This window comes from Physcomitrium patens, chromosome 11 (genome assembly GCF_059467195.1).
Source record: "Physcomitrium patens ecotype Gransden chromosome 11, ASM5946719v1, whole genome shotgun sequence".
Taxonomy (NCBI): Eukaryota; Viridiplantae; Streptophyta; class Bryopsida; order Funariales; family Funariaceae; genus Physcomitrium; species Physcomitrium patens.
Genome location: NC_143420.1, coordinates 9883280 through 9955368, shown reverse-complemented (window position 1 = coordinate 9955368; position 72089 = coordinate 9883280). Strand labels below are relative to the sequence as shown.

The 72089-nt window shown below is 35.1% G+C and overlaps 5 protein-coding genes and 1 long non-coding RNA gene across 9 annotated transcripts; 3 read left to right on the top strand and 3 right to left on the bottom strand.

Annotated features, from left to right (window-relative positions):
• Window positions 1-17817: 17817 nt before the first annotated feature.
• On the top strand, window positions 17818-21565 carry LOC112288796 (flavin-containing monooxygenase FMO GS-OX-like 4). 2 transcript variants are annotated; one of them, XM_024533373.3, is made up of 9 exons: window positions 17818-18201; window positions 18758-19372; window positions 19518-19588; window positions 19745-19903; window positions 20095-20177; window positions 20306-20441; window positions 20547-20720; window positions 20891-21078; window positions 21372-21565. In XM_024533373.3, exons 1-9 carry the CDS (start codon window positions 17901-17903, stop codon window positions 21406-21408), a joined length of 1764 nt encoding a protein of 587 aa, XP_024389141.1. In that variant the 5' UTR covers window positions 17818-17900; the 3' UTR covers window positions 21409-21565. The 2 variants fall into 2 exon arrangements, with proteins under 2 accessions (XP_024389141.1, XP_024389140.1); XM_024533372.3 differs by having other exon boundaries at window positions 17820-18201; window positions 18755-19372.
• A 679-nt stretch (window positions 21566-22244) lies between these two features.
• LOC112288797 (uncharacterized) lies at window positions 22245-23018 on the bottom strand. The gene has a single exon (XM_024533374.3). It carries the CDS (start codon window positions 22941-22943, stop codon window positions 22512-22514), a length of 432 nt encoding a protein of 143 aa, XP_024389142.1. The 5' UTR covers window positions 22944-23018; the 3' UTR covers window positions 22245-22511.
• A 26922-nt stretch (window positions 23019-49940) lies between these two features.
• Window positions 49941-50705, top strand: LOC149988146 (uncharacterized). The gene is made up of 2 exons (XR_016505327.1): window positions 49941-50215; window positions 50515-50705. It is a non-coding gene; the product is annotated as an uncharacterized LOC149988146 (long non-coding RNA).
• Window positions 50706-50780: 75 nt separating this feature from the next.
• Window positions 50781-52145, top strand: LOC112289088 (mediator of RNA polymerase II transcription subunit 12). The gene is made up of 2 exons (XM_073537466.2): window positions 50781-51104; window positions 51301-52145. The coding sequence occupies exons 1-2, from the start codon at window positions 50781-50783 to the stop codon at window positions 51892-51894; spliced, it is 918 nt and encodes a 305-aa protein (XP_073393567.2). The 3' UTR covers window positions 51895-52145.
• A 532-nt stretch (window positions 52146-52677) lies between these two features.
• On the bottom strand, window positions 52678-56784 carry LOC112288444 (uncharacterized). 3 transcript variants are annotated; one of them, XM_024532612.3, is made up of 4 exons: window positions 55346-56784; window positions 54109-54618; window positions 53460-53970; window positions 52678-53288 (listed from the first exon to the last, which is right to left on the bottom strand). In XM_024532612.3, exons 2-4 carry the CDS (start codon window positions 54604-54606, stop codon window positions 53254-53256), a joined length of 1044 nt encoding a protein of 347 aa, XP_024388380.1. In that variant the 5' UTR covers window positions 54607-54618; window positions 55346-56784; the 3' UTR covers window positions 52678-53253. The 3 variants fall into 3 exon arrangements, with proteins under 3 accessions (XP_024388380.1, XP_024388378.1, XP_024388381.1); XM_024532610.3 differs by lacking the exon at window positions 55346-56784 and adding an exon at window positions 54916-55325; XM_024532613.3 differs by lacking the exon at window positions 55346-56784 and adding an exon at window positions 55075-55325.
• Window positions 56785-58753: 1969 nt separating this feature from the next.
• LOC112288918 (lycopene epsilon cyclase, chloroplastic) lies at window positions 58754-63462 on the bottom strand. The gene is made up of 11 exons (XM_024533664.3): window positions 62845-63462; window positions 62442-62607; window positions 61952-62087; window positions 61739-61849; window positions 61312-61414; window positions 60955-61101; window positions 60511-60618; window positions 60262-60358; window positions 59984-60103; window positions 59345-59477; window positions 58754-59188 (listed from the first exon to the last, which is right to left on the bottom strand). Exons 1-11 carry the CDS (start codon window positions 63286-63288, stop codon window positions 58984-58986), a joined length of 1770 nt encoding a protein of 589 aa, XP_024389432.1. The 5' UTR covers window positions 63289-63462; the 3' UTR covers window positions 58754-58983.
• Window positions 63463-72089: the final 8627 nt, after the last annotated feature.

The following is a 72089-nucleotide window of genomic DNA, read 5'->3' as shown; positions in this document are numbered from 1 at the left end:
TACTAACTCATTGTTCTTGTCTTGTTTTAGAAGTCAATAAATTATTCTATTTTTGATATTATATTTTGAAGTTTGCAAATTATACACCTTTGAATAAATTATTTAGTTTTTTAATAATATATATATTTTTTAAAACAAAGGATTATCCTTCTATGTGAAAATTTTCATTTGATATTAGAGGTTGCAGATTATCCTCTTTTAATTTGACTTATGGATTTTTTAAGTTATTTGAAATAAAAGAATAAATAATGGATGCTATATTGCATGAAAGTGAGAATAGATTTGTAACTATTAGAAATCTTTACAAAATTGTTAATACTCTTATCATACAAATTTCATGCATTACTAGTGCCAACTACAAAAATACTAATCCTATGGTTATAAAAGAAGTTTAGAATTTATATTGAGAAGTTGTACAATTGAAAGAAGCAAGTAAATGAACCTTACAACCAAATTTAAGAAGTTTTGCTTCTAGAAGTATGATGGAAATAAGGATTAATATGCTTGAGAAGTTTGATGGAACAAAATCAAAATTTTGAATTTTTTTATAACAAATCAAGTTCTATCTAAGGTTGCATCCTTTTCAATATCTCCGTGAATTTATTCAAGTTGGATTCATAGATATACTTCTATCTAGAAGTACTCTTTTTTGTACTTTTGATGGAAAAAGATTTAAAACTTTTTTATAATTTGAATTCATTCTTAGAAGTGTTTACAACCACATTAAGAGAAAGTGATTGAAAAAGAGTAGTAGAGACCAAGGTCTTATTTTTATAACAAGGATTATAGTCAACTACTATATATATTGCTGAATTCAAAAACCTTACTTGTAATATAGACTAAAATAACAAAGCTCTAATCAACCAATTTTGATATGGATTGAAGGATAACATCAAAGATTTATTATTGATAATATTGGAAGTAGAATCTTTAGAACAATTTATTGCTCAAGTCATTACATATAATAATTTATTATTTTAAAGACTTCAAGAATAAAGAATTAATTAGAGAAAAATAAGTCAAGTAATGATGACAACTTCTAAGTTTTTAGAAATTTATTCATTAAAATTGGAAGTAATAAAAATTAATATAGTATATTTTAAATCCTTTATAGAATAGAAAAAAAATTGATGTTACCAAAAGGATTTATGCTTATATTATGGAGAAGCTAAGCACATTGCTCAACGTTATTTTTGAAAGAAACAAAATCACAAAATATTGAGTTTAATTGCTAAAAAAGACAATGTGTTGGAAAGGAAGTTTTTTCAACTACAATAGAGATTGTGCACCTGAAGTCATGTGCAATATTTGATAAAGGTCCTATTCTCTTCTTAGATCCTTTATCTTATTTTATAACAAATGTATGTTTAGAATCTAAAAATCACAAAATCTTTGCATTATTATATTACTTACATTATTAGATAGATTATTAAAAAAATATAATCCTTAGATAGATTATATTATGATTAAAAAAATATAATCTTTAGATAGATTTACAAAAAAATATTCAACCATCATTTGGACTAATCTACAACTTATCATAAATTGAATTGACTAAACTAAAGGAGTACATTAATGAGAACTTAGCTAAAAACCTCATACGCTATTCAAAATCTCTAATAGGAGCTCTTACCTTAGTTCTAAAGAAAAAAGATGGATTTCTACAAATGTGCATAGACTATTGAAGATTTAACAAGATTACCATTAAAAATAGATATCTCTTACTTTTGATTTTAAGACTTTATGATCAATTCAATCAAACAAAAATCAATATAAAAGTAGATCTATAAAGAATATATAACTTAATCCACATTAAAGAAGGAGATGAATAGAAGACTGCTTTTTAAATTAAGTATGGATATTTTAAATATAATATCATGCCTTTTGAGCTCACAAACGTACCAGCTTTTTTTAAACATCTTATAAATGATGTTTTTTGTGAATTTCTTGATGATTTTGTTGTGTACTATTTAGATGATATTTTAATCTATTCTAAGAATATAGATGAATATGAACTTTATTCCATCGTGTATTACAAAAACTTAAAGATATATAATTATGTGCCAAGATAAAAAAGTGTATATTCTACACTACTTAAGTTGATTTTTTAAGATATATCATTCCCAAAAAAAGTCTAATGATGGATTCAAAGAAGATTTAAATTATTATAGTATAGAAGATTTCAAGAACAATAAGAGATGTGCAATTTTTTTGAGATTTTTCAATTATTATAAGTTTTTCATCAAGAAGTTTTTTTTAAATTGTAGATTTTCTTATAATTTTGATATGTAAAAATAAACTTAAATAAAGCAAAGAAATTGAAGCAAATTTTAAAGCCTTAAAGATAATATTTATTTTTACACCAATTTTATATCATATTAATTTTTTTAAGACATTTTTTATAGAAAAAAATACATAAAACTTTGCTATAGGTGCCATTTTGTCAAAAATAGAAGTAGATGATAAGTTCCACCTAATAATTTTTTATTCTAAGAAATTTTTAAAAGCTAAGATTAACTATGAAATCTATAGCAAAGATCTTCTTACAATCATGGATTGATATTAAGAACGACATCATTATCTAGAGGGTACCTTGAGTCCAATTACTATGTATATAAATCACAAGAATGTCAAGTATTTCATATTAGCAGGGTTTTAAATCATCACCAAGCTTGTTGAAGCATATCTTTATTAAGATTACTTATCGACTTGAAAAACAACAAGATTTATCAAACATCTTTTTTAGATGTTCTTATCTTATATTAGAAGAAGGAAATACAATTTTTGATCAATAAAAAATAACTTTCTTGAAGCTAGATCATTTTCATCTTTAAAAATTAAAATTAGCATTCATTATTGATTCAACCTTTATTAAGTAAATTCAATTAAGTATGTTCTCTGATCCTCTTATTTATGATATCAAGAATAATTCTTTTAAATCTTATGATACTTCCAAGTTTAAGTTCAAAAATAATCTACTCTATTTCAAGAGACAATTATATGTTCTTAAAGGTAAAATATAATTATGTATTTTTTAAGCTTATCAAAAAATTTTAATAACAAATATTTTGGATATGATAAGAATTTAGAATTAATATTGAAAGATTTTTAGTGGCCTCAAATATGAAAGCTAGTTAAAGACTTTTTACAATCATGTGATATTTTTTCAAGATCAAAAATTCTTCATCATCAATCTAATGGACTTCTTCAATAATTATCTATTCCAAAATAACCATGGTTTTTTGTTTCTATGGATTTCATCATAAATCTTATAGTTTGAGGTTTGTATGATTCTATATTTGTGATAGTACTTCATTTTATCAAGATGGCATATTTTCAATCATATAAAAAATCTATTATAGGTGAAGAAATGACTAAGCTTTTTCTTGACAATATCTATCGCTATTATGAATTATTTAAAGATATTACATCAAATAAAAAAAAATTAATTTCTATCAAGCCTTTGAAAAATATTTTTAAAAATTTAAAATGTAGATATAAAGCTCTCTTTGGCTTTTCATCTTCAAATTGATAGGCAAATAGAATGAGTGAATTAAGTTTTGGAGTAATATTTGAGGTCAATCTAGAAAGCACATTGGCTTGTAATGAAATTTCTTTAGTTATAAAATATAAAAAATTAGATGGATCCAAATATGTGGCAGAAGCTTGAAGCAGTACGTAACATCTAAAATCACTACAAAAATGCAAAAAGATCCAAGCCATTGAGGTATTAGTTTATAGATTTAGATTGATGTAGTAAGAAGCAAATTGGCATTAGAGAGTAACACCTGATCACCTTCTTGGAAGGTCTTGTACTGCTGATTGTTATCTGTAGACTACTTTTGTTGATTTTGTGAAGTAAAGAGGTGGTGTTGTGCCTCTTGTAAAGCCATTGTAAGACATTGTAAAAATTCCTCTGTTGTTCTATTATTGGTGATGATAAGATGATAAAAAATTACTGGCATAATTGGATGCTCATTAGTGTTAAGAAAAAATCATGAATGATCAATACTTACTTGAATACTATCATTATAATATACTCCAAAGGCATCAAATATTCATTCCAATCATTATGATGAACCACCACAAATACTCCCAACATATCTTCAAGGGTCCAAATTGCATGCTCTGTTTGTCTATCTATTTGGAATAGAAGGTTGTAGTTATGGTAAGTCGTATGCCTAGTAGCTTAAACAAGACTTGCCAAATTTTTTTCCTAAAGTATGGATCTTGATCTAAAATGATGACACAAGATAATCCATTGTGATGAAAGACAGTATCAAAGTAGTTTTGTATAAGTGTTGAGGCATTAATATTCAAGTATATTACAACCAAGTAAAGTTATTTCAAGAGTCCATCCACAAAGATGGCAACCATAGTATGATTATGAGGTGTCTATGGCAAACACATAATGAGATCTATAGTTACTTGCTCTTAATATGTTGAAGATAGCAAAATTGGTTGCAATAGTTTAAGAGGCATAACTTTACATGCTTTATTATATTGACATGATTTGTAAGAGCATACAAAAATTCAAACATTTTAATCCAAATCTATCCAAAATCATATCCTTGAGAGCTATTCTAAAATCTTCTCTTGTCCCAAATTTCCAAATATTAGAATGTCATGTTCCTCTTGAAGTATGTGTATTCAAAATATAACATTGTCAAGTATATAAATTTATTTCTTGAAATAGAGGAAGTGTTAGGGACATAGTCCTTAGACCTTTCTAGAGACAAGTTTCTAGAACCTTCTAGAAAGAAGTCTCTAGAAACTTCTAGAAGATTCCTTGAATATTCTCTTAGAATATTCTTCAAAGATTCCCTAAAGATTCTTTAAAGATTCCCTAAAGATTCCCTTAGAAGGCTCTAGAAGATTCTTAGAATATTCTAGTAGATTCTAGGAAGTTACTTGAGAAGCTTCTTAGCTCTTTGGTAGTTGCTCGAGAAGCTTCATAGTTCTTGAGAAGCTTCTTGATGCGCTTCCTTAGAACCATAGGCCAGTAGTATATATAGGAGTCGAGGCTGAAGAGTTCTTCAGTCTCGACAATACATCTCTTAGAGCTCTAGCTCACCTCTCTGGTGTTGTTCTTGTATTCATCTGATTAATCTAGTTCTTACTAGTTATTCTTGAACTTCTTGGTAGATATCAAGTCTGTATTCTAAATCCATGACAGTTTGTCGAGACTGCCTTTATCTTAATATCAGAGCTGAATCCTTCTTGTTTGAGAGCGGATTACCCCTCTTCTTGAAGGTATTCTAACGCTTTAGGGGTTGCGGATTACCTTCCTCTAAACTGATACTTTCTCAATCACAATATCAGAGCTTAGTTCTTTGAGGTAGAGAGTGGACTACCCCTTTCCTTGGAGATACGTGAGCATTCTAAGGGTTGCAGATTACCCTCTCTTGGACTGATATTAATTCCTTCTTTTTGTTTAGCATAGCTAGTAGAAAAGACTGTTAACATCGATTTCACAGCTTTGCCTTCTTGATAGAGTGCGGATTACCCCTCTTCTCGAAAGCATTGAGGCATTTTTAGAGGTTGCGGATTACCCTCCTCTAAAACTGAAATCGTTTAGTGTTTTTTTTTTTTTCTTTTCTCTTCTCCGAGTAGGTTTTAGTGACAAGTAGTGCTACAATTTTCTCCAAGAGACTTAGCAATTTCTTCTTCTCTCAAAATTTTAATCCATCTATTCTCTAAATATGGAAGTAGACCAGGTCATAGACAGTGCATCTCCACAAGTAGACAATAGAGTGGCAACTCTTGCAGATCTTCAAGCTCTTATGAATAGTGTACGAAAGGAGATTGCATTTTTTCGCAATCCAAGTAAAGAACCTCAAATTGATCTAGTGACCGAAGAAGCTAGACGCGAAATTCATAGCCTACAACAAGAGATTATTCGACTGAGAGAAGCAAGACATGTGTCACATACGACCCCTATAGATACTTCAAGGATTAGTACGAAAGAACCAAAAGCGAATATGCCAGACAAATTTGACGGAACAAGAGCCAACTTCCGAGGTTTTGTGCAACAAGTACGACTTTACCTACGCATATACCCTTCTCGTTATCCGAATGGATTTACCCAGGTTGCTTTCATAGGTACTCTTCTATCAGGAAATGCTCGCTCTTGGCTTGCTCCACTATTGGAGAAGGATTCTCCAATATTGTACGACCTAGAGGCTTTCATAGAGAGACTTACTGCTGCGTTTGGAGATAGCGATCGAGAAAGAGTGGCTGAAAGAAAGATACAAAATCTGCGACAAGCATCACGTTCTGTTGCAATCTATGCTGCAGAATTTCAACAACTTACATGTGATCTTGATTGGAATGATAAGGCGTTCATGACACGATTTCGATATGGACTGAGAGATGATGTCAAGAACTTATTGATCACCATGCCTAAGGCGGATACTTTAGAAGAACTTATATCTCAGGCAATTATTTGTGACAACCGCCTCTTTGAATTACGACAAGAAAGACGATCAGGCTGGAGAAATGATGGAGCATTTGCTACATTTTCAAAAGGTCCAGAGAATCACTCCACAGATCCTGAACCCATGCAAATAGATGCGGTACGTTTCAAACCCCTCACAGCTGAAGAAAGGAAGCGACGGTTTGAACAAAAATTGTGTTTATATTGTGGAGAAGTTGGCCATAAAGCTGTAGATTGTCGGAAGAAACAGAAGCCTCAAATAACAAGACTCAGGAGTATAAGCATGCAGGAAAATAAGGACACCCAGCCACAATAGGGACCGTGCGGCTGGACATCTCAACATCCAAAATTAATCAAGGTCCCTTTCTCTCAACTCAACCTTCAGATTGTTTTATGGTACCTTTACATCTGGGTATTCAAGAACTACAAGTCGATGCTTTATTAGACTCGGGTGCATCCGCTTGCTTTATAGATGAAGAGTTTGCCAAGCTTCACAATATTTCTCTTGTAAAGAAACTTAAGCCTGTCCATGTAGAAGTCATAGACGGACGACCATTGTCTTCAGGCAATGTTATCCATGAAACTAAACCATTGAAGGTACCTCTTGAAAACCATGAGAGCAATATTGTGTTTAATGTTATCTAGACCCCTTCATGTCCTATCATTTTGGGACTATCTTGGCTTGATAGATATAATCCATTGATAGATTGGAAGTTGCGGAAAGTGACATTTCCAACAAACTCCTTGAAGGTGGAATCTGCCAAGAAAATGTCTAAAAACAAATCCTTGTTTATAGGTGCAAGGGCTTTCATGAAGGAAGCGAAGCAAAATACACCTCTTGTCATCTTCGCAACTCCGACTCGAGAAGATGCAACTCCGACTTTGGTTATTCCAAAGCAGTATGAAGAATTCAAAGATGTCTTTGAAAAGAAGAATGCTGATATGCTGCCAGAGCATCGACCCTATGACTGTGCCATTGAATTGCAAGAAGGAGCACAACCACCTTTTGGACCAATCTACAATTTGTCGCAGACGGAGTTGACTGAGTTGCGGAAGTACATTGACGAGAATCTAGCCAAGAACTTCATCCGTCATTCGAAGTCGCCAACTGGGGCACCAATCTTATTTGTGAAGAAGAAGGATGGCTCACTACGGATGTGCGTGGACTATCGAGGTCTCAACAAGGTGACAAAAAAGAATCGCTACCCACTGCCTTTGATCTCTGGTCTTCTAGAACAATTTGGGCGTGCAAGGATCTTTACAAAGATTGATCTAAGGGGAGCTTACAACCTTGTGCGAATCAAGGAAGGAGATGAATGGAAGACAGCTTTCCGAACAAGGTATGGCCATTTTGAATACAATGTCATGCCATTTGGTCTTACTAATGCTCTAGCGGTCTTTCAACACATGATGAATGACATCTTTCGAGAGCATCTAGACGATTTTGTTGTCATCTATCTAGATGATATTTTGATATTTTCTAAGAACGAGGAAGAACATGAGAAGCACGTTCGTCTTGTACTCAAAAAACTACGGGAGCGAGGACTCTATGCCAAATTGGAGAAGTGCTTATTTCACCAAACTGAGATGGAGTTTTTGAGATTCATCGCGACTACGGAAGGCTTGAAGATGGATCCAAAGAAGGTAGAAGCAATCATGTCTTGGGAAGTTCCAAAGACGGTTAGGGACGTACAATGTTTTCTTGGATTTGCTAACTACTATCGGATCTTCATCAAGAATTATTCTCAAGTTGCTGCCCCCCCTCACTCGGTTAACGTGCAAGGACAAGCTCGAATGGGGACCTATCGCAGAAAAAGCATTTCAAGATTTGAAGATGGTATTTACTACAGCTCCAATCTTGGTACATCCGGACTTTACAAAGGCCTTTTATTTGGAGACAGATGCTTCGGATTTTGCTTTGGGAGCTGTACTTTCACAGATGGACGTAGATGAGAAGTTCTATCCTGTTGCGTTCTATTCTCGAAAATTCTCTGCTGCTGAGATCAACTATGAGATCCACGATAAGGAACTCCTTGCTATAGTAGATTCTTTCCAAGAGTGGCGCCACTTTCTCAAAGGAACTGCACATCCAGTGACCGTATATACAGATCACAAGAATTTGGAGTATTTTATGTCGGCTCGGGTTTTGGATTAGCGTCAAGCTCGGTGGAGTATGTCGCTATCCAAGTTCGACTTTGTTATTACTTATCGGCCTGGGAAGCAACAAGGGTTGTCCGATGCATTATCAAGGAGATCATATCTCGCGCCAAAGGCTGGAGATGCAGCATTTGATTAACAGTGCACGACATTGTTGAAGCCAGAGAAATTTCGGCTCAACGCAGCTATTGTACCAATTGATGCTGACTTCCTCGACCAGATATGGGCCGCAACCATTGAAGATTCTCTAGCCCTTGATATCAAGCAACATGCTAGTGATGATAAATTCAAGATGGAAGGAGATCTAGTATATTTCGAAGAGCGGTTGTATATCCCAAAAGGACTAGCACGACTCCGAGTTCTTCAATCTCGTCATGACTTTCCAACTGCGGGACATTTTGGATTCAATAAGACCTTGGAACTTATTTCCCGCGATTTCTGGTGGCCTCAAATGTAGAAGGATGTGAAAGATTTTGTTGTATCTTGTGACATTTGTTTAAGATCCAAAAACCCTCGACATCAGCCTTATGGACTTCTACAGCCATTGCCTATTCCGTGCCGACCATGGTCTTCGGTTTCCATGGACTTTATTACGGATCTACCACCATCAAATTCATTTGACAGTATTTTTGTTGTCATAGACCGGCTTACAAAGATGGCGCATTTTGTCCCTTGCAAGAAGACATCGTCAAGCGAAGACTTAGCAAGACTCTTTCTTGATAATGTGTATCGATATCATTGTCTACCAGATGATATCGTATCGGATCGAGGAACCCAGTTTGTGTCAAAGTTTTGGAAATCTCTTTTTGAGATATTGAAGGTGGATATCAAGCTTTCTTCGGCATTTCATCCTCAAACGGACGGCCAAACAAAACGGGTGAATCAAGTTTTAGAGTAATATTTACGTTGTACCATCAACTATCAACAAGATGATTGGGCCGCATATCTACCGCTAGCCGAGTTCGCATATAACAACACCCTTCATGCGTCAACTCAACAAATGCCATTCTTTTCCAATTATGGATACCATCCGAAGCTTGACTTATGGAGTTCGTCAACGATTAACAATCCGGCACCTGAAGGATTGGTGAAGGAGCTTTCGCAGCTTCAAATTACATTGAAGCTTCAATTGCAAACTGCCCAAGAATCTTACAAGGCGTCCGCGGACAAATTTCGGAATTAGGCACCTAAATTCACGATTGGAGACAAAGTTTGGCTGCTTCGACGAAATATTAAGACCAAGCGGCCATGTGACAAATTGGACTATCGGAGATTGGGACCATTTGTTATCCAGAAGCAGATCAATCTTGTAGCGTATCGTCTGGAGTTACCAGCTACTATGAAGGTACATCCTGTCTTTCATGTTTCTTTGTTGAAGCCTTATCGAGAATCGTCTTTTCCTGGAAGAGTACAATGTCCACCACCTAGCATAGAAATAGTGAACCATGAAGAATACGAGGTGGAAAAGGTCCTGGATTCACGGCAAAGATGGGATAAATTATAATACTTTGTGCATTGGAGCAGTTACGATATTAATGAACGAACATGGGAGCCGGCCGAAAATCTCGCGAATGCGCCGCAAAAGGTACAGGAGTTTCATCGACGATATCTTGAGAAACCCAAGCCGGTTCGACAATAACTTCTTACTGAAGCTTGCTCATCTAGAAAACAGAAAAGAGGAGAGAGCACCACCAAAATCCATAGTTGATGTAGTCATTCTCTCCAAGATAGCGTAGAACTTTGTTAGTAGTCCAAGTTTGTTCTTATTGTTTTAGCCTTTGAATATGGGTAGCCAAGATACTACACTTGTCATGTCATCTCAAGCAACTAGCTCACGAAGACGACTGCGAGATGAAGAACCGCCTGCACCACGACAACGTTGAAGGATTCCGAGCAACAGATCGCTGGTGATTGTATTTGAAGTCGAGCCTGCCTACAATGGTCAGCCAGAAGGAGTATTTGCAGGACAATTTCACAATGAAGACACTGAGGTTCATGCTTGGTCAGAAGTTGAAGGCGTGGGCCACTACCATTGGCTTCAAGGACCATTGAATCACTTGCCTCATGAACAACAATTGGAGTTCATAGCAGAGGTTATGCGACAGATCTTCATTTTCTTGCGTTGGTATTGATTGACGATAACATTGCTTCTCGGAGACCTCGAAGCTAAAAGAGGAGGTGATGTTAGGGACATAGTCCTTAGACCTTTCTAGAGACAAGTTTCTAGAACCTTCTAGAAAGAAGTCTCTAGAAACTTCTAAAAGATTCCTTGAATATTCTCTTGGAATATTCTTCAAAGATTCCCTAAAGATTCTTTGAAGATTCCCTAAAGATTTCTTTAGAAGGCTCTAAAAGATTCTTAGAATATTCTAGTAGATTCTAGGAAGTTACTTGAGAAGCTTCCTAGCTCTTTGGTAGTTGCTCGAGAAGCTTCATAGTTCTTGGGAAGCTTCTTGATGCACTTCCTTAGAACCATAGGCCAGTAGTATATATAGGAGTCGAGGCTGAAGAGTTCTTCAGTCTCGACAACACATCTCTTGGAGCTCTAGCTCACCTCTCTGGTATTGTTCTTGTATTCATCTGATTAATCTAGTTCTTACCAGTTATTCTTGAACTTCTTGGTAGATATCAAGTCTGTATTTTGTGTCCATGACAGGAAGCCATCACTAAGATTGTAATGTTAATATAATATATCACTTATCTTCAGTCAATTGCTAACCGTCTTAAAATAAGCATCTCAATGCATAGCTTCTTTCTATTTTATCTCTTTGATTAGATTTGAAATGATACTACTAATAGTAGCAACTTATGCCTTTTCTTTTAAATGGCTTTGAAGTCTGGTCTTTGCAATAAGCTATCTAATATAATATATTATCACCCTTGCTGGTACTCAAGCTACATATCAAAAAGATGCAATTGTTCTTCCTGATAATGATATTGTGATTTTGTATTTTTTAGATACAAATTGCGTAGCAAGGATCTATGGCCAGTTCAAACAATCACTAGCTTTTTCAACACATAATATTGCCACATCTTTGTAGCGTGTATAATTGCTAATTGCTTTTAATCATATGTAGAATAATTACACATTGTCCTTTTGAGCTTGCATGATTTGTATGCTATAGATTACAGGCCCCTACTAAAGTCTTGTTGAAGGACTATTCCAATAACAAAGTTAGAAGCATTAATGTCAAGCATATAAAGAAGATTGAGATCATACGATTGTAATATTGGATAAGTAATGAGAGCCTCCCTCAACCTATGAAAGGCACTTTTCTACTTCAATTTCCATTCAAATGGAACACCTTTCTCTAATAGGCTTGTTAATGAGACAACAATGTGTATAAATCATTGAACAAAATGGTGATAATATTCAATAAGGCTTAAAAATGAGTGGACTTTAGAAGTATATTTGAGGATTGGCCAAACTTCTATTGCTTTCATCTAATCTTGTTATATATGCATGCCTTTAGAAGACACCGCATGTTCCAAAAATGTGACTTTTAACTTTCAAAGTTCATGTTTTGATTGCTTGCATAGAAGTGACTATCTTGTAGTCGACACAATACTTTTTGTAGGTATTATATATGCTCTTTAAAGATTTTATTATATATGAGGATATCATCAATGAAAAAAACTACATACTTATCCAAAAGGTTCCAAAACAATCTGTTTATGTGATCTATAAAAGAATTTGGAGCATTGGTGAAACCAAAAAATAAAACCAGCCATTCAAAATGTCCATAGCATGTACAAAATGCCATTTTTTTACATCCTTTCTTGCAATAGGTATTTATTAATAGCTACTTCAAAGATCTAATTTATTAAAGATGGTTGCATCTTAAAGTGGATTAAAAAGATCATTTATGCATACAAGTAGATATGCATTCTTAATAGACTGCTTATTGAGGCCTTGATAATCGATTCAAAGGCAAAGTCCACCATCTTTCTTGGATGCAAAGAATACAAGAGCTCTTCATAGTGATGTGCTTTTTCAAATAAGGTATTTTTTTAAGAATTTGTCCAATGTCTTTTGCAGCTCCTCAAGTTCTTTTGGTAATAGGCAATAAATTGGTCAACTTTTTGGTTTGGCGCTAAATAATAGTTCTATTTGAAAAGAAGTACCTCTGTCAAGAGGTACACTATTTGATAGGTCAGTTGGAAAGACATCTAAATATTTTCATATGAATTGGTCTATATATTCTACTCCTCGACTGTCTTGTCTACCACTGATGTAAGATTTAGAACCATCGTATATACTAGTTGCTTATGCTATATTTGCTTCTTCATAAAGGTCGTCTCTACAAATAAGTCTTTGATTACAAATTATCTTTCTTCTTCACTTGATGTAGAGATGCAAAGAGTCACTTTGAATCTACCATCTTTAAAAGAGATTGTCTTTGCTACCCAATCAACTTGTTTATTTTCCATCTCTAGCCATGGCATACCAAGGATAATATTATATCTTAGCTTTGTCACTTTGAACTTCTCTCTTAAGACATATGTGTCGGTCAACCTCAAGGTTTCTTCTTCATATGTCTCACTCAATATATTTTCTCACTCATCTGCAAGCTATCTTGTAGATGTAATTTTTTGTAGAGCCATAATTTACAATCACTTAATATAGTTTTCATCTTAATAATTCAATTAGATGTACCAATCTATTATTTTTGTAGTTGTCCAAGGCTATGTCATTTGTCTCTAAGAGACAGTAGCTATTCCCAGTATTGGCCCTTGACACCTTTATTGGAAAGCCTCATTTTCTTGCTCTATCTAATTATCAACTTAGTGAGTTTTAAGACTATTTATTGACCTTGTTTTGCTGGTACTTAAATTTTGAAATTTTGAACAACCTTCAATCTAATGGCTTCACTCCTGAAAATAGAAACATAATTCTTTTTGCACCAATATTTGTTATCTTTGCAGTATCAATGATCCTTATAGGACATCAATTTCGATTGGCAATGGTTGTTGTGGCATAAGACTTAGTGCTATAGATCATACTCTACAATTTTTGAAATCTATAGCATCAACCCTCTCTGCAATCCAAATTGCCTCTTTGAATATTTGTGAATCTTTTAGTTCCACTTCTCACTAGACCACAAGCTTCAAACCTTGTAAGAATCCATCCATCATCTCTGCTTCCGCAATATTATTAATTTTAAGAGATAAGGACTTAAATTAAAAAATATAATCTTGTATTGACCTAAATTGTGTAAGATTTATCAACTAATCACGTGCTATTTTCTCCTCATTGATGGGCCAAAATTGATTCTTAAACTCAGTTTCAAACTCCTTCTAATTACAAAATCTACCTTGAGCTTCATAGTTTTGAACTCAATGTCGCTACCAAATGGTTGTCGCATCCTTTAAATAGCCGACTGCATATATAAGCCTATTAAATGTTGACTCTCTTGTCCTCAAGGCTTCTATTTTTTCCTACAAAGTAGCTATCTAGCCTAAAAAGTGATGTATTTGAGCCTCTATTTGGAATTCCTTTACCATAGCTTTCATGTTGTAATTTCTCCACTAGACTCTACTATTGTAATGCCTTCTCTTCTCCCATTTAACTTTCTAAGAGTACCTCATGATGGCCTCAATATAATATTTAATATGACCACAACAATTGACCTTAGAGTAGATGATGACTATTAACACACTACTAATAAACAATCTAGTACTTGCTTTGATATCAATGAAACAAAATCGGTCTATCTCAAGTATCCAAGAGCTTTTTAATCTACAACAATATAAAACCTCATCACAAAGTAGGACAAAGTGGACCAAAACAAAATTAAATAGAACTAAATAAAATAAAATATGAAAGATAAAATTGAACAACTATAATTAGAATAGAATATAATAGAATAAAATAAGAAGATACAAAATCCAATTATATTAAGAGAAAGGATCCAAAGCCATACTTGACTAGATCCTCCAAAAGACCCTCGCCAATCCTATTTATACTTTGTTCTACTACCTTGGACTTTCTAGTAGGTTCCATAGTAGGCTCCACCTAGATAACTGCTTTAAGGCTTTTTTAACAGGTTTTATGATAGATTCCACCTAAATAATTGCCCTAAATTCTTACTAAAATGTTCTATGGTAGATCTTACTTGATCCACTAATCTAACCTCAATTCTAAAAATTTCTATAACTTCTCAAATATGGTTCTAATTATCTATGCTTGTGTATGAATAATACAACTAACTTATTTGTACTCTATTATATAGAGAATTAACAACCAGTTGATTCAATTTAAGAGCTATCATTTATTGAATTATCACACAAGATATTACAATTGTCTCAACCTTCAAGATAATGTAATTGAAATAAAGATCTTCAAGAATAACATGTCTTTTTTTAAATTAATAGTAAAATATAACATATTTAGTATCACAACCTCGGAAGAAATTTTCAATGTTTGGTGATTTTATTAGAGGTAGAAATAACTTCTAACAGTGTTTTAAATATTTTATTTACGGAGTTATGAAGGCTTCAATTCCAATCAAATAATATGGTAGACTTCTTGTGCTGATATGGGACACTATCAATGGATGAAAGGACTTATCAACCATCTTCAAAGAGAACAAAGATCAACATATGTGACAAATACAATTCATAGTATCTTTGATTTTTTTCATGTATGATGACTGCTCTTCATGGAACTCATCTCTAGAAAAGGGAATAATATCATAGACATACATATTTATTCCAATAATTATCTATATGATTAAGTAGAAGTAAATAAAAATAGATTAATTTCATAATATCTTCTAGAAAAGCTTCTTAGAAGCTTTATAGATGTTGCTTTGATTTTACAGGTATTTCTAATTAATTGATAGGCTAAAAACTTGGTCAAAGAGTTAGCCACATGATACATATATTAGTAGCTTATAGAATAAGCTATCTATGTGGAGCACATATAAATAACTTGCCTTCCAAGTTAAGTCATGTGTCTAACAAAGTCAATATGTATTAGAGGTCCTATAGAATATCACCATGTAGCTCCTAAGTAGAGAGTATATATGGAGGTAAAAGTAAAGCCTTTTTTACTCTTGTCAATGCCTTTGTAGTCTTTAATCTTATTTCAAGATATTTTAGTCTTCTTGTCTTTAGCAATAGCAATTCTAGTTTAATATTACATCATCTTCAAATGATTTCTTAAAATTTTTGAGTGACAAAAGAGTGTAATGAGATTTTCTTTCTTTGAGATTCATATCCTTGATATCTAGTCCTATTGATTTGATGGAATTGTGGATGTTGTAAGTATTAACTGAAAAATAGATGTGAAAGACATTTCAATTTGAATGGATTATAGACATGAATGAAATTTTAATTTAGCTAGATTATACATGTTTTGGATATCAATTAAGTTGAAAATATCATAATTAAGCCATTTTGGTAATGTAATGGATATTGTTTACTGACTTCAATGATATAACATTATTCAATCTAATATAAAATTCTTAATAGAATTTTTTATTTAAATAGAAGCTAAGGCCATCATAATGTTAGATGGTACTAATAGTAGCATGAATGATTCTCTATGGATTGTTCTTGCAATGTACTTCATTATCCACCACTTATGCCAATCTAGCCAATCTTCTTTTTATTATTATATTGATGTGATTTAATGTATAAATTCATATTATACATATGATGTAATTTTTTTTAAATGATCTATTATATTAGCGATTCATAAATGAAAACTTTAACTATTCAAAATTCTTGATTAAGTGCAAATAAAATATTCACCACCAATTTTTATTTTTGCAATACTTTTGGATGCAAATTCATAATCTTGTTGTGTAGTATTATAGTCTAAAGCAAGGATAAGTAGTGATCATCATATGATTGTCAAGAACATGAATCTTGAAGAAAGGGAATCCTCAATACACTCTTCTATCACTGAAGAGAACTAGAAAGTCACCCAAAAGGTGATATAATATTAACTAGAATGGTTATTGTCAAAAACAAGAAGACTAGAAAGTCTTGAAACAAGACCAAGACTAGAAAGGCGTTGACAAGAGTAAAGAAGGCTTCACTCTTGCCTCCATATATACTATCTAATTAAGAGCCATGTAGTGATGTCCTATAGGACCTCCAACATGTGTTGACTTTGCTAGCCACATGTCTTATCTTGCAAGGCAAGTTATCTACGTATGGGCCATGTAGTTGGCTTGTTTCACAAGCTATTACACGTAGGTAACTTGTTCCATAAGCTACCAATACATGATTAGCTTTTTGGCCAGGTTTCTAACCTACAAATACATCTAAAGTCAAAACCACGTTTATAAAGCTTCTAGGAAGCTTCTCTAGAAGACTTTATGAAATTATTCTATTTTACCTACTTCTACTTAATCATATAAGTAACTATTGAGGTAAATATATATGTCCATGACAATGACCTAGTAAGATTACAAGTCAATATATTATCTATTGGTTTGTTATGTCATTCATCAATCTAAGATTCCTATTAAAAAATTACAATTCATCTACAATACACAAAATCTATAGTTTAAAAAGTCTATTTTTAATACTGCAAATTATTGCTCCTTTTGGAATTTGCATGTTTTAATGTCATAGTACGCAACCTTGGTAGTACTACTACAACTTAAAGTAAGGACTTGAATATTGGCTGTTGTACTACAAGGCATGTCTAGATTGCATTGAATCATATCAAGGGATGTTGCCATCACTAGCAATGCTATGGCAAACAGTGCAAAAAGCAAATACTAAAACATTCTTTGTAAAATATATTTATAAAATATTTTTGATAAAAAATCTTAGATAAATCAAGTACTTATGATTAATCCAATTACAAAGCCAATGATATGTTGTACAGTGCCAATGTTATTTCTAATTTAATATTACCACATGTATTATTGTACTTGTATAATGATGTATTTTCAATGAAAATTGATCATGGTAGAGTCCAAAGAATGGAATATGGAGTTGATTTAATATTTTCCTTCATTTATTCAAAACATAAATAGTTTGAGAAAAGAAAATATATTTATTAGACTAGCTCCAACCAATAAGCATAAGAAACTATCAATACACACCATTGGCTAATAAAAGAAAACACGTGAAATCAAGAAGAAAGCATGATGATCACGTGCCCGCCCGCGAGCGTTACAGGGAAGCTGGTGGAGATTGTGGCGGGGGCTCGGCCTCCACGAGGCCATCGTCATCGTCGTCCTCGTCGTTGTCGTCGTGGTGCAGATTCATGCTTCCTGGGAGCTGCTGCGTATTTCCCACCACATGAATGCGTTGAGCATGAAGACGATTTGGCAGTGCGGTGATGTGGAAGCCGAGCACGGGTGCAGCAATGCTCACTCTCTGCCCTGGCATTCTTTGCTCCCTCAACGGAATCCATGTGACTTCTTCGAGTTCGGGTCTTCGGGTGCGAGGGAGGGCCCACTGCCATGTCGCCTCGGCCTCTGTGTCTACTGAAATTGCTAAGAACTCTGCGGGGTTGAGAGGGAGGACAATTGGCTGTGTTAGGGGATGGTCGAGTGCAGGACGAAGTCAGAGTTTCTCGAGCGCAACCTGCTTTGGTGCCATGAAGTCGCGGAGTGGTTTCACCTCATCCGGAAACGGAGGTGAGCTTTCGTAACCAGGGGAATTGTCTTGAATCTCCGTAGGTCAAGCTGGTGGGGGAATTTTTAGGGATTCCTCTGTGCTGAATTGCTGCTGGTTGCTTCAGCAAAGAATCATTTCAAGGCCTAGAATCTTTGGGGACCTTGTTGCGGGAATGGATGTTTTTCTTCCTATAGATTCATTTACAGTATCGCGTGATGCTATTGAGGTCTCTCTGCTCATCTTTTTGTACGTGAAAATTTGGGTGATCAAAACGGGAAGGATTGTCGTTTACCATTGCTGGACTTGGCCGCAATCTGTAAGCTGTAGCTAGTTTGAAATTCTTTGCAGCTTGTTCGTCTGGTTTTTTTCTTCGTCCTGCTTGCGGTAAATGGTTTTGATGTACATCGCGCTCATCTTTTAGGGTCTATTTGATCCCATCCCTTTCCATGATTTTGCTGCGAGAAGATATATCACACAATTTAGTTCTACCAAGAATGTGCTAATCAAAGAACGTTGACATTTTCCCCTATGGACCCACTGTTGAAGCTTCCTTTGTTTCTTTTCTACGCACAGTAGACATCAGGTGGATCAAAACAAATGGCGACGATACATCAAACCAAACTGCAGGAGTGGTGTATCCGTCGAAGTCCTGTAAGTCGAAGTCTTGTAAGGTGGCTGTGATAGGGGCAGGTGCAGCAGGGTTAGTGACAGCACGGGAACTCCTCCGAGAAGGCCACGATGTGATAGTATTCGAGCAGACAAAGAGTGTTGGCGGGGTGTGGGTTTACGATCCGGAGATAGAAGGCGATGATTTGTTGGGGCTTAGCCAGGATCGGAAGCGTGTGCACTCGAGCATGTACGCATCTTTGCGCACCAACTTACCTCGAGAGATCATGGGGTATACTGATTTTCCTTTTCTGCCAAGAGATGGAAGAGACGGCCGCCGGTTTCCAGGCCATGCTGAAGTGGCTGCTTACTTACAAGATTTCGCAGAATTTTATCATCTTTTAGATTGTGTACAGTTCTCGACTTCGGTAGATTATGTAGGTTCATGCAAGGACCAGAATAAGATATCGTGGAAAGTGAGGACCAGGCGAAGACATCAGACGGACGATGTTAAAGAGGAGCAATTTGATGCAGTTGTGGTCTGCAATGGACACTACTCTCAGCCCAAACTTGCAGAATTCCCTGGTATTCCTTTCTTCTTGATTAATCCTCACCTCCTCGAGGTTTTATTTTGTGTTTATAATTTTCTACAAGTCATTCAATTCTGGTTCGTACCATCTTTGATGCATAGAGACATTATTGTTGCTTCGGTGTTTCTCTTCAAGTGCAGGTTCGAGCAGCTGGCCGGGTGTACAGATGCATAGCCATAATTACAGAGAGCCGAGTTCCTTCACTGATCAGGTAGCGGTCAAGTCTTAAATTTATGAATTCTCAAGTTAAAATCTCTCAAAATACTGCGATGATCAAATTCTGCAAGTCAAAATTTAGATACTTAATAAGGTATTCTATGGTCTTTACAAGAACGCGGTTTACAGTTTTTGCATTGGATCATGTCAGACTGTGGTCGTGATAGGGAATGCGGCCAGTGGGGAAGATATCTCTCGGGAGATTGCAGACGTTGCCAAAGAGGTACACATAAGTGGACGAACTTGGAGTGCATCTGTCGACTTCTCTGAGCCTATCGGTCAACATGGCAACATCTGGCGTCATTCTACGGTGATGGACCCCTTCGTCTTTCAACCACTTACCTTGACTATTGAACAGCTTATGCAAATCGAAGATGAGCAATTTGTGGCAGTGAAATTATAGTGTCATGCTCTTGCATTAATCGAAGTATGTAAATGGGATTCCTATGAAGAATTTTTTTGTTTTTTTATTAATGTGGAAATCCATGGGTCAACGTGCAGATAGAGTGCGCTTGTGAGGACGGGACTGTGCTGTTTGCAGAAGGGGGATGTGTATCAGCGGATATAATTTTGCACTGCACGGGGTAAGCAAGTGTCGCACTTTGAATTGCTCTTAGAATCATCAAAAGCATGGTCTTCAGCATCCTGCTTGTTGTGACTATAGTTTCCAACTTCGGGTTTTCTAGATATATTAATTCTCTTAGTGTTGCAGGTATTTTTACCACTATCCATTTCTGGACACTAAGGGGGAAGTGGCCGTAGATGAAAATTGTGTCGGCCCTTTATATGAGCACGTTTTCCCCCCTTCTCTTGCTCCATCTCTTTCGTTCGTAGGACTACCTTGGAAGGTGAGAAAATGCTATTTCCGGTGATATTGACCGTCAGACTTCAGCTGATTTCGAAGTTTGTAATGAGCTCCAGTATACTACTATTAACATGGCAGTATTGCACAGGTGGTACCGTTCCAATTATGTGAACTGCAATCACGGTGGATAGCCATGGCTCTTTCCAGGAAGATTGATTTACCTTCGACACAGGAAATGATGGACTCAGTAGAGAGCTTTTATGCAGAGCTTGAAGCTTCTGGAAAACCCAAGCGCTTGGCACATAATATGGCCACTACTCAGGTAAAATTGAGATTAGAAGCATGTAGATGTCGAGTTTCCTGTGCTGATATTGAATCGTGGGCGATGTGATTTCGTAGTGGTTTCTCAGTGTGTCAAGGCAGCTTCAATTTCAGACCTGATTTAAGAAGTGTTCTTCTAAATTCGAGTTATGTTTGTGCTTCTCGTTGCAGTATGACTATGACAATTGGCTTGCTGATCAAACTGGGAGCGCCCCGGTAGAGACGTGGAGAATTCAAATCTTCGAGGCTACTTCGAAGAACAAACGAGCGAATCCGGAGACTTACCGGGATGAGTGGCCAGATGAAGAGTTGCACCAAGAAGCTTTCGCACGGCTGGAGGAGTTGGATTTAAGTTGCAGGTAATTTTTAAGTTCACGCAGCAACCTAGACTCCTCTTTAGAAGTTTTATACCGGATCATTTCCATTAGAGCAACTGTTGATTAGGACGGCACTAAGTTTCCCATGGTTGCGTGTATTGTAAAATCATGCTGCAACGCTGGATCTGTCAACAGTGAGTGTTATTTCATATATATATATATATATATATATATACACATACATATAAAGACACATTAGATTCATCGCCCCTACTTTGTGTACTTGATGATATCCTTGGTTTTACGGGAAACTCATAACTTGTGCTTCAATGCAGATTAACAGTGGAGTGTATTCAGCAAGCAAAGCTGTGATGCAGTTCATTGCCTGTATACTCCAATTGAGATACTAGGGTATTGTCCCTGAAGAATAATTACACTTAATCTGAAATGAGAAAACTGTCAGGCTCGATTGAGTCTCGTGGAATAAAGTTTGGACAAGTTGAGGAGAGACACAGGGCTCCCATGCTAATGCTGGTACAATTGGCAATTTAACGAAGACAACCTTATCTCTGAAGGATTTGGCTCCCACACTATGAGATGGTTTCATTCTTCAAAACATGAACACCTTCCCTTTTAGTTCTGTAGAGTTATATTAAGCTGGATAAGACTGAACTTCAAGCTGAGAAGTTATTAATGTGGCAAATTTATCAATAACAACAAACACATAAAATGACGATGCGTGACAAAACACCTAGTGAAATGCTAAATTTACAGGACAACTGGTACTTAAACACTATTCGTGGTCATTCAAGACGAAATTTTGTTTGACGAATTCTATTACCCACCTTTCGATTCTAAGATAGGACAAGGAACCATGATGAAAGGCGCAAGGTCTTCATACAGCAGATGACAGCCCTTTTGACCTATTCTTGACTTCTTCGAAATCTGCTTTGAAGTCCATGGTTTTTCGAAGACCTTTCTCTCAGAAGATGACTAGAATTGCTGAATAAATTACTCGACTAAGACACATACAACGATAACCTTTCATGCGCGCATCGCGATTTCTACATAACAAATGCTACAAAAAACTCAATCAATCTAGCCACTCTCAGGGCCTGACTAAGACATAACCAACTCACATTCTGTCAAACAATTTCTGCGACTACTGAAACGACCAATTATGGAACTCAAGTAACAAGAAGTAACACTTGTCTGAGGTGCATAACACGCCTGTTGGGCATTGCATTTTCTACGAATGAAGGGGCACATACAAGTGAAAGAAATTGTCTAACATGCTGTGGATTCCACTCAAATAGGACGCCGGGATATCAGTCGATTACAATACTGAAGAATTCCCTGGTCTAAGATTTTAACGGCTGCAGGACAACCAGTCTATCCCTCCTCGCGCCCTTGGTGTCTAACCAGACATTTCCTACCCACTAGAAACCAAAAGCTAAACCCTCGAAAACCCCACATTAAGCAGCAATCTCGGGCTCCAATGAGAGAGCCCTAACCTTCTCGCCCGCCCGTTGACCAACCTTACGCTCCACAACAACGAAGGTCTTGCTCTTGCTAATAGGTTTGCACTTGACAAGAGTAACGATATCGCCGACATTGCATTCATTCTCGGGGTCGTGAGCGTGGTACTTCTTTGCCGATTTGATACGCTTCAAGTACTTGGGGTGAGGCGCAATTCGGGTCACCTCCACGGCGATGGTCTTGTCATTCGAGGCGCACACCACTCTCCCCTGAATCTTCTTCATGGCCTCGACTCTCAATGGCCCGGAGGCAGCAGGTGCCACAATTGGGGCGTTCGCGTGCGCCAGCTTGGTCCCACTCATGGAAGAGCTCAGCGTCAGCTTGGAATCCATCTTCAGAAGCACCGAGGATGCGGACAGAGAGGCCATCGTCACCGCGCACACGCTCCGAGTTATGACTTCGGCGATGTAATCGACACACTGAGAGCTGCTGCAACAATGTCTGCGAACAAACACACCACAATGGCGACACTATTTCCTTAACAATTAGGATAAGGGGGGGGGGGGGGGGACACGGGCCCAACCATTCACGGGCTCGGTTGGGAATGACATGGTGTTTCAAAACCCGCCCGATTCCTCATCCATATGGATAGTGGTTATTCATCCATCCATCCTTTTCACGATAACGAACATTCGTCCACGCTGCATTTGATGTTGCTGGCTTATTTGTTACTGAAACCTTGCATTTTATCACTAGGTAAGTGTAAAATATACATAGGTACACAAAAAATTCATAGATATATATATATATATATATAATTATTGAAGAAATACAATAGTAAGACACAAGTAAGTAAAAATCAAAATGATTGCTTACAAGAGAAGTGAAGAATGAGATGCCTCTCTTTTCCAACATCTTTTACTTATATGAGGAATTTACATCTATTGTAGTTGAAATTCATCTATAATCATCTTCATCCATTCAACATAATCTTAGATTTTTCTTAATTTAGTCGCCACATCAAATCCTAGCTATCGCATTAGTAAGTTACCTTCATTCTTTTATCATTCTTTGACCACTAGAAACTTATCTAAGATAATTGTATCTTATTCTTATTTTAATACTCCTACTTTGCTATTGATCAAAGGATTTTAAATCTAGTTCCTTTGTCAACTTTTGATGCCTATTTTTTATTAACACTTTTATTAGCAAATCAACTAGCATATCTTTTGTTGCATAATACTTCATATTAATCACTTTTATTTCAATTTTTTTTTATGAAGTAATGTTGAATGTCAATATGCTTGATTCTATAGTGATCCTTTGGATTCTTTGTAAAAGCAAGACGTCTTTGATTATCACACTTCATTAGAGTAACTTCCAATTGTACAAATTCAATGTCTTTTAAATTTTGACTTAGTCAAATTGCCTCCATTGCACTTTGATTTACTGCTATATATTTTGCCTCCATTATGGACCTTGTAATTATTGATTTTCTCCTGTAATTCCATGAAATTGCTCCTATTCCAACAAAGAACATGTATCTTATTATTGACCTTCTAACATTTGTATCTCCAACCCAATTTGTATCACAATAACCATGCAATGCAATATTATTTCTTCCAAGGCACAATTTGAAGTTCAAAGTACATTTCAGATATCTCATAATTCTCTTGATGGTTGTCCAATGGATTGATCTAATCTTTGACATGTCTTGACTCACAACACTCATTACATATGTAAGATCCATCCTTGTGCCAACTATTGCATACTTAAATGATCCTACCACCGTCTTGTGTAGAATATCTTTCATTCCATCTTCAACTTCAGTAAATTCCTTCTTTGTGAACTTCATCAATTTAAAATTGACCTCTAAGGTATTTCAATGGACTTGCACTCCTCGATATTGAATTGTTTCAACTCCTCTTTAATATACTTACTTTGGCTTATTCTAATGGTTTTGTTACCACAATCTTTTATAAACTCCACTCTTAAATAATAATGGAGCTTTTCCAAATCACTCATCTCATACTCCTTCCTTAACTTTGCTTTCAACCTATCTATTTTCTTCATGGTATTACTCAATACAATTAAATCATCAACATAAAAGATGACAATCAATATGAATTCATTTGATTACATTACATATAAGCAATAATCAGCTTCACCTCTTATAAATCCATCATTTATAAAGAATGTATCAATATGTTGGTACTATATCTTTGATGATTCTTTTAGTCCACACAAAGATTTCTTCAACTTACAAACAAGGTTTTGTTTGCTTTCTTCAATAAATTCTTTAGGATCATCTATGTAGATATCTTCTTCGAACTTTTCATTCAAGAAAGTCATCTAAACATCGATTTGATGCATTTAAAAGTCCATTGTTGCCTCAATTGTCACAATAATTCTAATAGTAGTGAATTTGGCCATAGAAGCAAATGTTTTATTGAAATCAATATCATCAACTTGTGAGTAGCCTTTAACAATTAAACTTGCCTTATATTTGTCACAAATATATATTTATTATAATTTTTACCTAGATGATATGAATAAGTAGAAAAAAATAAAAATAGATTAATTTCATATATCTTCTAGAGAAGCTTCTTAGAAGCTCTATAGACATTGCTTTGACTTTACATGTATTTATACTTAATTGATAGATTAAAAACTTGGTCAAAAAATTAACCACATGCCATATATATTCGTAGCTTGTGGAACAAGCTAACTATGTGGAACAAGCTAACTATGTGGAACAAGCTAACTATGTGGTGCCTACATAGAAAACTTGCCTTATAAGTTAAGATACGTATTGTATAAAGTCAACACGTTTTTGGAGGTCCTATAGAATACTGCCGCATAGCTCTTCGGTAGATAGTATATAGAGAGGCAAGAGTGAAGCCTTCTTCACTCTTCTCAACTCCTTTCTTGCTTCTAGTCTAGTTTCAACAATCTCTAGTTTTATTATCTTTTGGCAATAGCCATTCTAGTTTGTTTCTTAATATACATATTTCGTTATTTCTATTTTGTCATCTTTCTTTGAGAAAAATCTCACTTGTTTATTTATTTTTATCAAGTTCTTGTCTTTGATAATATCTGACAATATTACCTATTCTATTTCTTTTGGTTCTAAATACCTACTTACAACTAATTGAAGATCAATTTTATAGAATTTGTGTCAATTTTCATATTCCATTGTCCATGAGTAATATGTATTCTTCTTCCATGGTCTTCTTCTACTTCATAGTATCTGTGGACTTCATTGCATGATAAAAATTCAATAGATTAGTAAAAAATATAATATTAGCATATTCTTCACGTACTTAAAAAAAGATGTGGTTCTTCTATCATTCACTATATGATCTTTTTTCTTGCAAAAGATATCTCTTTTGATTTGAAGAAGATTCATCTTGTTGCACTATATGCTCTCTTCTTAGTTTTTTATTTTTTATTTTTAAAGCTTATCTTTTTTTATTCAAAGATTGATACTCTTCATCATCATCATCATCATCATCATAATCTTCAACATCTTTATTACTAGTCTTAAGAATTATAGAAGCATTCTCTTTTATCTTCATTGCCTTTTCACCTTCATTCACACTTTCACTATCTTCATTATCACCATTTTCTTCTTCTTTCTTTACTAATTTTGAAGTTGTGTTCACAAATACACCATTACAATACATAGTTTAGTGACAAGATATATGTTAGTAGAACTTATGACAGGTCAAAAGTAAATTATGCCAATTAAAGAACATGTGCTAACTTGGAGTATGCTACCATAGGAAGATGGGTTGAGAAGAGAGAAATTGTTAACTATTAGAACTCAGCAACTTGAACAAAGATCGAAAGATGTGGAATTAACATTAGAAAGGTTACAAAAGACAAGGTTAGGAAATAAGCCTCAATTTGATAAGCAACATTCATTGAGGCCTAGAGCAATTGAAAAAGGTGATTGTGTATTTGTTTATGAGAGCAATCTGGATAACCAACATTGTACTTTGCGGAAGTTTTCAAAATATTGGTTTGGACTTATATGTAATAATAATGGTTCATGATAATGCCACATATTTATTAAGACAGTTAGATGGTACAAGGTTGAAGATACCTATTGTTGGGAAGCGAGTGAAGATTTTTAAAAGACTAGATAGAGAAATCAATATAGAGGATCATGCTGAAGTTATCAATATTTTTGAAGAAGACAATTGTTTTGAAGAGGATGGTGAAAATAAAAATGAAGAGTTTGATGAAGAAAATAAAGAGATGGTATAACACTAATTATGGTATATGATTCATTTGGCAGAGGATGCGCAAGTTAAGAAAGGGTGGATGTCATGATGTAATATGACTATATAGTGAAATTATAATCAAAATTTCATTTCTAATTAATATCTAATTATCTTAATTCAATAATAATTTGAAGTATCTAAATATGGCTTTTATAAAAGCCTCTTAGTTTATTTTCTTATCTTAATAGTTAATAGGTTGAAGGTGAGTTAGTAATTTTATCCTCTAGGCTATAAAGACTTATTTACTACCTTAGAAAGACCATAAATTCATAAAATCAAGTTAGAAGAGGTAAATAATTAGCATAGTTGATACTAAGATTAAGTTGAGAGTAGGATTGGGCTAAAAAATCCTTAAGATAGGTTAGATTGATACCCAAGTGTTGATCGTTTGTGAGATAGGATCAAAATCAGACCTCTAGTCACTAAAACAGTTGCCTATTGCAAAATAGGGTTTTATTTGAAGATCAAAGTTTAGAATTTGAGAGCTAGGTTGCAGCTTCTTGCAAAGATATAAGGCTGATTTTGGTAGGATTTGTAGAGACTTAGCAATTGTTGTTGGAAATCAAGGTTTGTATTGGCAACTTGGGATTTATACAATGAAATTAGCCCTAGCACTCTTGGCTAGTTTGTAAAATTGGTGTCACATCTATACTTCAAATTTTGACAATACTTGGTTAATTAGGTGTTATAAGTGAATGCAAAAGTTTGTAATAATCTAATGGTGAAATTGAGAAATATCTGGGTTTTGGTACAAGAACATATTATAACTTGGTAGTTTGGGGTTAGATAGGATTTCTATGATATTTAGAGATCTACTAATTGGATCAAGATGAAATTTTCACATAGTATTGGAAGACTTAAAGATCAAGTTACATACCAATTTTGAATTGAAGTTAAGGGTTGGAGAGGGAAAAATCATTGCTCAAACTTCTATATTACCTTTCTAGTTGGTAGCTGAGTGACATCAGTGCAATTTTTGGAGGTTTTCTCACAATTTGTAAGTTGAATTGGACTGAAATTTCTTATGCACATAGAAGACTTACATTGACAATTTCATGCAAAATTTCACATCAAGTGGATGATCAAATTAGAAGTTACAGCTTATCAAAGCTCACTAATAAGTGTTGGGGCTTACAAGAAAAATCTAAATTGCTTAAATATGAAAGTAACAAGGTAATTGAGATTTATACATAATTGAGGCTAATAAAAAGAGTATTTTTTAGTAATTTTGAATTGAAATTTGGATTATATGCTTTTCATATAGATGAAACCTATTAAAATTTCTTGGATGTTTGTGAAACACAACTTGACCTTCCATAGTTAAGTGCCTGGTGCATTTCCAAGTAAGACAACATATAATGTAACAACATAATGAGATCCATAGTCACCTGCTCCTAATGTATTGTAGTAAGTAAAATTGGTTGTAATAATCTAAGAGACATTGCGTTGCATGTTTTATTATATTGATATGACTTGTAGGAGCGTAGAAAAGCTCAAACATTATAATCTAAACCTATCCAAAATCATATCCTTGGAGTCCATTCTAATGTCTTTTCTAGCTTCAAATGTCTAGATATTGGGATATCATGTCCTTCTTAAAGTATGTGCATCCAAAGTATAGTATTGTCAAGTATATAAATCTATTTTTTGAAATAGAATAAGCCATTATTAAGACTGTAATCTTAATATTGTATATTGCCTACCTTTAGTTGATTCCTAACCATCTTAAAGTAAGCATCTCGATGTATAGTTTCTTTCTATTTTCCTCTTTGGTTATATTTGAGATAATACTACTAATAGTAGGAATTTCTACCTTGTTTTCTAATTCATCCTTCAAGTTTTATCTTTATAATAAGTTATCTGGTATAATATGTTGTCACCCTTCTTTGTGTTGAAGCTAGATATCAAAAAGCTGCAACTGTTCTTTATAATGATGGTGTCATGATTTTATATTTTTCAGATGAAAATCATGTAGCATAGGTTGATGGTCAGTCCAAACAACCATTGGCTTCCTCAACATATAGTATTGCCACACCTTTATAGCATGTAGAATCCTTAATTACTCTTGATCACATGCAGAGTAATTATGCTTAGTCCTTCTAAGCTTATATGATTTATACACTATAGATTGAAGGTTCCTATCAAAGTCTTATTAAAAGACTATTCTAATAGCAAAGTCGAAAGCATCAATGTCAAGTATAAAAAGAAATTTGAGATCATATGGTTGCAATATTAGAGGAGTAATGAGTGCCTCCTTCAACCTATTGAAGGTGCTTTGCGTCTCCAATTTTCATTCAAATAGAGCATCCTTCTCTAATAGACTTATCAATGAGAGACCAATGTGAGCAAATTACCAAAAAAAATGGTGATAATATCCAACAAGGAGTAAAAATGAGGAAACTTCAAAAGCATTCTTAGAGATTGGCTAATCTTTGATTGCTTTCATCTTATCTTGTTCCATATGCATGCCTTTGGAAGACACGACATGCCCCAAAAAGGTGACTTTTGACTTCTAAAGTTCACATTTTGATTGCTTGTAATAGAAGCAACTATCTTGTAGCTGACTTAGCACTTCTCATAGTTGTTGCTTATATTCTTCTGAGGTTTTATTATATATGAGAATATCATCAATAAAGGTGACTACATATTTGTTCAAAAGTTCTTGAAATAATCTGTTTATATGACCTATGAAAGAAATTGGAATATTGGTAAGACCAAAAGATAAAACCAACCATTTAAAATTTTTATAGTGCATACAAAATGTTACCTTTTCTACATTCCCTCTTGTAATAGGTGTTTGCCAATAGCCACTCTAAAGCTTTAATTTATTAAAGATGGTCACACCTTGAAGTTGGTCAAGAAGATTATTCACATATGGAAGTGGATATTGTCACGAACACAGAAATACAGGCTCGAGATCTAACAAGAAGTTCAAGAAGAACTAGCAAGAACTATATTAATCAGATGAATACAAGAACAATACTAGAGAGGTGAGCTAGAGCTCCAAGAGATGTGTTGTCGAGACTGAAGAACTCTTCAACATCGATTCCAATATATACTCCTATTTAGAAAGCTTCTCAAGCAACTTCTACCAACTAGGAAGCTTCTAGAAGGTTTTAGAGACTTGCTTCTAGAAGGTTCTAGAAACTTGTCTCTAGAAGGTTCTAAGGACTATGTCCCTAACATCTTCTACCAAATAAGAAGCTTCTAGAAGGTTTCAAAGACTTGCTTCTAGAAGGTTCTAGAAACTTGTCTCTAGAAGGTTCTAAGGACTATGTCCCTAACATCACCCTCCTCTTTTAGCTTCGAGGTCTCTCAGAAGCAATATTATTGTTAATCAGTACCAACGCAAGAAAATGAAGATCTGTCGCATAACGTCTACTATGAACTCCAACTGTTGTTCATGAGGTAAGTGGTTCATCGACCCTTGAAGCCAATGGTAGTGGCCCACTCCTTCAACTTCTGACCAAGCATCAACTTTCGTATCCTCATTGTGAAATTGTCCTACAAATTTGCCTTCTGGCTGACCATCATAAGCAGGCTCGAACTCGAATATAATCACAAGTGATCGGTTACTCAGTATCCCCCGTCATCGTCGTAGTATAGGTGGTTCTTCATCTCGGGGTCGCCTTCGTGAGCTAGTTGGTTGAGATAATCTGACTGGCATAGTATCTATCTCTTGGCTATCCATATAAAAAGACCAAACTATGGCTACTGAAAAAATTCTATTTTATCTTGGAGAAAATAACTATATCAACTACGAATTTTGGTGGTGCTCTCCCCCTTTCTTATATTCTTAGGTGAGCAAGCTTCAGAAGGAAGCTGTCATCGAATCGGCTTAGGTTTATGAAGATGTTGTTGATGAAACTCCTATACCTTTTGCAACGTACTGGCGAGATTTTCAACTGGCTCCCACGTTCGCTCATTAATGTCGTAGCCGCACCAATAAACAAGATACTCCAACTTGCTCCATCTTTGTCGTGAATCCAGCACCTTTTCAACCTCGTATTCCTCGTGGTTCTCGAACTCAATACTAGGTGGCAGACATTGCACTCTTCCAGGAAAAGACGACTCTCGATAAGACTCCAACAGAGAAACATGAAAGACTGGATGTACGTTCATAGAAGCCGGTAATTCTAGACGGTACGCCATTGGATTGATTTGCTTCTGGATGATAAATGGTCCCAATCTTCGATAGTCCAACTTATCACATGGTCGCTTGGTCTTGATATTCCGTCAAAGAAGCCATAATTTATCTCCAATTTTGAAAATAGGTGCTTGATTCCGAAATCTATCTGTAGATGCCTTGTAGGATTCTTGTGCGGATTGTAATTGAAGCTTCAACGTATTTTGAAGCTCTGATAATTATTTCGCAAATCCTTTAGCTGTTGGATTGTTATTTGTTGACGGTGTCATATTATATGCTTTTCTGCTCAAGAACGCGTCAAGCGTCTGGCTGTAGAAGGTAGTATGGAGATTCGCTAATATTCAAAAAGTCTATCGATTTTTGACTGTTGGAATATATACAACTACAAGAATACACCGTAAATCTATACGGATGCCCTTCGACTGCTCGTCGAAGTCCTTTTTGTTCCAACCGGTAGGTCTCTAGACGTTACAGAGAACCCCGAACAACCCAAACTGCTAATCTTTGATACCGCTTTATACTCACGATCTTGTATCTACTAACTGTCTCGTTAGATTAATCCAATAAATTTCATTCACTTCGCCTACTCAATCCTATAGACACCCTTTTAATTCTTCATCACAGACGTAACTCGATTTCACAAAACAGTCAAGAGTAATCACACCCACTTCATTAAAATCCCGATTCACCAATACAGCACTAACTTCAGCAACGATTGTCTCTGTCTTCCCAAAACCCTATGAAGAAAAAAAAACCCCAATCTCCGTCTTTTTTCCCTACCTCGAAGCATGAAGCTAGCTCTTCGATCCTTCAAAACTCCAAAAAACTTATTCTCTCCTCTTTCATTTCTTAACCTATCCTCCTCTTTAACCCTAATTCTCTCCTCTCTCAAATCCTAGCCTCTGAATTTCTTCAATCTTTCGTCTTTGATCCGAAATTGGATCCGCCGTCAGAGTTCTCTTCTCCGTTTTTACCTTTAAGAGATCCTTTTACCGAAAACAACGTTCCGTGAAACTGCACAGAGAACAGGATAACCTGAAACAGAATCGAAACCCCCGTAATTGAGACCACATTGAGTCGCCCAACCAATTTAGGTCTCATATTGGCTAAGAGGCCTGTAGTAAGACCTGGATGTTCCCGCAATTCGACTTGGGTTGCCCGACCAATTCAGGTCTCATATTGGATAAGACCTGGATTGGATGTCTTGAAATTGGATCCAATTAGCTCTTCGAACCAGGCTCACCCATCGTTGAATTGGTCCTTTCCCTTTCTGCTGACTCTCGTTATTGGAATCGAACGGAGCATTTCAGTAAGCCCCGGCTGAGTGTAACGGGGTGACTGAACCAAGCCTCTCAGTATTTGCACTGAAATTGGTCGTTGCTCCTAATATTCGAGGTAACTGAACATTAATAAAAGTCCTCTTTCTTTATATTTTCACAGTATACTCGTGTTACAACACGACATCCACCTCCTCTGAACCTGTGCATCCTCCGATATGCACCAATTTATCCAATTATTATTTGATTTAGAATATATTCTCTACGTCTTTGTCCAGTTCGTCTTCGTCACCTTCATTATCCAAATTACTTTCATCTTCTCTTGCTGCTTACCTAACTTGCGTAATTCTCCTTCAATATCATATAATCTTTTTTTTTTTTTCTTTTAAAATCATCAACTTTCTTATACATAATATTTCCATTCTCCAAAATACGAATAAAAACTCGCATCAAAGGCACCTTCATCTCGCAAGAGTACATCCTCTTTTGTACTTCCATAATCTTGCTTTACAGTGGTACCTCCCCAAAATCCTTAAATCCTTCAACAATCTTTGGCAATGGTTTCTCCCTCAACCTATCTCGATTCCGTTCATGGTTAAGAGGTACTGTTAGAAATTGTACAGCTTTCCTCCCATCTTCGCTATGTACCCTTGCATAAGCCAAACCATCGTCAAGTACTTTTGTTTCCATCCGTCTTGCCGTAATATAAGGTTGTCCTAAAATCAACGAATAAGACGTTGTATCTTGAACAAAGAAATGTTGCTCCGTCGCAACATCCCCAATCCGAATTTTGACATCTAGACAAGCTCCATATAATTCGCCCCATGTGTTATTAGTTGCTCGTATTGCCCATCCATGTTCCATATCAATTGGCCATTTTTGCTTCTTATAAAGATCTTTAGACATAAGATTTATTTCAGAACCATAGTCGACTAAAGCAACAATTGGTTCTTCTATATCTCCTACTTTCACCAATACCTCAGTAGTTGTCCTTGCCCAATGCTTTCGAGTATAATGGCTCAAAGTTTCCATTTTCTTATCACTATAATCTTCGAAACGTACTCATTGATTATACCCATTCTTTTCATTTTTTAGTTGCTTGTAATCAATATCAACCTCTTCTTCATCTCTATATATTCTTGCATCAATAGCATGACTCATTCCAGTTTCGCCCATTAATTGCCTCTTTCGCTTAATGCTGTCAATGATAACATCATGAAACTCCTTCTTTACAATTTCCAAAACTTCTTTCAATGTGAATTCCACCTTAGCATTTAATATACATTCTTCCAACACCCCTTTCAAATTTGTTGCCGCTTCAATGTCAGAAAGTAACTTATAAGCAATTGATTTGTCCTTATCTTTTGTCTCCCTTGTTTTTTCTTCCAATGATACTGAGCTATCCTTTATAGGCAATTCTTGTGAAGCTGCCTCCCGAGCCTTGTCTCCTCGAGTTTGCCTCTTAGAAGAATTTCCTTCTCTCGTATCATCAAAATTTCCTCGTCTATTTTCTTCCATCAAAGCTTCATGTTGGCTCTTAGCAATATATGCATGAACTGAAAGAGACTCAACAGGATCCTCCCAACCTGTTGCACCTCGTATTATAGCTGCAGTCCTCAATTATGCTTCTCGAGGTAATTTTCCTTCTTGCATTGTAGAAATGGCAGAAGCCCAAAACTCACTAGTTTCCGTACTTCCACCAAGGTCATCATCTACTCTAACACCATAACTTGCACTTTCTCGTGTTGCTGTTTCATGCTCTTTTAAATAATCTTGAACCAATGCTTTGATTCCTCCCTTGCCAAAATTGGTTTGAAGAAGATCCTTCCTATCTTTTAATGCTATCTTTCCATCTTTCCAGCAAATAATTCCTTGTTGTATCATATTATTAAATTCATTGCAATCTTTTCTAGTGTGTGAAGCATCATCACACCAAATGCATCTTTGTACATATCCTTGTTTTGAAACATTCTTCGAATTGTTTGTAGAAGTATTCTCTTCTAGTCTTGCCAATTCGATTTGAAGATCTTGCATTCCTCATATAATTTCTTCCATCCCCATATCTGCTTTCTTTGATAAGGATGTCGAAGGTTGAATAGTAGGCATTGTTGGTGGTGTTGTATGTATTGGAGCTTTGGGTGCTTGTACTGTTTTCAGGATATTACTCCTATCCTTCCTCCTTTTTCTTTTTGTAAGCAACCCCACCGCATCTTCAACGTTCTTCCACTTTGTTGTCAATCCTTCATCTTCTTCTTTGTCTTCAAGAAGGAGTTCTAATTTCTCTTGCAATTTTCCATCAGCAGCTTGAAGAAATAGATCAACTTTCTTCGGCTCCAATGTTAATTTTTCTACCTTCGATAATTGAGAGTACTGGCTCTCAAATTCCCTTAGTAGCTCTGTTGCTTGCAAATTCTTATTAGGCCGTTCAATCCATTCCAGAAACAACTTCTTAGTAACGCGATCAGCATCTTCCAAGAAATATTCATCTTTTAATGCATGTGAAAAAACCTCCCATGAATTCTCATAACAATCCGTAATCGATGCAATATGGTCTCTTATCTCCGGCATCGTGGCAAGTCCAAATAATTCAACCATTTTCTTCTCAGAAACCCAATTTAATTCCATTTCACGAACATAACATCTTAAATACCTTGAAATATTCCTTCCATCAAATTGATCAATTATATTGACCACTGCTTGTAATGCTTTGGTTGCCAAAGCTTCCTTTCGATCATTGCTTTGCTGTTGCTGCATTGATAATGAGAAGGCTTGAAACATACTAGCAATAGACAGATCCATGTGCATACCTTGTCCTTTAGAAGAACCCCTACCAGAAACTCCTCCCAAAGATCCTTCAAAATTTTTATTTTCGTTTTCCATAAAATAAAATAAAAAATAAAACCAAACAAAATTCAATACCTTCCACCTCAAGCTTTCACGTCGGGTTCACTCATTTTTGTCATATTACGTGCTTTCTTGCTCGAGAACGTGCCGAGCGTCTGACTGTAGAAGGTAGTATGGAGATTCGCTAATATTCAAACAGTCTATCGATTTTTGACTGTTGGAATATATACAACTACAAGAATATACCGTAAATCTATATGGATGCCCTTCGACTGCTTGTCGAAGTCCTTTTTGTCCCAGCCGGTAGGTCTCTAGACGTTACAGAGAACCCCGAACAACCCAAACTACTAATCTTCGATACCGCTTTATACTCACGATCTTGTATCTACTAACTATCTCGTTAGATTAACCCAATAAATTTCATTCACTTCGCCTACTCAATCCTATAGACACCCTTTTAATTCTTTATCACAGACGTAACTCGATTTCACAAAACAGTCAAGAGTAATCACACCCACTTCATTAAAATCCCGATTCACCAATACAGCACTAACTTCAGCAACGATTGCCTCTGTCTTCCCAAAACCCTATGAAGAAAAAAAACCCCAATCTCCGTCTTTTTTCCCTACCTCGAAGCATGAAGCTAGCTCTTCGATCCTTCAAAACTCCAAAAAACTTATTCTCTCCTCTTTCATTTCTTAACCTATCCTCCTCTTTAACCCTAATTCTCTCCTCTCTCAAACCCTAGCCTCTAAATTTCTTCAATCTTTCATCTTGGATCCAAAATTGGATCCGCCGTCAGAGTTCTCTCCTTCGTTTTTACCTTTAAGAGATCCTTTTACTGAAAACAACGTTCCGTGAAACGGCACAGAGAACAGGACAACCTGAAACAGAATCGAAACCCCCGTAATTGAGACCACATTGAGTCGCCCAACCAATTTAAGTCTCATATTGGCTAAGAGGCCTGTAGTAAGACCTGGATGTTCCCGCAATTCGACTTGGGTTGCCCAACCAATTCAGGTCTCATATTAGGTAAGACCTGGATTGGATGTCTTGAAATTGGATCCAATTGGCTCTTCGAACCAGGCTCACCCGTTGTTGAATTGGTCCTTTCCCTTTCTGCTGACTCCCATTATTGCAATCGAACGGAGCATTTCAGTAAGCCCCGGCTGACTGTAACGGGGTAACTGAACCTAGCCTCTTAGTATTTGCACTGGAATTGGTCGTTGCTCCTAATATTCGAGGTAACTGAACATTAATAAAAGTCCTCTTTCTTTATATTTTTATAGTATACTCGTGTTACAACACGACAACGGATTCAATAAATTAAGCTTCGGATGATACCCATAGTTGGAAAAGAATGGTGTGTATTGAGTCGATGCATGGAGGGTGTTGTTATATGCAAACTCGGCTAGCGGCAGATATGTGGTCCAATCGTCTTACTGATAGTTGATGCTGCATCGTAAGTATTGTTCCAAGACTTGATTCACCCGTTCCGTTTGGCCATCAGTTTGAGGATGAAAAGCCAAAGAAAGCTTGATATCCACCTTCAGTATCTCAAAGAGAGATCTCCAAAACTTTGATACGAAATGGGTTCTCCAATTTGATACGATATCATCTGGTAGTCCATGATATCGATACGCATTATCGAGAAAGAGCCTTGCTGTGACTTCATTGGACGATGTCTTCTTGCAAGGGACAAAGTGCGCCATCTTTGTAAGCCGATCTACCAAGACAAAGATACTGTCAAATGAGTTCGATGATGGCAGGTCCGTGATGAAGTCCATGGAAATTGAAGACCATGGTCGACGTGGAATCGGCAATGGCTGTAAGAGTCCATAAAGCCGATGCCGAGGATTCTTAGATCTTGAACAGATGTTGCATGAGAGGACAAAATCTTTCACATCCTTCCACATTTGGGGCCACCAAAAATCTCGAGAAATAAGCTCCAAGGTCTTGTTGAATGCAAAATGTCCCGCAGTTGGAAAATCATGGTAAGATTGAAGAACTCGAAATCGCGCTGGTCCTTTTGAGATATACAATCGCTCCTCAAAGTATAAAAGATCTCCCTCTACCTTGAACTTTTCATCATTGGTACGCTGCTTGATATCAATGGCTACTGAATCTTCAATGGTCACGGCACGTACCTGATTCAGGAAGTGAGCATCAATTGGCACAATAGTAGTACAAAGCTGAAATTGCTCTGGCTTCAACAATGTCATACATTGTTGATCAAACACTGCTTCTCTAGCATTTGGTACAAGATACGATCTCCTCGATAAGGCATCAGATAGTCTTTGCTGCTTTCCAGGTCGATTAGTGATAACAAAATCGAACCTAGATAGCAACATACTCCTCCGAGCTTGACATCGATTTAGAACTCGAGCTGACATGAAATACTCCAAATTCTTGTGATCTGTGTATACAATCACTGGGTGTGCAGCTCCTTCAAGAAAGTGACGCCATTCTTGGAAAGAATCCACTATAGCAAGAAGTTCTTTATCGTGGATCTCATAATTGATTTCAGCAGCAGAGAGCTTTCGAAAATAGAATGCAACCAGATGGAGCTTCTTGTCTTCTTTCATTTGTGAAAGTACAGCTCACAAAGCAAAATCCGAAGCATCAGTTTCTAAATAAAAGGCCTTTGTAAAGTCTGAATGTACCAAGATTGGAGCCGTAGTAAATGCAGTCTTCAGGTCTTGAAACACCTTCTCCGCTAGAGGTCCCCATTCCAGCTTATCCTTACATGTCAACCTAGTGATAGGAGTAGCAACTTGAGAGTAATTCTTGATGAAGATCCGATACAAGTTGGCAAAATCAAGAAAGCATTGTACGTCTCTAACCGTCTTCGGAACCTCCCAGGACACGATTGCTTCCACTTTCTTGGGGTCCATCTTCAAGCCTTCCGTAGTCGCAACGAATCCCAGAAACTCCATCTCTATTTGGTGAAATAAATACTTCTCCAACTTGGCATATAGTCCTCGCTCGCATAGTTTCTCCAAGACCAAACGAACGTGCTTTTCATGCTCTTCCTCGTTTTTGGAGAATATCAAAATGTCATCCAAATAGATGACAACAAAATCATCAAGGTACTCTCAAAAAATGTCATTCATCATATGTTAAAAGACCGCTAGAGCATTGGTAAGACCAAAGGGCATGACATTATACTCAAAATGGCCATACCTTGTACGGAACGCTATCTTCTACTCATCTCCTTTCTTGATTCGTACGAGGTTGTAAGCTCCCCTTAGATCAATTTTTGTAAAGATTCTTACACGTTCAAGTTGTTCTAAGAGACCAAAAATCAAGGGTAATGGATAACAATTCTTCTTTGTTACCTTGTTGAGGCCTCCATAGTCCATGCACATCCTCAATGAGCCATCTTTCTTCTTTACAAATAAGTTGGGTGCTCCAGTTGACGATTTTGAATTACGGATGAAGTTCTTCGCTAGATTCTCGTCGATGTACTTCCATAACTCCACCTATTCTGTCTACGATAGATTGTAGATTGGGCCAAAAGGTGATTGTGCTCCTTCTTGCAAGTCTATGGCGCAACCATATGGTCAGTGTTTCGATAGCATGTTGGCATTCTTCTTTTGAAACACGTCTTTAAAATCCTTATATCACTTAGGTATACTTACTGTTGAAATCTTCTCCCCAGTAGTTGGAGCCGCATAAATGACAAACGGTGTGCCTTCCTTAGACGATCTTATAAATGTTCTTGCTCTAATGAATAAAGATTTCTCTATTCAGGGTTTTCTACTAGGCTTGCTCTTGGGTGGTTTTGTGGAAAAGGTCATCTTCCGCAACCTCCAATCTATAAATGGATTATGCTTTTTCAACCAGGAAAGACCAAGAATAACAGGATTTGATGGAGTTCTAATAATATTGAAAATAATATGACTACTATGGTCCTTAAACGTCACTTCTATAGGTTTTGATTCATGGGTGACACTACCAGACAATAAAGGTCGCCCATCTATGACCTCAACGTGAACAAGTTTGGATTTTTGTACTAAAGGGATCTTATGACGCTTCACAAATTCTTCGTCTAAGAAACAAGCAGATGTTCCTGAATCTAATAATGCTAAGGTTCTCAATTTCTGAGGGCCAATAAGCAAAGGGATTGTGAAATAAAGGGTAGGTTGAGCAAAAAGAAAAGAACCTGGTTGTTGTTGCGATATTTCACTGTCCAGTCGCAAGGTTCTTATTGTGGCTGGGTATCTTCGTTTTCCTGAATAAATGTGCCCCTAGTCCTGACAATACGTCGATTTTGCTTCTTTGGGTAGTTTCCAACTTTGTGGCCTTCTTCACTACAATACAAGCATAGACCTTCTTCCCTGCGCCACTTTTTTTCTTCTAGACTAAGGAATTTGACACGTACCGCATCAATTTGCATGTCTTCTACCTCTAAATGTAAATTCACGCTACTTGCCGATATAGTTGGGGCGTGGCGAACCGTATGTTGTCTTGAACATTGATCTTGGCGACATTGGAATAGGCAATTATCGCACTTCACAGCTTGGCTAATAGCTTTGTTGAGCGTTTGCGGATCAGGAAGAGTTAACACCAAATCCTTCACATCGTCCCTTAAACCCCAATAGAATTGACTCATCAACGCTTCTTTGTCCCAATTGATGTCGCATGCTAATTACCTGAAATCCGATGCATAGACTGATGTAGAGCGCATCCCTTATCGTAGTGACCGGATCTTTGTTGTAGCCCATCAAACCTTGTCATATTCACCAAATGCTTCCGCAAACGCCTCCAAAAAGGTTTCAAAGTTGTTTAGTATGGACAATCGTTTCTCAAACAAAGGAACAAACCATGATAGAGCTTGCCCTGTAAGTAAGGTTCCAACAAGCTCAACACGTGACTCCTCCGTTAGATAGCGTTCGGGCTGTAAAACTGTTATCAATCTGATTTGATTGACGAATCCTCGAAATTTGGAACACGTACCATCGAACTTGTTCGGAAGGCTAACTCGGGACTCCTTATGTTGTAGAACCAGTGGTGCTTGTCGAACTTGAGGCAAAGTTGCTTCTCCAAGTATAGAAGTTTGAGGCTGGTGCAACCTAGATTGTGCCATCCCAGATGCTCCATCATTATGAAGCCTTGCCACGACTCCTTCAATCTCTGCACTTCTTTGCGATAATGTAGCAAGGGCATTCATGATAGCATCCAACTTGGACTCTGAACTTTCCATCATACTAATGTCTTGGCCTCCGGCCATTCTAAGAAAAGGACAGAAATGACTCTACAAGAAGACAATATTGGTTTAGAGGAGGGTACTCCGCAACCTCTCAAATGCCTTAAGAGCTTTAAAAAAAGGGGTAATCCATTCTCTCCAAGAAGAATAAGACTCCAATATTATAACAAAAGAAGTATCAGTTTAGAGGAAGATAATCCGCAACCTCTAAAATGCTAGTACACTTCCAAGCAGAGGGATAATCTACACTTTAACGAGGAAGAAACTAACTCTGATATCTAAGGTGAGTGAAGTCTCGACAAACTGTCATGGACACATAAATATAGGCTCGAGATCTAACAAGAAGTTCAAGAAGAACTGGCAAGAACTAGATTAATTAGATGAATACAAGAACAATACCAGAGAGGTGAGCTAGAGCTGCAAGAGATGTGTTGTCGAGACTGAAGAACTCTTCAACCTCGATTCTAATATATACTCCTATTTAAAGAACTTCTCAAGCAACTTCTACCAACTAAGAAGCTTCTAGAAGGTTTCAGAGACTTGCTTCCAGAAGGTTGTAGAAACTTGTCTCTAGAAGGTTCTAAGGACTATGTCCCTAACATCTTCTACCAACTAAGAAGCTTCTAGAAAGTTTCAGAGACTTGCTTCTGGAAGGTTCTAGAAACTTGTCTCTAGAAGGTTCTAAGGACTATGTCCCTAACATCTTCTACCAACTAAGAAGCTTCTAGAAAGTTTCAAAGACTTACTTCTAGAAGGTTCTAGAAACTTGTCTCTAGAAGGTTCTAAAGACTACGTCCCTAATAGATATTCATTCTTAACAATCTACTTATTGAAATCTTGATAGTTGATGCAAAGGTAAAGTCTACCATCTTTCTTAGGTGTAAAGAGTACATGTGTTCTCTATGATGATGTATTTTCTTGAATGAGGCCTTTTTCCGAGAGTTTGTGCAATATCTTTAGTAGCTCTTTAAGTTCTTTTGATGTTAGGTAATAAATTGATCAACTTATTAGTTTGGCTTTAGGTAATAGTTTTATTTGAAAGGGGGCACCTTGATCAGGAGGCACGTTATTATATTATAAATACTTATAGTATATAAAAATTAATTAAAATATATTTTATGTTCATAAGTCTTGATGTGTGTTAAAATAGTTAATAAATTAATTTAAAGAAAGTGGATATAAGAAACTTTATTTTAATTTTTATCTATTTTTATTATAATATTTAAATTATATAAGTTTTAGACGTTAGGATTTTGGTGATATTTCAAGATCGATAACAAATTTATAGTTTAAATTTGTTGTAGTAGTTGTTGAAAGTACATCAATACTTTATGTAAAATTTTGATTCATCTAGATTGTCTGATTGTGAAATATGAGCTATTAAAGTTTAAGAAAAAATTACCTTAAAGATGTAAAAGATTTTATCATATTTTATCACATTTTTGGTGACCTTTGATACTTAAGACTTATGTATTGATGTAATTGCCCCTATAGGAACAATTTTATATATAAACTTGGTATTTTTTTTATTTGGAGGCTTGATTGAGCATTTAGTGAGAACCACAAGCCCAGCACTTTTTTAATGCAAATTCTCTCTACCACAACAATGCCACTATGTAGGTTGGTTGGAAAATCATCTTGATATTTTCATATGAATTGTTCTGCTTATTCTACTCCTTCAACTATCTTTCCTACCACTTATGTAAGTTTTGAAGCCACTATATATACTAATTGCTTATGTTGTATTTGCTTCTTCATAAAGGTCATCTCTATAAGTAAGTTTTTGGTTGTAGATTGTCTTTCTTCTTTATTTGATGTGGAGGTGCAAACAGTTACCTTGCGTCTACCATCTTTAAAAGAGATTGTCCTTGCTACCTAATCAACTTGTTTATTTTCCATCTCTAGCTATGGCATACAAAGGATAACATCATATTTTAGTTGAGATGTAATTTTTCATACAGCCACAATCTACAAGCTCTTGACATAGTTGTCCTCTTAGTAGTCCTATAAGATGCACCAATCGACTCTTTTTGTAGTTGTCCAAGGCTATATGATTTATCTTTCAAAGATAGTAGCTATTCTCAATACTAGTCCTTGGTGCCTTTATTGGAGATCCCCATTTTTTTTACTCTGTCTCATTATCAACTTGATGAATTTCAAGACTGTGAATTTGCCTTATTTTGTTGGTGCTTAAATTTTGACGTTTTGAATAACCTTTGATCTAATGGCTTATTTCTTGACAATAGAAATACAATCTCTTTTGTACCAATATTTGTTGTCTTTGTAGTGTCAATGATCCTTATAGAGCATCAATCTCTATTGATATTGGTTGTTGTGCCATATTATTAGATAGCAGCATAGAACTTCGTACTATAGGTTGTACTCTATAATTTTTGAAATCTGTAGCATCAACCCTCTCTATAGTCTAAATTACCTCTTTGAATGTTTATATATCCCTTAGTTCTACTTCTCGCTAAACCATAGATTTCAAACCTTGTAGGAATCAATCAATTATCTCTGCATTCAAAAATTATCAATTTAAAAATATAAAAACTTAAATCAAGAGACATAATCTTACACCAACCTCGATTGTATAAGATTTGCCAACTAATCAGTTGCTGTCTTTTCTACATTAATGGGGCAAAATTGATTCTTAAACTCTGTCTCAAACTCCTACCAATCACAAAATCTACCTTGAGCTCCATAGCTTTGAATTTGATGTCACCACCAAATGGCTGTTGCATCTCTTAAATAGTTGGCTGCATATATAATTCTTTTAGTAGTATTTACTCTAAATAGTTAGAGGTATTGTTGCATATTGAAGAGCCATTAATATACATCTTCTTATCTTAAAGTTTTAGAGTATGTACTAAGCTTACTCAATTTTAGCCTAGCAAATGTCAACTCTCTTATCCTCAAGGCTTTTATTTACCCTTTCAAAGTAGCTATTTGGCCTAAAAGGTATTGTATTTGAGTCTCCAACTGGGATTGCTCCATCATATCTCTCATACTGTAATTTCTCTCCTAGACTCTATTATTATAATATCTTCTTATCTCCTAATTGATTTTTTAAAAATAGCTCATGGTAGCCTAAATATAATATCTAATATGACTACAATAATTAACCTTTGGATTAGATGATGACTATCTATATACTACCAAAGAATAATCTAAAACTTGCTCTGATATCAATCAAATGGGACTAATCTATCTTCAGAGTCTAAGTCTCTTCTAACTCCTTTTAGAAGGTTCTATCATAGTCCTTATCTAAATAACCATCTTGAGCCTTTTTTAGAAGGTTCTATGATAGATTCTACCTAGATAACCATCCAAAATTCTTTTTAGAATATTCTACGATGGATCCTACCTACTCCACTAACCTAACCCCAATTCAAAAAACTTCAGTTATTTTTCAAATATGATTCTAACTATCTATTCTTATGTGTCAATAATACAAATATCTTATCTATACTATGTTACACTCATATTGGATATACAAGAAATATTTTTTAGATTTTTTAAGATTCTATGGTAATTACTTGATACTTTCAATATCCAAATATATTTGATATAATAAATATAAATCTTCAATGGCTAAAAATCTCAATTGCGCTCCTTTCAAGTCAACATTTCAAAGATTGTCCTCATTTGGTAGCAAAAAAAATTTAATTTGAGCATTGTGTATTAATTGAAGATATTTATAAGCATAAAATTTTAGAACATGCACTTAGAAGAGTGCATATTACTAAGTTTCAAAACCAAGGTCTTTTTCACATGAATTTTTTTTTTTTTTTGAACAAAATAATAAAATAAAAGATCTAACTAATATTGATAAGATTTTTTGTTGAATTCTTTATTTTAAAAAAAAGATCTATTATTATTTGAAACAATTATCACTTGCATGGTTTATAATCCATGTAGTCCTTAAAATATACAAGCTTTATGCATGAAAGATGGAATATGCCAAAAGAGATATCCAAAAGTTTATTAAGAAGTAACATATATGAATAGTAATATATATCTTCAATATCATAAAAAAATGATGGAAGGACTTTCAATGTTAGTAATCATGTTATAGACAATTGAGATTTTATTCCATAAAATCATATTCTTACGATTGTTATATCATATGTGATACCACATGTAATTATATTACAAAAATTATAATTGTTATATCATTATTGAAGTTTGTATTTCAGTTTGTATTATAAAATATATTTACAAGTATATTTATAAAGGGCATATTGTACAACAATGCAAATTAAAAATGAATAAGATAAGATCAAATAATATATTGATACCCTATATATTGGAGCTCCTAAGGCAATATGGTATTTGTTTAAAATGGAAATGCATGAAGAAGTTTTAAATGTGGTTTGATTGGCATTGCATCTTCTAGAAATGGATCAAGTAATTTTTATCCAAATACTGATGTAGCTGAAATTTTAATCTATAGAAAGCAGCAAAAAAAACTTTGACAATATTTTTAAAAAAATATGAATCTATGAAAAAAAAATTGGCAATACAAGTATTAAGAGTTTTGAAATAATTTGTCTAGAATAAGATCTCAAAGAAGTAAACAATAAGAGAACATGAATTTGCAATTAGAAGGTAATATTTTCTTGATCTTAATACAAAAAAAAGATTATATCTTTGACTTCTTCTATTGGTGGTACATAGACTATGCTTATTTGAGGATTTGCATATTGTAAATAGAATGCTACAACCAAATTTTAAAAAATACATACTTGAAAATAAGTTTGTTAGAAGATGACAAACAATAGAATTAATGCTTAAAAAAAGCTTCTATAATAAAAATATGGAAGTAATTAAGAGCATTACTTGCTATTATTTTTCTTCAATGTTCACTTGTACATTGATAAGAGCTAAGTAACAAGTTTAAAAAAAATATTTGTAATGATGTAAATTATCAATTGATTCAAAATTATTGTATTAGAGTTAAATGATGAATAATGCATCATATATTTAGATATCCTTGTTTTAATAGATAAAAATCATGAAAAACTATTTTTTTTTTGAAAGATTAGGAAGAAGTAAGAAAATATTTGTATATAATATAATTGTAATAAAATTTTGAAGTCATGAAAAAATTATTTTGTATGTTGTTTCTTTTAAAATTGCAGCATAATTTTTAAGTAGTCGATGGAATACTTACTTTATGTTTAAAATTCCACTCAATTTTAATGAAGATTTATTTTATAATATTCTGAAAAATAAATCATATGCACATGTGCTAGAAAAAGTAGTTTGCTTTATTTGAGATGACATACCAATGCAATATTACTATTATATTAAGATAGTTGATAAAACTCTTAAAGATATAAATGGCACTAATAAGTTATTTGGCAAAATTATTATAGTCTTTAGTAGAGATTTTTGGCAAATTCTTCTTGTTGTTATTGAAGGCTTAAGAAAAGAGATTGTTGATGCTTCTTTGCAACAATCAAAAATTTGGTCTAACATTAAATGCTCAAGTTGACTAAAAATATGTATTTAAAAGATATATTTTATGAAAATTCATTATTTGCTTAAGAATTTTTAAAAGTATGTCTTATACAAGATTTTTCTATTTAATTTTTTTTTTTTAATATAGTATTTTTGTATAATATATCTGAAAATGGTTTCTATATGCAAATTGAAAATGGATTAATAATTATAGATCCATTGAAAAGTATGGTGTTGTATTGTAACACAACTATATGGTGAAAGATGATAATATGGATCTTATTATAGTAGAGCCAAGTTAAAAGATAAAGTAGAAAAATATAGATAAAAGATAGGAAGGTAGTAAAACTTTTAGTAGTAATGCTGTTTTTTAGAAAAGTGACTTCTACTTACTTTGTACGGCCATAAAGAAGGCAAAACAAAATAGATCGGAAAAATAAATAATATAAGCATCTTTAGGAAGAAGTTAAGAGTAAATTCCAGCAAAAATTACTTTGAAAAATTAGATATTGATGCCTGGAGAGGGCCAGTTATGAATTAGGGTTGAAATCAAATCCCAAGGCACAAAACCAAGCTTTGACAAGGATTTTGGGGTTCTTTTGCAGATTAGAGAATGCAGCTTGATAGCAGACTAGATAGAGTTTTTATAAGCATTGTTTTTGTGTGATTTAGATTCGTAATGACTTTATAGGAGCTTTATAAAATTAAGTTTATTTTTGGATGACTTTGGTTTTGTGAAATAAAATAAGATTGATATTTTGGGCGATTTCAAGAGTTTTATAATAGATCTATAGGTGAAATTTTGTAAGTTAATGGATATAGTTGTGCTTAATATATATTATGAATTTTAGCTTGATCTAATGGTTGAATTAAGGGTTATTGAGGTTTAAGTAGATCAAGGTTTCAAAAAGTAGAATTTTAGGTCTAGTGAGGGTTTTTGAGATTTCTTGCAATCTACTTGTTGAATTGGAGTGAAATTTATGGATAAAGATAGTAGACATGTTTTTCTATGTATATAAGAATTTCGAGTTAAGATCAATCGTTCATTCATTAGTTATTGAGATTTAAATCTATTATAGGAATTACTAGGATTTGATTTAGGATTTAAGGTTTGGTTAGGATTTGATTTAGGGTTAAAATTTAGTTAGGATTTGATTTAGGATTTAAGATTTAGTTATGATTTGATTTAGAGTTTAGGATTTGGTTAGAATTTGATTTAGTATTTAATATTTGGTTTAGGATTTAGGATTTGATTAGGATTTGGTTTAGGGTTTAAGATTTGGTTAGGATTTTATTAGGAATTGATTTAGGGATTAAGATTTTTTTTAAGGTTTGTTTAGGATTTATTTAGGATTTAAGATTTAGTTAGTTTTTGGCCTAAATTTTGATTAAAGTCCAATAGGATTTTAACTAGGATTAAATTAAGATTGGATTGAGATTTACTTGAGATATATTTGTGAACATTCTAATATTTCTTTGAGATTTCTTATTATTTCTTTGTATTTCCTTTAAGATTTCTTTGAATTGATTAAAGCTTGCTTAACATTATTATGGTCTAATTAGAGTTTAATTAGTATTCTATTAGAGTTAGGATTTTATTGTTGCAATTTCCATTCTACCTTCCACAGCCAGGTACCCGAAGCATTCTCAAGTAAGACTTCACATATTACAACAACAGTGTTGTATAGTAATATAATTATATGGTAAAAAATAAAAACATGGATGTTGTTATAGAAGAGCCTAGTAGGAAGATATCATAAAAAATAAGAATAAATAATAAGAAGGTAATAAAAAATTTAGTCTTAATACTACCTTGTAGAGAAAGAGCTATTATTTGCTTTATATGAGCATAAATGCCTCAAATCAAAGTAAATGAGATAAGCAATTGATATAAATTTGTTTAGGAGAGAGCTATCAATAGGTTCAAGTAAAAATTATCTCAAATTACTAAATATTGATAGCTAAAGAGGACATCTTATCAACTTAGATCAAAACCAAACTTTAAGGCACAAAATTGCATATCTACTATAACTTCAGGATTCTTTGGTAGATCAAAGAATAAGATTTTAGAAAAAACTTGCAAAGAGATTTTTGACTATTGGTTTTATGTCAATCTAATTAATATTCAAATTTTGGAAAATTTTCAAAGTTAGTGATGTTTTTGGTTTGATAGGATTTTAAAAAATAAAATTATGTTTACAAAATTGAAGGTTTCTTAAGTTTTTTGGTGTATATATAAGTAATTTTTAGGTAGTATCTTGATATTCTAGTTTTTAGTATTTATGCATATTTTGAGATCAATTAAATGGTTAGATTGAAGTATGTAAAGGTTTTTGTAGGTCGAGGTCTCAAAAATTAGAATTTATAGGCTAGTGAATATTTTTAAGATCTTTAATAATTTGGTGATTGGATCGAAGTGAATTTTTTTATATATAGAGACTAGACTTAATTTTTTATAATTAAATTATATTTTAGAGGAAATTTAATGGTTCAAAAAGGAGATATTGGAACTAAAAGTTCAATATTCAGATTGGAGTAGGAGGCTAGCCAATAGCCAAGTGGAATTTAGATTTGATCTTCTATTTGATAAGTTTGATCTTTTTCAAATTTCATAAGCTTGTTGCCAATTTAGTTGTTGAAAGGTGTATAAAATCTTAAGTAAGATCGATGGTATAATCAATAGATATTGAGGTTTTAAACTACCCCAAAGTTAGGTTAATTTGATTAGAATTTAGTTTAGAATTCAAGAATTGGTTAAGATTTAGGATTTGTTTATGATTTATTTAGGATTTAAGTAAGGACTACTAGGATTTTAATTAAGATTAAAGTAAGTTTTTTTTGGAATTTATTTAAGATATATTTATTTCAATACTTCTTTTATTTCAATACTTCTTTTATTTCAATACTTCTTTTATTTCAATACTACTTTTGAATTTCTTTAGGATTTTTTCATGCTTCTTTTGTAATTTCTTTGAGGTTTCTTTGGATTTGATTAAAGCTTGATTAGCATTTTTAAGGTTTATTTGGAATTATTTAAAATTCTATTAGAATTAGGATCTTATTGTTGTAATTTTCCTTCTACCTTCCACAACCATATGCCCGACACATTCCCAAACAAGACAACATGTATTATGGCAATGGTAATTCTTTCAAAATATATGAAATTATTTTCAATATCAAATGATTTAGTTGAAGTTGTCTATTTACGATTGGATGACAAGGAGATACTTCGAAATGAATATTTTATCTACAAGTCTATTTGTTTTGCACAAAATTATGATATTGATGATCTAAATAAGCATATAATTGACTAATTTTTTAAAATTTTATATATTTATTTTAGTATATATATAGCAATTATAGAAGATAGTACCAATAATAGTTATTTTTATCTAACCAAGTATTTCAATTGCTTAAGTCCATTTAGATTGCTACTATTTTTCTTAGAGCTAAAGATTATAAGTTCTATTATATTATAAAATATTACTCCACATCAAGGACTTTATAATAGATCACCTCTAATCATTACGTAGCTTATTGTTCAAGTTATAGAGACAAGATTTTTATTTAGAAACCAGAAGGAATAGTTGGCTTTTCTTCTAAAGATCATATTATGTCCATCATTTGCAGAGATTTTGTTTAACTTGAAATGAAGGTAGTTTTGAATAAAGGTGGGATTTGCAATGATTATTAATAAATCTCAAAGACAATTGTTGAAGAACATTAAAATAGATCTTAGAATCCCAATATTTACACATAGATAGTTATATATTATCTTATCACAATGTACTTCTCCAAACATAATCAAGCTACTATATCCTAAAAATAATGAAGACAAAAATATCACCATAAATATAAATTTAATTTTCTACTTACAAGAGGTTTTATTGTTCATGGGAATGTTCATTTCAATACTAAGCTTGTACAGTGTAAAACTATTTGGCGTCCTGTGCATATTTTTTTAGTACCCATTCTTAGTCAGTGGTATGTCTTTTTCAGTCTATTCGAAAGCGGTTAAGGGAGCTCAATATGGCACTAAATCGGAAACGTAAGGTGAGCCTTTTTAGTGCCACCAGCGTATCAATGATTTTATCGCTATATATCCCTTTCTGTGCTTCTAAACTTGGTTACTTGTAACGACTTAGTATGCAAGGGTATCACGAGTCGTATATTGTGCGCATGAGTAAGGTTGTAGGCGTGTGTTTTGCACATGCTGTTGCCTGTCAACACCACTTGACGTCGAGATGGGGTGTGTTATGGCAGTGTATTTTATCGAGTTGACTAGCATCCTTCCCTCAACTGTTCAAACAAGACAAAGATCATAACGTTTTGTACACCAATTTATATTTGATGCCTGCAGGCTGGTCAAGTATATGGTGTTCCACTTTCTGGCAATTTGTTAGCAAAATCTGGGGTTTTTCCAGATCATCGCACCTGTGGAGATGACTTCAGAAAGAAATGGATTGAGGTAAGTCTATTTTTGTTGGGATGCTGTCTCTTTGTTCGTTGCCTTGTTTTAACTCGTACTCTTGAAGAAATACATAGCTTGCAGTGAAGCTGTATCAATGAGCGGGTGTAGCTTTATTTTGGAAGTTGATTTCTACATTTTAGACGAGTGGTTGTTTTGATGTAGATTTAGAAGAATGATTATATTGTACGAACTTCTTAGAAAGTCAAATCTTTAGGGAATGGAATGTAGTTGGGCAATGTTGTTGGAGTCTGTTTAACGAATTGGATCATTTACCTGTTCTGTAAAATCGACTACAGGACCTGTCACAGAGGAAGAGACTTCGAGCTCTGGCCGAACATGTCCCGCATGGTTATCAAAGACGCACCATCTTTGAGGCACTTATTAAGCATGACGTTCCTCTACTTCGAGCTACTTGGTTCATCAAAATCATTTTCCTTAACCAGGTCAGTCCCTTTTTCCCTTGTGTAAGTTCCATCTGAGCTACGTCATTACCTCTTTGACCATCTATCAACCTGATTTCTTCTTGGATGACAACTTCATTAGCTCTATTTTCTAATTGAAGATGCCCATTTTCAGGTATTTTCAGGTCAAACCCATGTCCATTGGAATGTCGGCAGGAGGTCCTGACAAATCACAGTCAAAGCGAGTGGGACTGTGGACCAAGAATGTGTTGGAGTATACTCAGTCGTTGCTGGACGATCTATGCCAGACCGGAGGTGCTTCTGGATCACACTCTCAGATCCTGTCTGTAAGAGGCGACTCCGTTGAGAACGAGCCTGATTTGCTTGCGAAATGGCGGTATATTGTGAGCTTGGAACAGTGGCATTACATTGAAGGGCTTCTTAATCGGACTCAAGTTGTTGACTGGGCTTTGAAGCAACTTCAGGTAGAGCTGAGCGCCCTAAGTATTAGTTTTCGTAAAATGTCCGTTTCGTTGTGAAATGGAATTGGTTCATTATGTTCTTGTACCTTGTAACATGAGATGAATGTTTGAGATGATACAAATAATAGTTTTAAAGTAGTTGAAATGTAATTTGTGTCGGATGGTTAACTCATGGATACCATCGCTTAAATTTTTACAGGAAAAGGAGAGTGTGGAGGCTCTAGAGCTTCTTCTACCGATATTGCTTGAACTCATCGACGGCATATCTATGTCTCAAACACACTCACGGATGCTTGTTGAATTATGTCTTCAATGGCTCCGTAAGCTCTATCCATTAGGGCACGTGCCTAGCATTGGTGATAATTCACGAAACAATCAGGTAGCCGACACATTAGTGAAGCTGCTACAATATCTCGTTCTTGTCATTCCTGACACCTTCGTTGCATTGGATTGTTTTCCTTTGCCCCAGTGTGTGAGCTTGGGTGGCAGTGAAAGCTCAGCCATTGAAAGTTCATCCAACGATCTTGGCAGGGTGAACTCTGTTGTCGAAGATCGGTCTATCATGTATGCAAAGGGAAAGAGAAAGACATATTCTGAGGTTGGGGTTGTCGAATCAGTGGATCTTATTGAGAAACGTAATGCGTCTTTAGCAAGTGCGGTGAGTCCTACTCTGTTGCGGAACAATGAAGGGAAAATTGTTCAAGCTCTGGACAAAGCTCATGGAAATATCACAAGTGACAACAAATCATTCTCTAGCAACAAGGTACACATGTGTCCAATGCCTCTTCAATAAGTTTAGTACTATTTAAACTTAGCTTTAAAATTTGTATTTTATAAAAACTAAAATAGTATACAAGATATTATAAAAGATAAAGGTATTAATAATAATAATAATAATAATAATAAGGTTAGCAATGTAGTAGTATTAATGCAAGATCTTATATGCAATCAAAAGCTTTTTTTAACCTAAATATATTGGTTGGAAGTTTAAAAAATAATTATTTATAATCAAATAAATTGATTCAATATTGATACTAATGTGATATATGTTGTGCATATATAATATTTTTTTATATATTTATTATTAAAATTTTAAAGATACAAAGATAAGAAGTGCAAAAATTGCTAAAGTTTATAAATAATAAAAATAAGAATGTGTTTATACTATGTTTGGAATGTGGTGGAATCTAATTATGATAACAATTGATTCTATTAATTTTATTATTGTCATCAATCATATCTAATGTGGATAAATCAACTCCACTTGTTTCTATAAAAATATAACTTCTACTATTAATTGAGTTATTTTATAGATTTTTTTTTTATTCCTACAAATATTTTGGAATGTTTTATATTTTGTAAAAAATGAAACTATGAAATATAAACAAGCAATTAAGCAAGTAAACATATAAATAAAGTTTAAAAAATAAATCTTCTCACATTGATAAACATAATTTTATATATCCAATTCCCTATTGCACTTTAAATAAGAATAAAATTCTATCAAACTTAACATCACCAATGCAAAAATAGATTAATTTAACTAATATTTCAAAAATGGCACCTAAGTCAAGTATTGAGGAAAAAACAGGTACAATTTATTTTTGATACAATGAGGTCAAAACCTGTGGTGTCCAGATATTCTAATATGATACAACAATAACTAAAAATTATTGTGAAAGCTTAAACTCAACTCTGAGTGAAAATGCCTGAAGAGCCAATCCAAACTTCTCCACTTACCAGTGAGAGGAGTGAGGACTTCGCTCAATGAGCGTAAAATTGGCCCCAGAATTCTAATTATCTGCACAAATGGACGAAACAGTGTCTCTACCCTCCAACTTTCCACACCCCAGCTCAGCTCCAGATTCTTAAACTAATACAAAAAAAAAAAAAAAAAAAAAAAAAAAAATTGGGATGCTGAGTGAGCCGTTGTTGTCTCCTTAGATACTGATGCTGAAACAAGGATCGATGTCATCGTAATCCTCGCAGTCATGGAAGATCGATCATGCTCAGCTAGCAATTACTTGGGTACCTATGCTAATTTGTAACGAGTTTTTCTACTCAATTGCTCATTCTAGTCAATTGCTCAGTTTTATGCCGAGATTGCAGAGTTCGGAAGCAGAATGTTTGTTACAGGGAAACAAAATCGTTTCTATTGGATTGATTTCATTGAGAAGGCTTTCCCAACTGCAGTCACAGCAACACAAAACCAGTAACAAAATCGAAGTGAGACTCAGCAATGGTAAAACAGGAGTTTTTTTAACAGTGTACAAAGCTAGTGATATACTCCCATAAGGAAAATCTTAATCTTAGCTCTTGGAAATGAGGACTGTGTAGAGGAGGGGAGCGGAGACGAACATCTGGAGTTCTGCCGAACGATGACGACGCACAACGGAGCTCTGTTCGCAGGGAGCCGCATTTTGTACAGCTTGGTACTGAGAGGGTTCTTCATGCACAAGATGATGTCGTCGATTCCTGTCATGCGCTGTAGTTCATGCGCCAATTCATCTATAGTGCTTCCCTCGAACAGCAAAGTGCCGGAAGTCTCGTCGTCGTGAGCTAGTACTTCACCGTTGTCCTCAGCAACGGAGTAGTAAATTCTCCGGAGTTCTGATTGCTTTGGTTTCGGAACGTCTTTGCTAGGTTCAGGAGTTTTAGTTGGACGCCTGCGTGAGGGAGGGCTTGCTGGAGGTGACGACCACTCTGAACATGAACTGTGATGGGAGGTCGGGGGATATTTCACCCCCGGTTCTGGATTTCTAGGTAACTGAGGCCTTCGAACGGGTTCAGGGGGCGAATACTGGTCATGGTCGGAAATTTCCACTTTACTGATACGCGGCGGTGATAACTTGAGTTTCGCGGCATTATACTGTAAAAAAGAGTAGACAATGTGAGAAAACGAGCAGACTGGGGTCAGAAGCACTTAATATATAAAGGTTATCATTCTTGAGCACAGCTTCATGATGTAATGCAAGAGGATAAATCAATGGCGGAAGCGAGTTCGCACTAGTGTTGGAGATGCCAATGGACTGTTCTTGAGCTGCAACCTCAGCGGATCCTTTAGTTTCACAACTACGACGGTCCAGAGCACCTCATGTTGCTTGCTCTTTCGCATTGGCACATCATACGTCACGGTATTTCTATACGGCGGCACTCCCCCATTGGCTCGTAGAAATTTGTCTCCCTTGGCAGTAAACTTCACACAACTATCGCTGCGAACAGGCTCCCACTCCAGCGATGAATCGGCCTTCGATGCAAAACTCTGCCTTATCTTTCTTCCCGTGAAGCCCAGTGCGGATGCGTAATCAGAAGGTTTCAAGTAAAGGTCGTACACACTTTTCAATCGGATGGTATTCCGCTCGGGAACAACCTCAACTCGCCAGTCCACCCCATACGTGTTCTCACCCCTTCTCAGAGCGACACTGTTGCGATCCTCCGCGGCCCACAAATACTTTCCATTCTGGGTTAAGAGTCGCACTGAGTGAACATCTTTGAAAAACTCCATGTTCTCTCAATGCTGCCTCAAAGTCAAAAATCAAACACGAACACCCAATCAGTGCCTGTGATTATCTCTAGCATGGATCAGGAAACGCTATAGAAGCAGTCGTGGCAAAAAAAGCTTGTTGAAAAACACGGATTCATTGGACTTCACAAATTTGTTCATTACGAAGACGAAGAGGAACAGCGACATGCCTTTTCAGACTATTTACTAAACACAAAATCCCATCGAAAAAATATACTAATTACATGACAAGAATTATATATCATTCACACTTTATCAGGACACGAGCTCAAAACATTCCTAACAACCCACCCAATCTACACGCACTGGCCAGCACCACGGCGCATCCAGTGCCCTCAGCGACCTATCCTCATAAGAATCAACTATCCTGAAACCTGTTCACTTAATCGTGAGTCTTCAAAACTTTCAGGTCTTCGAGGATCATTTTAATAAATTCAATCATGAGAGGACCTTTGAAGCAAGCCAATGAATCTGCTAGCAACTGACTCCACAAACCAAGTCGAATTTTTAACAACGCCTCAGCAGCTCAGAAAAATTAAACCTTGTTTGCACTATTTTGCAATATCCTTCGAGTAGAAGAAATCCATTTTAAACTACTCTGCACCAAAGCTAACATGACTCTCTCGATAGACAAGGTCACATCCGGACCAAGCCCTACTACTCAACCGACTTTCAAACGTCGACAGACCATATTCGGAAACTATAATTTTCTGGTGAGCACCTTCACAGTGAACCGCAACGTCGGTGGCCCTGGATCTCAGGACCTATCAAAAACCACGTGCATATCCAAATTTGGCAAGATATATTCTCGGGTCCTGGTCCTGTCGCTTCGAAATCGGCAGTGAAATAGGTTCACGAGAGTCAAATTGATAGCGATTGCCACAAATCCAGACGATGGATCCACGCTTCGCAGAGAAGACCAGTGCCTGCAGACACTAATTTCTGCAGATCAATGAAGCGAGGAGGTGAGAAGGGGAAGTACTGGAGGCGGTGCTTTTCCACCCTGGCAAGCTTTGACTCGAAATGGTTACCGCCAACACAGTCGGCCAAGGTTCCCCGACTCTTCCGAATCAAACAGACGTGGATTAAAAAAAACAATGTATGGTTACTGTCGGGCGCATGAATGGAGGGACCCCTGAGGAAGACCAGCGGTAAAATGATTCTCCCTGACCATTTCTTTAGTCTCACAGTCTCACTTTTCTCCACTAGATCAAACCATTACTCAGACTTCAGTGCCTGTGGAATGTGGGGTTCTAAGACTTGTTACCACTGTAACCTTTAGCATTGCAAGCCTTCTGAGACAAGTGAAGTCTCAACCACGTCCGCCCCCACGCTCTGTCTGCACTAGTGGGTACTTTGTCCTTTACTAGAAACATAGCTTCGAGAGTTTCTATTCCACCGAAAACAAAAACAAAACAAAACAAAAAGCTAGACGCGTCGAAATAGCAGCAACAACAAAGTTTAAGGAGGCAGTGAGTTCCACCTTTTTCCAGCAGCGGTAGCCAAGTCCACTGCAACTGTTTTTCTGTTGCTCGCTGCTATTGAAGACTATTCCGGTGCTGAACTTGCTGTTGCAGCTGCTGCAATTGCTCCGATTGCTTGGCTGTTCGTGGCAGTCTCGGTTGTGAATATACAACTAATGCAAACTAAGAGTATACTTTTTTAGATAAATTTTTAATGTGGGTGAAAACTCCCCTCGTGTCTTGTTTCATTGGAAGGGTTGGCCACATACTTCAATCTTTAGATCTTTAGAGACAAATTATTTTTACTTTGTAATGTTGTTATTGTTAGTTTGTTTTTCTTTTTCCCCATTTACATTTGCCACTCATGCATACAATTTGTGTTTCTTTCTAATTTTTTTCTTCTTCTTCTTCTTCTCACTAGTAAATGTTTGAATTATTATTATAATACAAGTATAACGATTATTAAGGTTGGAGTTTCTCTAAAAGAAAGTTCCAATGGAGATCCAATGGAATATTTAAAGAAGAAAACCTCTAATTAGTCCTTCTTTTAATAACATAACAATAAATAGATAAAAATATAAAATTAAATGAAGAGCAAGAATAATAATAAGTAATAATAAAACTAACTAAAAAACCAACCAACAAAAATAATATTTTTAATAGAGTAAATTAGAAAATATTTTATTTTAAAAATTTCTTTGACACTATTTGAACATGGTTCAAATTAAAATACTTAATAAACCAATATGAAGGGGGTTAAATCAAATTTTTTATCATTTTAGCAAAAAAAAAATGAATTTTCAAAGTAGATCATCAATTCGGTAGATCAATTTGCTATAAATCTAACAAAATAGTTCTAACATAAATTATATCTTATTATATTCGATTAATTCTTGCTATTTATTTAACTAAGCTTTTATCTAAACTTAATAAAGAAATACATTAAGTCTTTACAAAACAAAATCTATATGATTATTAATTGGAATTATTTAATATAACATATTAATTTAAATATAGTAATTAGATGCATATTAAAAATTAGATATGTTATCTAGAAATTATTCGTATTTCTAATATATATATATATATAATATATATAATATATATATAATATATAAATTAAATTAATTTAAATTTTATCCTAAAAATATAAATTTGAAGAAATTATCGAAATAGCTAAGAAGTTTTTGAGTTGTCTAAGCTAAAACTATTTTTTCTATAAACTAATCAATAGACTAATATAAAAATATATATATGTATAATAATAAAATGATACATGTATTTTTGTGAAGCCAAAAATCTTATAATTATGAAAATTTAGCATGAAAAGTAAAATTTAACTAATATTATAAAATAATACTTTATTATATTTTTTAATTTTTTAGTAATAAAATAATAATGTATATTTACAGTATAATGTAGTTTTAAACAAATTTGCATAAATTTTATGATAATGCCTTCTAAATTAAATACTAATTAGTAACTACGTTTGTAATTTGAATAATCAATGTATACAATACATTTACAAATGACATTCCTTAATTCATATGGCACCAAAAAAATACTATGAAAATAAAACTTTTTTTTTTACTATTATCTTTAAATTTTAAATTTTTAAATGTTTTTAAATAAATAAAATTTTGTACAGAAGAAAACATATTAATGGATTCAATAATTATTTTAATTTCCAAAGAATTAAACCAAAATAATTTAAATTGTGCTAGAATATTTTTAAAATCTGTTTTTTAAGATGTGTTGCATTGTGCTGTTTTTAAAATTTTACTAATTTTATTATTTTAAGATTTTTATTTTGTGTTCTTGTTTTAACTCTAGTTCATGTGCTTTTTGTATGTTTGATTGCATACAATTATAACAATTCAGATGTTTAATATCTTTGTAGTAATACAGATACATGATTCTCCTTTGTTTTAAGGAATAGTGTTCTTGTGAACGAATTAATGCCACATGAATAAACACCCCAAATGCCTTATCATGTTGCATGAAGAACTGTACTATTAGATGAAAGCTAGCAATAAGTTCTTAACAATCTTCAAACATCTACCTGAGGTATATCATGATAAATATTGACTTCCCAAAGACCCTTAAATTGCAACATTAGAAATACGATTTTCTATTTAGATAAAAAGAAATGGTATGACTAATATTCTATTATTTTCCCTTTTACGTTTCAACTCAGTCAAATGTATAGATCCTTAACAATAATCCAACTACGCAATTACAGAGCATACTTGGTCCAAGTGGAAAAGTATCAAACAGCAACAGTGTCCACAAGAATAATGCGTGGGGCTGAATTCTACCATACGCCACCACCACATATCATACAAGGATCAACAGTGTCAAGGATGGAGTCAATCTTCATTTCAGATAATAGCACTTTCTCCGACAAACAGTATTACCAAAACAAGTCCCCTTGGGGCAGGTTCCGAGTAACGATCAGTGGAACTTGGATACAGATTCGTTGCTAAGGATACTCATTGACAATGACGGGGCCCAGGTGATTGAAACCTCTCACGGATAACAATAAAAAAAAAACTTAACGTGTGGAAAGTTCCTGGTGGAGAAACTTCCGTGCCCAGACTTGTGTTTGGGGTATGGACTTACGACCATTACATCATGCCAACATCATGAATGGAGTACACTATGCATGACGTGTGAAGAGTTACGTTCCATGAATTACAAATGAGATGTTGCAATCTACTCCTCTGGTTGCGAAACGACATGGAACACAACAAAGAGCCTGAAATACGGCTCTTCTCTCACTAGTTTCGCAAAATCAAAACTTTAGGAATTTTAAGATACATAAAAGGAGAAGGAAATCCTAAGAGTTCGAATGGCAAGCTGGAAGGACAATCTGTTGAAATTGTTTTAGGGTTTGCTACACGCGCGTCAATTTAGTGGAATGAGTGCCAGCATCTACAAGACCCACATACGTCTGCACTAACTTCGCTCCACTGGGGTGTACTATCAAGTGCTTCACAAGCTGGAATCGCAACGCATTTGGAGCAATCACAAAAGTTGCAAGTGCAAACCAGATAAGATCCACGGATGAAAGCTTTGAGCCAAGAAAACCTTTCCACAACCTGCGATGAAGAGGAGCAACCTTCAGTTTTATGACTCAGGACTTGGCTGTTCTAGCACTCATGGCACGATCATGTTTGAGTCAAAAAACACAGACAAGCCGTTAGGTACCAGGACTAAAATTCACGACCACTGTTAAATTCAAAAGATGAACGTACCATTCAGGAAGCCGAAAAAAGGTCACGAAAAAATCTTTGATTCCAACAGTATCAAGTTGCAAAATAAGCTCTAATCCAAACAGAAAAAAGGCTCGCTGTCTCTTTCTTTCGCCAGACCACAAGACATTCCATGCTGCGATCACGAACACAACCACTACTCAGAAATAGCACAGTACACGACAAATTCCCCTCAATATTCGGGTCAATAGATGACTTCATTAACTTTCATATGTTATCAAATCACATCGAAATTCTTAAACCGATGTCTGAATGAAATAGTGGATTCAATCATGTTTTGAACCCTATGGTGAACAAAGTTTTAACTCTGATAATTGTTGAAATTAAGCGAACACTTGGCTACTCGGTTGATTATTTTGAGTGACGGCACATATGAGCGTTCTTCCTGCACACGGTGAACCTAGCAAGGGTGAACGCTAATATGTGCCGGTATAAATACACTCGGCAATTCAGCAACCACCTGAATGCATTCATACAAGCTGAATGGGCTTAATTTCTGAGTGCATCACAATAAGAATCACTCAGCGATTCGGTTACCACCTAAGGAGTGGCTTGGTAGAACAGGTTAATCATACAGTTACACATGTTACAAATGAATAATTAATGTCAAGCACAACATACCTTCTATAGCAGCTTCCTGAGAATTAGATGTGCCAAGCTTGCCGCCTGTGGATTTAAGTGCCCTAGCAATGGCTGCCGCATAAAATGGAGCTTCAGATAGGGAGCGGACTAGTGAATAGCCTGCATAAATCAGCGAAGACGTACTTTAGTGACTTCACTAGAAATTTCAACATCTCATTATTCACCGAACACGCCACCGATCTACTTCTACATTACATTACACTAAACCGCTCTGGCTAGAAGATTCTGCGGACGAAGTACAGAGACGTACCACTTACCAGTGGCCGGGTGAACCATACTGGCAGCTGCTCCAAAACCCAGCTGTCTTTGAGTTGTCACTGGTAGGCTGCCTCCCACTGGGATATATGACCACTCCTGCACAGCAGAGATATAATTACTGCCTTATCCAAAAACATTCCAGCTTGCATCAAGTCTTTTCACATAACCCTAATCCAGGCGCTCTTCAAAATCAACGATTAGAGGCTTACGGTCACAACCTACGTCGAAATGCCAGTTGAGAATCTAACCTCTTCGTGAACATGTGAAACCTTAATGCCCATCTTCTCCAAACGCTCTTGTAGCCTTTCCCTAAGGAGACTAAAGGGCATGGCTGGTCTTGCAGCAAGACATGTTTCCTGGCGGATGCATTCCGAAAGACATCATTTAGATACATGCACAAGAACTGAAAATACACAGATGTCATTTCTTTCTATCGTTGTATCTTGCTTCCTAACTTCCTTTTCAAGTTCTTTTTGCTTCAAGGTTTTGAGGTCCATGTTAGATAAAAATATCTGAAATTACAAGTGGCAACAGATTTTGTAATACTTCACGACCTATGGATCCCCGATTCTGAAATATCTTGTAACCTGAGTCCAGCGCATGTCACAAAACCTAGGAAGAAATTGAGCAGATTTCGCAATTAAAACTCGGATTGTCACAGAGTTTATTATTCCCGAATGAGCCTAGCATACCTCGAAGAAAACACGAGTTGATGAAATAGGCATTGCGTACAAAAAGGTGGGTATCTCTTCAGGGCTGATATCTCCTTTGTCTCGACTTCTATAGTCTCGATAGTCCATGAAGAGCATAAAATCAGGATTGTAAGGATAATGTTCAACCTGCATGAGGTAAGACCAAAAGAATTACAGTTATGTCTCTCAGCTGAGGAGCGGGCAAAGGAGAATTGCTTAAGTAAACTTCTCAATAAATCATGGTAACGTGATTACAATCAAATCATACAAGTTTTGAACATTCAATTCTCTTGACAGTCGGTTTCTTTCCATACACATGTCAAGAAATAATTATACTCAATAATTGAATTCCCTTACCTCCACTTCAATTCCGTAAGCAGTTTGCACACCGACTCCTGGACCTCCTGTTTCATATTTCAAGAACCTGCCAGCAGCTGCTCCAGACGCGACTGTAACAAGTCTGATCGAAACACACTACGTCAGGTTGCAATTGAGTCCAACACAAACATCACCCTGGTATTCGCCAACGACCTATCTATGAAACCATGTGAAACAATTTTTTTCTGCCACTCATTCTCTCATATCTCTATCACGTAAAAAGAGCAATAGATTCCTAAAAGATGATCAATTCCAAATGCGAATCCCGTGAACAACCGATGTTCAAAGTTTTGTACGGTTGTAAGTATAGAAGGATTCAAGAGCTGCTGTTGAAATGAAAGAAATTAAACTCGCCAACAGATATCAGCTCGGACTGACTGAACGAATAACCAAGAGAAGGAATTACCTGCTGTTGACAGTTCTCCCACTGGTGCACACGACTGTATTCAAATCTTCGTTGACTTCAAGTATCCGGTCAACTTTAGAATCTAAGTATCTTACTCCTGCCTCAGCGCACCTGCAGTACTCCAAATCAATTAAGAATCTGGCAGCCCTCTTCAAACTTTTCTATGTAGCAAATGAATAAGGTAGAGACCATAGAAAAACGCGAAATACGCACCTTCTCGAGAGCTCTTCTCTCAGAAGAGTCCGACTTACGCGACCATATGCACGCCCTATCATAATTGGCGAGTGCTCTTCAATATACATGGCTGAGTCTCTCCAAGTTTGCTCTATGCAGTCCTCGAGATCCAACGCTGCATGATGAAGTCATAAACCTCAGAAATACGAACATCTTGGGAGCAGAGAAAATCAATTTCTAGAGTCCAAATCGACATGCCCGGGCTAATTTAGAGCGTCCTGACAGCCTATTCAGTGTACTTCATTCCTCTTCTAAGTTCTAATAAATGTGTGTTGCTTAGAAGTCTCAAGAATATTACACTCTCTGTATTCAGTAAATTTCAGTGCTCCTGTGCACTCAACGCGCTATTAAATTGCAGAATTTTTCATTCTAAAGCTGGCTTAAGAAAACCATTTCTGTAACGTGACCTCGACGGAGTCGTCGATAGACGCCGACATAAAGCTTCTAATTCGTTGAAAAGATATCATACCCGCAAATTCATCAGTCCAGACACCATAGTTGTTGACGAAGGGCAGGTCAGGACCAACAAGACCTACATTCAGGCCTTGTTTGGCAGCCTCAGCCGCGAGGCACATTCCCGCAGGTCCGCAGCCTACAACCACCAAATCCAATGTCTCGCTCCCCAAAGGTTGTAGCTGCACCAACCCAAGCCCATTCTCAGCTATCATACAACCGCAACAATTCACAATGCATTCGCTGCCAAAATTTACGAAACAACTCGCTCCACAATTGAGTTATACGATATAGTGAAAATCGTCTAACGCGAGGAAAAATAGATTAAGTGCAGACAGCAGTGCCTACATTCACAGACCAATAGCAAGAAAGTCATCCAATAAAACTTAAAAATCAAAATATTTTAAAAAAATATGCACCTTCTCGGCAATCTTCGGCTGCTCACAAGACTTGGAGGCCTGCAGCTGCACGAGGTCCAGCTCTTCTCCGCCAGCCTTGATGTAATCCTCCTCATCCTCAGACACTACATCGTGAATTTGAGTAGGAACAGAAGCAGCGAAGCACACTGTCGGACACTTCGCACATTGCTTCCCGACTCGCCCCGCCGGAACCGTCCAGCTGAGGCTACGACTCGCAGTTACATCATTTCCTCTACGCAGCGGCCAATGGCGACCGGGCCGCGCAGCACAGGAAGCAAAAGCCGCAGAGGAACTCCTCACAATATCAGGTACAAAAAACGACGAAGAAGAAGTAGAAGTAGAACCAGCAGCAGCGCAATGAAGATGCGGTAGAGCGCCTGCAACTGCAGCTCCCATCACGTGCAGACGGGAAAAGTGCGGGTCATGGGCAAGCCTCGCGTTCATTTAACAATGCACATGGCCAGAGAACAATGACTCCTGTTCCACGCCCTTCAATCTCACTGAACTTGGCTGAATTTCTCTACTGCAACGAGAACGCTGGTTAAGGTTAAGAAGCACACGGCACACGAGGTCGAGGACGAGGACTAGCAGGGCAAACTGCAAGGACGGTGTCGGGGGGGGAGAGCAAAGCAAAGCAAGCTAGCAATGGTGCTGTAAAGCACAGATAGCCCTGACGCACACTGCGAAGCACGGCCCCGCGCTCACGATAATCCTTGAGAGCCAGTGAGATGATGAGGGGCTGGATCATGGTGGGCCCATGACCGTACCGTGCATCCAACTCGTCCTGTTACCGGGGCTAATGGATGAATGAATGAAGACCCCTTGACGATGTTCTCATCAATCATCGCGGGACATCGCAATCGGTAGAATCTGGAAGCAGCGCCAATTTCATCCGCGAATATTCTTTAGTTTTCACTTTAAAGCTTGCTTTTGCAATTGGGGTGAGGACAAGCAAACTTGAGTACAACTAATATTCCTAATTCAACACTACTTCGTTAAGTTAACAAAATTTCGCACTTCAAATCCAGAGTTTCCTCACTCTTCAATAAAAAAACGGTCCATACTTAGAAAATGACTTTTGAACTTCCATAATGCCATTCGTTTTCATTTTTTTGTCATTTTGGATTAAATTAGAGCAATTAAAGCATTGTCTTTGCTCAAATAATATCACAAAAAAGACATGTAGTGTAAGTACATTCAAATGTCAATATAACAAGATACATTGAGAGGTTGGTTTTAAAACAAGTTTAGCATCTATATTATGTCATAAAATTGGATATTAGAAAAAAATAAAAATAAAAAAATAAAAAAAATCATGTAAGTTTTAAATGTTTAATTAAGAATATCATGCTATATATAATTTTATTTTTCAAAAAAAATCATTGTTTGACATTGAAATATATGTATATATACACCAAACTACTATGTGCATAAAACAAAAAAGCCAAAGTAAAAAAATACAATATAATAAAGTATTAGTATTTTCGAAAAAATTAACTTTTTGTGATTGGGATTAAAAACATCAATAAATTTGGTGCAACTACTTTAATTGTTCTAATAGTTTGAGGTGCTTTTAAATTTTAAATGAATGTTATGATGAAATAAAAAAATATAAGTAAAATAAAAAATAGTAAATTTTAATCATTATAAATTTTGCATTATTATTATTACAAGTAAATAAATGATTTTCCAGAACACAATTTCTTCATAAACTTGTATCAACCATATAATTGAATGTTCTAAATACAAATGAATGATTTTATGCAAAAACAAAGGATAAAAATAGAAAGAAATAAGAACAAATAAGTTATAAAAAAATTATTAATAATATTTGTGCTGTATTCAAGATAAGAAACTTTTTGAAAACCTACAAGTTCTTCTTAGATAGACTGCAAAACAAATAATAGAAACACTGCACAAATAAACTTGTTGATAGAATTAATATGCAGATGCAAAACCAATATATATTATAAAAGTCAAGAGAGGTTTCAGAAAGATTTAAAGTTTTATATTTGAATAAAACATGCTCATTGTTTAGTTTATATTTGATTAAAACTATAAATAATTTTAATGTTTCTACAGGATTGAATGTCTATTAGAAACATACACTTAGCATTTTGGATCTAAACATTTTTAAAATTATCTATATATATATATATATATATATATATATGTGTGTGTGTGTGTGTGTATAAATGCAATAGTGAGATTTAACATTAAATTTTACTAACCACTAAAAAATAATTAAATTCATAGAAATATGTTTCTTCTTTCTTCTGTTTTAGATTTTCAAAAGTACTTAAGAACCTTGTGCAATAATACAAACATTTCTAATAAAATAATACTTCAACAATTCTTGTAATTCAATACACTAACTGAAAATAAAATATAAATTAAAATCTAAAACTATAAAATACTTGCGATTTTCTAAAAATCATGAACCAACTGTTATAAAATGTATTTGTGTAAATAAAATAAACTAAGGAGGTCTTCCCTAATTAATTAACCTGTAAGACTTTCAAATGAAATTTTCTAAACCAAAAATGTTTTAAAAGAAATCTAAACTAAAATTACTTTTCATATACTTTATACAGTGTTTAAAAAGAAAAATTAAAAAAAAATCAAGTGCACACATATTAAAAAATAAAACAAACAATCCAAACACATGTTTAAAGGAACAAATGTAGATTTTGGAATGTCACAGAAAAAATATGCACAAATGAGTATTTGTTTTAAAAAAATTCTTCCTTATTTCTAGAATTGAAACTCAATTTAATTTCAATATAAAAAAAATTTTACTATAATAAAAATTAAAATTAATTAAATAATTATATATATAAATATATATACACATTTTAAAAATAAATTGGTGAATTTTAAAGATAAAAAATATGATTTAAAACAAAGTTACTTAAATTATATATATATGTATATATAAATTAAATTATATATATATATATGTATATATATATATATATATATATATATTAGTAGTTATTATAAATGAAGAAATATTATAATTAAAAGAGCAGATATTTATTAAGTCTACCAAAATTGTAAAAAATATACTTTAAGTTGAAAAATTAATAAATTTAAATAATCTAAAGATATTACATTGAATTAAATAAAAAATAAATAAAAATATTATTATATTTTATAATTTTTTAATATCAAATTCATATTTGTAAAAAATGTGGTATTAAAAAATTATAATATATAATATTTAAATTTAATAGAATCTTGATTATATATATATATATATATATATATATATAGCAAAAAAATAAAATAAAACATTATATTTATTTAGTATAAAATATCTATTATAAATTAGTTTATTTTAATTATTTTAATTTCATTTACTTAAATTTAAAATATTAACAATTCACATTATCAATATAAACATACAACATCACAACTACTTCCACAAGGTGAATTCATAATGAATTCTTGTTGGTAGTGCTTAAATTATCTATTTTACCATTAAAACTTTTAATAATATTAGTATAAATTTATTACTATTAAGAACTTTCAAGTAACATTGAGGTGTAATTTAGACGATTAAAAGCAAAATAGCTTTGGTTTGAATGCACACAAAATTGGTGTGCCTCATTAATTGTATACAATAGGGCAGGGATCAAAAAAAAATTATGCCTTTTGGATGGTCAAAATATGCAATGTGTCACGGCCATAATCATGTAAGCTAATAATTACATATAGAAATAGGTAGAAGTAAGTAAAAATAGATAAAAGTAAGTTAATTCTATAATATTTAATATAGAAACTTCCTAGACGCTGCTTTGACTTCATAGGTGTCTTTAATTGACTTTTTGGATTAGAAACGTGGTCAACAAGTTGGCCATGTGCCACACATGTTGTTAGCTTGAAGATCAAGCTAACTATGTGGCCCACACGTAGAAAAACTTGCCTTGTAAGTCAAGGCATGTGTCCTACAAAGTCAACACATATTGGAGGTCCTATAGAACGTCGCCACGTAGCCCCTAGTTAGATAGTATATATAGAGACAAGAGTGAAGGCTTCTTCACTCTTGTCAACTCCTTTCTTGCTTCTAGTCTAGTTTCAAGGGTCTCTAGTTTTCTTGTCTTTTGGCAATAGCCATTCTAGTTTCTCTTTTCAATATACATACTTATTATTCATATTTTGTTACTTTTCTTTGAGTGAAGGCTTACTTGTCTGAACTGTTTTTTCATCGACTTCTTGTCCTTGACAGATTGACAAGAGTGTACTTACAATATCAGAGCTTTATTTTTCTTAAGTAAGAGTGGATTACTCCTTTCTCTTCACAAGGCATAAGCATATTAGAAGTTTGCGGATTACCCACTTCTAAACTGATATTGTTCTTAGTATCTTCTTTGTTATCAAGTCTTTCTTTTCTTTTGTCTTGAGCAGTATCAAACAAATTTTTCTTCTTAGTGTCATTATGGCAGAGCTTGTTGAAATAAAGAGTGCAATGGCACAAATGCAAGAACAAATGAGGGAGTTGATACTTGCGATGCATCAACTCAATTCACCAACACAAGAAAGAACAAGAATAGCAGAAAGTGGGGATATAGAGATGATCGGAGCTGCTTCAACATCTACAACAAATCACGTTCCTTCTCCAATTGTACAACACCCTATAAACACTAGAGAACCAAGAATTGCCTTATCCGAGAAATTTGATGGTACGAGATCAAAGTTTCGAGGGTTCATCAATCAAGTATAATTAGCAATTGAACTTCAATCGCAAAGCCATCCAACTCCAAGATCACAAGTCAGGTTTATTGGCACTCTACTTTCTGGTTCTGCATTATCGTGGTTTTTGTCTTTTCTAGAAAAACGAAATCCAATATTGGATAATTTGGAAGCTTTTTTGGCGGAATTTCGATCTATGTATGGTGAACACGACGCGACTCGTGTTACAACAAATAAGATCCGAATTCTACGACAAGGAAATCACTCAGTAACAATGTATGCTTCACAATTTCGACAACTTGCAATTGACATCAAGTGGGATGATGCTGCACTCATCACTCAATTTCTTTATGGATTGCAATACGAAGTAAAGAAATTGATGCTCAACTTACTTGATCCTCAAACTTTGAGTCAAGCAATCGATTTTACGGTAAAATGTGATAATCGACTTTTCGAATTTCGATCCGAGAATCATTCACGGGAACCTCAACGTTATTACTCAATGACAACATCAACATCTTTACCAAATGTACATTCGGAAGTAGGAGACATGTAAATTGACGCGATACGTTTTAAACCCCTAACTGAGCAAGAAAAGATTCGTCGTCGTCAAGAAGGATTATGTTTATATTGCGGAGAACCTAAGCACACTGCTCAACATTGTCCAAAGAAACGACGCAACTATAAAATGAGGGGTACGACGGTCAAAGAAGACAACATGTCAAAAAACAGATTTGTCATACTACAATAGAGACCGTGCAGCTGGAACCTTGTACAATTCCTAATGAAGGTCCTATCCTCTCCTCAGAACCCTCTCCTTGTTTTATAATAGACTTATATTTAGGACCTAAGAATTACAAAGCCTCTGCTTTATAAGATTCGGGAGCCTCAGCATGCTTTTTAGATGAACAATTTGTTAAAAGTCGTAAAATACCCTTTGTACAGAAACCTAAACCAATACATGTAGAAGTCATAGATGGTCGTCCCTTGTCTTCTGGAGATGTCACTCATGAAACTCATCCTATAAAAGTAACAATAGACGGTCATGATAGCAACATAGCTTTTAACATAATTAAATCCCCGTCCAATCCAGTTATTTTAGGTTTATCCTGACTAAAAAAATATAACCCTCGAATAGATTGGAATTCACGTAAACTTGACTTTTCCCAGAGCGTTATTAATAGTTCTACCAACCAAGTAAAAAATTATAAGTCTAGTATAGTAAACCCGTACTGATAGGTGCAAAAGCATTTATACACGCAGCAAAAGAAGGATCAACTTTTGCTATTTATGCTGCACCTATTCTTAAAAACGTAGAGACTTCAAGTGGCATTCCAAGTCAATATCAGGAGTATCAAGACATTTTTGAGAAAAAGAATGCAGATATTCTTCCTGAGCATCACCCATATGATTGTTCAATCGACCTCAAGGAAGGAACTCAGCCACCATTTGGACCAATTTACAGTTTATCGCAAGATGACATGGCAGAACTCAAGATATATATTGATGAGAATTTAGCAAAGAATTTCATACGCCATTCAAAATTTCCAACAGGAGCTCCAATTCTATTCGTAAAGAAAAAAGATGGATCTTTACGAATGTGTGTTGATTATCGAGGACTCAACAAGATCACAATCAAGAACAAGTATCCATTACCTTTGATATCAGGACTCCTTGACCAGTTGAATCAAGCTAAGATCTATACAAAAATAGATCTAAGAGAAGCATATAATCTAGTACGGATCAAAGAAGGAGATGAATGGAAGACTGCGTTTCGAACCAGGTATGGACATTTCGAATATAATGTCATGCCCTTTGGACTCACGAATGCACTTGCTGCTTTTCAACATCTCATGAATGATGTATTTTGAGAATTCTTAGATAATTTTGTTGATTGCTATCTAGACGATATCCTGATTTATTCTAAGAATGTCGAAGAACATGAAATACATGTTCGTCAAGTATTACAAAAACTTAGAGATGCAAGATTGTACGCCAAGATGGAAAAGTGTGTATTTCACACTACTCAAGTTGACTTTTTAGGATACATCATTTCAAATGATGATCTCATGATGGATTCTAAGAAAGTCCAAACAATCATGGATTGGAAGATTCCAAGGACGGTAAGAGATGTTCAATGTTTCTTGGGATTTGCCAATTACTATCGCATCTTCATCAAAGATTTCTCACGAGTTGCAGCTTTACTTACATGCTTGACTAGTAAAAATAAATTCCAATGGAATCAAGAAGCGGAAGCAGCATTTGAAGCCTTGAAGACATCATTTGTCTCTGCACCAGTCTTATATCGTGTTGACTTTTTCAACGCATTTTTTATGGAAACAGATGCATCAGATTTTGCCTTGGGTGCAGTTTTATCACAAATGGGAACAGATGACAAACTTCATCTGATAGCTTTTCATTCAAGAAAATTCTCAGCAGCCGAGATCAATTATGAGATCCACGATAAAGAACTTCTTGCGATCGTGGATTCCTTTCAAGAATGGCGTCATTATCTAGAAGGTGCTTCTAGTCCAGTCACTGTGTATACAGATCACAAGAACCTCGAGTATTTCATGTCAGCACGCGTGTTGAATCGTCGTCAAGCTCGTTGGAGTATGTCTTTGTCAAGATTCGAGTTCATTATCACTTATCGGCCAGGAAAACAACAAGGTTTGTCTAATGCCCTATCTAGACGTTCTTATTTTGCACCAAAAGAAGGAGATGCAGCTTTTGAGCAACAAAGAACGGTCCTCTTGAAACCGGAGCAATTTCATCTCCGAGCAATGAAATCAACATTGACTGTTGATTCAACTTTTCTCAAGCAAATCCAGTCCAGTATGTCCTCAGACCCTCTTGTTTATGATATCGAGAATAATTCTTCCAAGTCTCATGATCCTTCTAAGTTCGAGTTCAAGAATAATCTATTATATTTTGAAGGACGCCTATATGTTCCAGAAGGAGAAGCACGTTTATGTATTCTTCAAGCACGTCATGACTTTCCAACAGTAGGGCACTTTGGATATAATAAGACTTTGGAACTCATATCAAGAGATTTTTGGTGGCCACAAATGTGGAAGTCAGTCAAAGACTTAGTACAATCATGTGATATTTGTTCAAGATCATAAATTCTTCATCATCGACTTTACGGACTTCTTCAGCCATTACCTATACCAGAACAACCATGGTCTTCTGTTTCTATGGATTTCATCACAGATCTTCCAAGCTCAAGATCTTATGATTCTATATTTGTGATAGTAGATCGTTTTACCAAGATGGCACATTTTGTGCCATGTACAAAATCTATCATAGGTGAAGAAACAGCTAAGCTTTTCATTGATAATATCTATCGCTATCATGGATTACCTAAAGATATCATATCAGATAGGGGAACTCAATTTGTGTCAAGATTTTGGAGGACCCTTTTCAAGATTTTAAAAGTGGACATAAAGCTATCTTCGGCTTTCCATCCTAAAACTGATGGACAAATAGAGCGCGTAAACCAAGTCTTGGAGCAATATTTAAGGTGTACTATCAACTACCAACAAGATGATTGGACAACCTTTCTGCCATTGGCAGAGTTTGCTTATAATAATACAGTACATTCTTCCACGCAACAAACACCTTTCTTTGCCAATTATGCCTATCATCCATGATACTTTTGATTTTTTAAAAGTTGATAATCCTGCAGCAGAAGATATGGCAAATCGGTTGTCAGAGTTACATGCAATAATGAAGGCACAGTTGAAGAAAGCTCAAGAACGACAAAAGATAAATGCAGATGTATATCGTAAAGAGCAACCACAACTCAACGTGGGTGATAAGGTATGGCTACTTCGTCGCAATATCAAGACTACTCGACCTTGTGACAAGTTGGACTATCATAGGCTTGGCCCCTTTTCTGTTTCTGAACAGATCAACCCAGTTGCATATCGGTTACATCTACCGGAGTCAATGAAGATCCATCCTGTATTCCACGTGTCTCTTCTTGACCATATAAGACAGTGGATATACAAGGAAGAAGACAAATGCCACCGCCTCCTATAGAAGTAGATAATAATGAAGAATTTGAGGTGGAAGAGATATTAGACTCAAGGCGGCACCAAAATAAGCTGGAATATCTTGTTCATTGGCGCGGATATGATATTAGTGAACGCACATGGGAGCCATCCAGAAATCTAGCAAATGCATCAGTTAAAGTCAAAGTTTTTCATCAACGACATCCATCAAAACCAAGATGAAAATCTCTCTTATAAAAGAGACAAGATTGAGGCAAGATAACATTCAATTTCCTATCCTTGTTTGTAACTTCTTTGCATTTGTGACGCTAATTAGATGGAGAGTCAACAACCAGCGAATTAAACTCAAGAACCTTCGTTTGCTGACCTGCCGGACGAGACATTACGATTGTCACAACCTTCAAGACGATGCAATCGAGATGAAGATCTTCAAGAACGACATATTCTTCCTCGAATAGATGGTGAGATACAGCGCATTTGGTATTACGATTTGGGAAGGGACTCTCGATGTTTGGTGATTTTGCTAGAGGTAGG

Coding starts and splice junctions, on each gene's coding strand:
- LOC112288796 (XM_024533372.3), top strand. CDS start 17,901: ATGTGGAAGCCGAGCACGGGTGCAGCAATGCTCACTCTCTGCCCTGGC. Junction 20,178..20,305: donor ATAATTTTGCACTGCACGGG/GTAAGCAAGTGT, acceptor TTAGTGTTGCAG/GTATTTTTACCACTATCCAT. Junction 20,721..20,890: donor ATAATATGGCCACTACTCAG/GTAAAATTGAGA, acceptor TTCTCGTTGCAG/TATGACTATGACAATTGGCT.
- LOC112288797 (XM_024533374.3), bottom strand. CDS start 22,943: ATGGCCTCTCTGTCCGCATCCTCGGTGCTTCTGAAGATGGATTCCAAG.
- LOC112289088 (XM_073537466.2), top strand. CDS start 50,781: ATGCCCATTTTCAGGTATTTTCAGGTCAAACCCATGTCCATTGGAATG. Junction 51,105..51,300: donor GGGCTTTGAAGCAACTTCAG/GTAGAGCTGAGC, acceptor AAATTTTTACAG/GAAAAGGAGAGTGTGGAGGC.
- LOC112288444 (XM_024532612.3), bottom strand. CDS start 54,606: ATGGAGTTTTTCAAAGATGTTCACTCAGTGCGACTCTTAACCCAGAAT. Junction 53,971..54,108: donor CATTGGCATCTCCAACACTA/GTGCGAACTCGC, acceptor TCTTTTTTACAG/TATAATGCCGCGAAACTCAA. Junction 53,289..53,459: donor CGTTCGGCAGAACTCCAGAT/GTTCGTCTCCGC, acceptor CTGTGACTGCAG/TTGGGAAAGCCTTCTCAATG.
- LOC112288918 (XM_024533664.3), bottom strand. CDS start 63,288: ATGAACGCGAGGCTTGCCCATGACCCGCACTTTTCCCGTCTGCACGTG. Junction 61,850..61,951: donor AGAGAAGAGCTCTCGAGAAG/GTGCGTATTTCG, acceptor GGAGTACTGCAG/GTGCGCTGAGGCAGGAGTAA. Junction 61,415..61,738: donor GGGAGAACTGTCAACAGCAG/GTAATTCCTTCT, acceptor TGTTTCGATCAG/ACTTGTTACAGTCGCGTCTG.